At 49.6% G+C, this 71,586-nt stretch overlaps 3 protein-coding genes across 3 annotated transcripts; 2 read left to right on the forward strand and 1 right to left on the reverse strand.

Annotated features, from left to right (window-relative positions):
- The first annotated feature begins 7,266 nt into the window (after positions 1-7,266).
- Positions 7,267-19,207, forward strand: LOC149271913 (protein mono-ADP-ribosyltransferase PARP10-like). The gene is made up of 10 exons (XM_089507011.1): positions 7,267-7,420; positions 7,976-8,215; positions 8,322-8,555; positions 8,690-8,763; positions 9,424-9,621; positions 9,747-9,959; positions 11,745-11,862; positions 13,469-14,517; positions 15,087-15,261; positions 18,864-19,207. Exons 1-10 carry the CDS (start codon positions 7,267-7,269, stop codon positions 19,205-19,207), a joined length of 2,799 nt encoding a protein of 932 aa, XP_089363137.1.
- Positions 19,208-27,318: 8,111 nt separating this feature from the next.
- On the forward strand, positions 27,319-40,876 carry LOC149271914 (mitogen-activated protein kinase 15-like). Its single transcript, XM_089507012.1, has 14 exons — positions 27,319-27,387; positions 27,748-27,846; positions 28,392-28,421; positions 29,702-29,792; positions 34,851-34,981; positions 35,210-35,373; positions 36,155-36,294; positions 36,646-36,703; positions 36,775-36,912; positions 37,104-37,209; positions 37,752-38,040; positions 38,161-38,291; positions 40,171-40,335; positions 40,673-40,876. The coding sequence occupies exons 1-14, from the start codon at positions 27,319-27,321 to the stop codon at positions 40,874-40,876; spliced, it is 1,815 nt and encodes a 604-aa protein (XP_089363138.1).
- Positions 40,877-47,132: 6,256 nt separating this feature from the next.
- Positions 47,133-49,326, reverse strand: LOC149271915 (co-chaperone protein HGH1 homolog). Its single transcript, XM_089507013.1, has 6 exons — positions 48,791-49,326; positions 48,608-48,708; positions 48,407-48,505; positions 48,165-48,256; positions 47,813-47,935; positions 47,133-47,273 (listed from the first exon to the last, which is right to left on the reverse strand). The coding sequence occupies exons 1-6, from the start codon at positions 49,324-49,326 to the stop codon at positions 47,133-47,135; spliced, it is 1,092 nt and encodes a 363-aa protein (XP_089363139.1).
- Positions 49,327-71,586: the final 22,260 nt, after the last annotated feature.

Below are 71,586 nucleotides of genomic sequence, written 5' to 3' on the forward strand. Positions count from 1 at the left end.
CCGGTGCGTCCGTCTGATACTGCAAAGGGGGAGGTATACGTCTGTTTTGAGGGTCCTTTGGGAGCTCATTTGAAACAGGAATTAAAGGAAAAAATTTGGAAAGGGGAATATGTGGATATTTTTACCCTTCTCCCGTTGGAGCGGTTTCAGTTGGATAGATCATCTAAGTTTGATGAGAAGAAGGACGAGGAGAGGCGGAGGTTTCGCCTGATACCTCGCACTTTTCAGAACTGGTTGCAGGCATTTGCTATCCTGGCAAGCGTAATTGGGGAAAAGGCTTCTGACCAATGTTCTCAGCTCTTTTGTTATATGGACAGTATAGGGGAAGCTCACAGGTTATATGGTGGGTTAGCCTGGCTCCGCTATGACGAGCAGTTTCGCCAGCGTAAGGCGGTGCGGTCATCTATACGGTGGGATCATAAGGATATTGCCTTATGGCTTAAGGTCATGGCTCCTGTTCGGCAGCCCTTTTCAGGGACTGCCGGCAGGGCTAGCAACTCGTCGCCGGCAGGGCTCAAAAAGGGATATTGCTGGCAGTTCAATGAAGGACAGTGCAAGTGGGGTACCAGCTGCAGGTTTAAGCACGAGTGTTCCGGGTGCTCCGGGTCCCACCCCCTGTCAAAATGTTTTAAGAAGGGAAAGGGGGGAAAGGGGTATGGTTTTAGCTCAAAAAGGGATGACTCCAGTGAGACTAAGTGAGATGCGGCCCTGGTTGGCTTGTTACCCTGACAGGACGGCTGCGGGGTTGTTGGAAGCCGGGTTTTCTGACGGGTTTTTCATTCCGTTTACTGAAATTTGTGTTTCTGGTATTCCCAAGAATTTGAAGTCTGCCCTGTCTTTTCCTGATATCGTGGGAGAAAAATTGGCAAAGGAGGTGGCTCTGGGTCGTATGGCGGGCACTTTCCTTACCCCCCCCCCTCGATGATTTGCGAGTTTCACCTTTGGGTGTAGTGCCCAAGAAGGAACCCGGAAAATTTAGGATGATTCATCACCTTTCTTTTCCGAGAGGGGGTTCCGTGAACGACGGGATTGACAAGGAGTTGTGTACCGTCTCATATGCTTCTTTTGACTCGGCGTTACACTGGGTTCGGCCTTACGGGCAAGGGGCTTTGTTGGCTAAAACCGACATTGAGTCGGCTTTTCGGCTCCTCCCTGTTCATCCGGATTGTTTTCATCTTTTAGGTTGCTTTTGGGATGAGAAATATTTCGTGGATAAGTGCTTGCCTATGGGCTGCTCGATTTCATGTTTCTATTTCGAAACTTTTAGCTGTTTTTTGGAATGGGTGATCAGGGAGGAGGCTGGGGTCTCTTCTGTCATCCATTACTTGGACGACTTTCTGTGTGTTGGCCCGGGGGGGTCGCAGGTCTGTGCAATGATGTTGTCTACGCTCCAGAGTGTTATGAAGCGTTTTGGGGTTCCCTTGGCTCATGACAAGACGGAAGGGCCCGTTACTAAGTTGAAGTTTCTAGGAATAGAAATTGATTCTCGGGCCATGGTTTTCCAGTTGCCTATGGAAAAAGTGAATGACTTGCGTTTTTTGGTTGGTCATTTTCGTTCGGTTAAGAAGATGACTTACGGCAAATACAATCTCTTCTGGGTAAACTTAACTTCGCTTGTCGCATAATCCCGATGGGGCGGGTTTTTTGTAGGCGATTGGCGATAGCCTCCGCCGGGGTTAAGGCCTCCCATCACTTTATCCGGATCACGCATGACTTGCGGGAAGACTTAGCAGTCTGGGACGTGTTTTTAAGGGAATATAATGGGAGAACCGTGTGGATGGATGAGGTGGTTTCTAATGTGGATCTGGAATTTTTTACGGAATGCGGCTGGTGGTGACGGTTACGGGGCTTTTGTGGGGGGTCAGTGGAGTGCCTCCACTTGGCCCGCCGCTTGGAAGGGTTCTGTCGGAATCTAGTGTTCCTTGAACTTTTTCCGGTGGTTGTGGCCGTGGAGTTATGGGGCGACCTGTTTCGAAATAAGCGAGTGCGTTTGCATTGCGACAATTTGGGTGTGGTGATGGCTATTAATAAGGTGTCTGCCTCTTCACCCCCGGTCGTGAAATTGTTGCGGCATCTTGTTTTGCGATGTCTGCAACTTAACATGTTTTTAACGGCAGTCCGCATACCCGGTGTAGAGAATTCTATCGCTGATGCTTTGTCTCGACAGCAATGGTCACGATTTCGGCAGCTGGCACCTACGGCCCTTCAGGTGGGCTTGCCTTGCCCATCCTGGCTTTGGACGATGGGGGACGTCGCGCTTTGAACCTGATACGTCGGTCGCTGGCTCCCTCTACTTGGACGGCCTATCAGAAGGCTTGGACGTCTTGGGACGCTTTTGTGGGGTTCTCGTCGACCGGTTACGTTTCATATCCTGGGCGGGCTTTGCGAGGGTCTGGGCACGCTTTGTAGGGACCGGTATGAGGAAGTCTTGTTTCGTGCTGCCTTTGTGGTGGCCTTTTTTGGGGCCTTGCGTATCAGCGAGTTTGTTAGTCCATCACGGGGGGTCGGTGGGGGTGTGTGCTTTCAAGATGTGTTGGTGGGGGTTGATGTGGTGCAGTTGTTTATTCGGCGGTCCAAAACGGATCAGTTGGGTAAGGGTTTTACAGTCTCCTTGTGTCAGTTGTTGGGGTCGTCCTTGTGTCCGGTGGTGTGCTTGTCGCAATTTTTGCAATTGCGTCCTAGTGTTCAGGGGCCATTTTTTGTACACACTGATGGTTCCTTTTTGTCGCGCTATCAGTTCGTAGCGATATTCCGTAAAGGGCTGGCGCTGCTGGGATTGTCCCCTGGTGAATTCGCGTCTCACTCGTTCCGGATCGGTGCGGCCACGGAAGAGGCTAGGTGGGGCCTTCCTGATGAGACAATTCAGCGCATTGGGAGGTGGAAGTCGTCCCGGTTTCGATCTTATATACGGCCTCAGCTCGTCTGATGTCGTTTTTCCCCCCCTCCTTTCTGCTGCGTGTTGTTTTAACCGGTTTGGTTTGTTTATTTTTGCAGATCAGGCCTGCTGCCAGGTGTGGATTTTTGGCCATTCATTTGTCTACTGGGCAGAAAGGAGGGCGGCCGTCCGAGAACGGGGTACTCAATTGGGTCTTTCAATGGATGACGCTCAGGTTAGATGGTTCGGTTTTCGGGGTAAGACTTGGGGGGAGATTATTGCCGAATTTTATGTTAGGGTTCGGTCCGATTCTCCTCCGCATGTTTTAGTGTTGCACGGTGGTGGTAACGACCTTTGTGGAATCCCACTGAGGGTTTTAATGCGGGACATTAAATGCGATTTGGTACGGTTGGGGACACGTTTTCCGGGAATGGTGATGGTGTGGTCCCATATCACTCCACGACTTTTTTGGCGTGGTGCCAGGTCATTGCAGGGGGTTAACAGGGCCAGGGTGAAGCTTAACAAGGTGGTGTCTAAATTTGTGTCCAGATTTGGGGGTATTGTGGTGCCCCATTATGACCTAGAAGGTGACAATGCAGCTCTCTTCCGCAAGGATGGTGTTCACTTGACCGATATTGGATCGGACATATGGTTGTTGGATGTTCGGTGTGGTGTGGAGAAGGCTGTTTCTTTGTGGAGGAGCCAGCACATTCAAGTCGGGTCGGATGCGCTGGCAGTGGCGGGGAACTGAGGTTCCCGTCAGGTTTTTATGGTTGGTGTAGTCATGATACGTGGTAAAATTGTCACGGTTTTCCATCCGAGGTATGGAATCCGTGAGTACTGGAAGTGTTGGTGGGCCTTTTTTCCACGGGCAGGGTCCCATGGAAAAGGGAGGCCTTCGTGTTTACACCACGGGCTAGTGCGGTTTTACGGCTCGTGGTTGGTGTACGCGGCAACATGCTGTGATCAGGTAGTGGTGATGTACTTAGTTGTCGCACGGTCGGTGGTTGTAACCTCCTTGGGTTTAAAAAGGGGTTAAATCTGGCGGTTTATGCATTAAGCTTGGAGGTTACACAAGTTTCAACAAATGTATGTTTAAATAAAGTTTACGTGTCGCAGTACTTACCAGAAATAAACTGTGGCCTTTTAAAATCCCATCGGTGGTCTGTCATTTGTTTTATTATTATTACACTCTTAACATGACCCCACAAATGTATCTAGTGCCTTGATCAAGTGGGCCCCGAAAATACACCAATAAAAGAAGGGGCCTCATGATCAGGCCTGGATGATGCTAGTGGGGGAGGTCACCGTAGGGCCAATTCCCTATAGGTCAGGGTTAATGGGGGGTGGGGTTAAGAGGGCATTAAAAGGAAGACACTTTCCTATGGTCATCTACCTCTTTGTAAAACAGGAAGGAGAGGCAGATAGAAAAGTTTGTTTCCCTCCCACCCTCCCTGTGTTTTCTGCCGGTATCTGGTGGGGCGGGGAACTGAGGTTCCCGTCAGGTTTTTATGGTTGGTGTAGTCATGATACGTGGTAAAATTGTCGCGGTTTTCCATCCGAGGTATGGAATCCGTGAGTACTGGAAGTGTTGGTGGGCCTTTTTTCCACGGGCAGGGTCCCATGGAAAAGGGAGGCCTTCGTGTTTACACCACGGGCTAGTGCGGTTTTACGGCTGGTGGTTGGTGTACGCGGCAACATGCTGTGATCAGGTAGTGGTGATGTACTTAGTTGTCGCACGGTCGGTGGTTGTAACCTCCTTGGGTTTAAAAAGGGGTTAAATCTGGCGGTTTATGCATTAAGCTTGGAGGTTACACAAGTTTCAACAAATGTATGTTTAAATAAAGTTTACGTGTCGCAGTACTTACCAGAAATAAACTGTGGCCTTTTAAAATCCCATCGGTGGTCTGTCATTTGTTTTATTATTATTACACTCTTAACATGACCCCACAAATGTATCTAGTGCCTTGATCAAGGGGTATAAGGCATTTCTGGAGGCAGAGTGCTCTATACAATGCCTTTAAACTCCCTTAATGCCACTCTGCCTCCTGGAATGCCTTATACCTCCCTATATGCCACTCTGCCCCATAATATGCATTTTAACCCCCTAAATGCCAGAATGGGATATAGGGGTATAAGGCATTTCTGGAGGCAGAGTGGCACATAGGGGGTCAAAAGGCATACCATGGGGCACAGTGGCATATAGAGGGTTAAAAGGCATATCATGGGCCGCAGTGCCATATTTGTGTGGCAAGCCTGGGGGCAGATGTGCGTAACTGGGGGACAGGTTGGAAAATACAAGGAAATAAAAACAAAAAAAATATTTTTCTCAATCATAGCTTTTATTAAAAAAAATAGTTTACATGAATTAACATTTACTGGTAAAACTTTTTTCCTTTAGGGGCGTCTTATATTGAGGCTTTTTGTTTTTTTCCCAAGTTAATATTCAGATTTTGGGGGGTCGTCTTATAATCGGTGTCGTCTTATAATCAGGGTCGTCTTATAATCGAGCAAATACGGTATCTATATACAGTATATTCAAATATATATACAGTATATTAATACAAAATATATATATTTATATATACAGTATATTAATACAAAAATATATATCTATACAGTATATTAATACAAAAAATATATATATACATCTATATACAGTATATTAATACAAAAATATATATATGTATATACAGTATATTAATACAAAAATATAAATAGTATATTAATATGAAAAAAATATATATATTTATATACAGTATATTACAAAAATATATATCTATATACAGTATATACACTATATTAATAGATATATATCTATATACAGTATATTAATAGATAAATATATATACAGTATATTAATAGATAAATATATACACAGTATATTAATAGATATGTATACAGTATATTAATATACGGTATATATATATATTAGCAGATAAATATATATACAGTATATTAAATGTATATATAACGTATATTAGCAGATAAATATACAGTATATTAATAGATATGTATACAGTATATTCATATATATGTATATATATATGTGTATATATATATACAGTATATTAGCAGATATATATATACTGTATATATATATCTGCTAATATACTGTGTATATATATATATATATATATATATACAGTATATTAGCAGATATATATATATATATATATACAGTATATATATATATATATATCTGCTAATATACTGTATATATACAGTATATTAGCAGATATATATACAGTATATTAAATATATATACAATATATTAGCAGATAAATATATATATATACAGTATATTAAATATATATATACAGTATATTAGCAGATATATATATATACAGTATATTAAAAATATATATATATATATACCGTATATTAGCTGATAAATATAAATATACAGTATATTAAATATATATATATACAGTATATTAGCAGATATATATATATATACAGTATATTAAATATATATATACCGTATATTAGCAGATATATATATATATATATATATATACAGTATATTATATACTATTGAGCCGCCTGTCTCTATTGGAAGGCGAAGCTGGAGAAGGCGATTGATTGGCTGTGGCGAAGGACGCGGCTGCTCCTCTCCTCCCGCAGTTTGAAGACAAGCAGCTGCTTTCACTTTCTTTTCTCACACTTCATGTTTTCCTGGTTGTGGCAGCTCCTGCCCTCCTCTCCGCCTCCTCTCCACCTCCTCTCCACGGCCACCAGCTCCATAGCCCCGAAGACCCCGCCGGTGCGAGTCAAAGCTCACCTGAGAGGCTTCTGTGAGTCTGAAAAGGGGACCGGTCTGCAGGATAGAAATGATCAGGACGGGGGAGAGATAAAGAGATAGAGGGAGAGGAAAGAGACGGGGAGAGAGAGAGAAGAGAGACAGGGAGAGATAGAGGGAAAGAAGAGAGACGGGGAGAGATAAAGAGATAGAGGGAGAGGAGAGACGAGGGAGAGGAGAGAGACGGGGAGAGATAGAGGGAGAGGAGAGACGAGGGAGAGATAGAGGGAGAGGAGAGAGACGGGGAGAGATCGAGGGAGAGAAGAGAGATAGAGAGAGACAGGGGAGACAAGAGAGAGCCGATGACCAGCGACTGATTAAGGTTTGAGTCATTACAGCAGGAGAAACGGGGGCCGGATGGGGCCGAGTTTCTTTTTGGTGTGTGTTCTGTGACCTCAGCACCTCCATAACCCCCATACTCCCAGCCGTGGGGAGTCACGTACAGTAACATGCGTGGTGCGGATCTGTCTGCGAAGCCGCTGCCTTGGCGTGAAGGTTGCGCGTGCTTAGCGTGTGTTTAGTATGATCAGGCTTGGAGTGACATCCGTGGTGGGAACGAGTGACTTTGCCGGTTTTGTTATGTTCCAGCATGGCGGAGGTGGAAGTGAGTGGACTCACTGAGGAGCTGAACACAGATTTACTCATCCTTTATTTTGAGAGTAAACGTCACTCAGGAGGGGGACCGGTGGAGTCGTACACCAGGAATGGCTCTGAGGCTTTACTCACGTTCATAAATCCTGCTGGTAAGATTTCCTTCAGCAAGAGCGAGACCGCCATCCATAGCGCTCGCTCAGTGTCAGCCCTCCAGAGCGCTGCTCCCCATACACCTCTCCCTTGTCACGCTTCCTGGGCCTCCCTCGTGCGCCTTATACCCTAACGCTCACTTCCCCCGTCCTCCAGCTTTCACCCTCCGTCTTATCATTCAACATATACCTAGTATATCGTCTTGCTCTGCCGGTTCTCTATCCGACCCTTTGAATGTAGGGACTGGAAGGAGCGCTGCGGGAACCGCTGGTGCTATATCCAAAGTTAAGGACTCTGGAATGTCAGGGATTCCGATGTTTCCGATATTCTAGATTCCTCCTGGGAAGAAGCTCTCGGAGTATTCTCTACCCGCGCTTGTGATAAATAGAATTACTGAGTTGGAGGCTTTGGTGCTGGAGTCTGGGCAGAAGCTCGTCTGCCCCGTCATGGCGCTGAAATAGGGGTGAGAAGGAACATGGAATGCCCCGGGTTCTAGAGCTCGGAATCTGTGGCGACGCCATGCTGGTTTCACATCATGTGTTTCTCCTTTTTAGATGCAGAGAACGTGCTTTCCCAAGCAGAGTATCGCATTCAGGATCTCAGGGTGAAAGTTAGGAGGCCACCTCCATGGGACCGCCGAAAGGTGGCTTTTTGTGGCCTTACCCCAAGTACTGATGAGACGACGCTGAGGTTATATGTCGAGAACAAGAGCGAGCGGGAGGCGTTCAGTGCCGTGCGCTCTGCAGACAAGACCACGGCTCTCATTACCTTCCAGGAGCCACTGACCGACATGGGTAAATACGCCAACCAATCACAGTACACCCATTAACACCTGGAGACCTCTGTGACCTCTGACCCCAGCAAGCCTAAACACAGAGGGGTATTATTTCTCTTCCCCAGATTTTAAGTCATTGGTGCAGAGAGTTGATGCCCGCAAATTACTGGGGGCGTCCGTTTCTCTGCGACGTGTCCGCGTCTCCAGCGACATTCTGCTCGAGAACGTGGGACCCCAGTTGAGCCGTGAAATTCTGGAGCTGTATTTTGAGAACAGGCAGAGCGGGGGAGGCGTGCTGCGTTCACTTACCCTGCTCAGAGATGGAGCGGCGGCCATTGTATCCTTTGAGGATTGGGAAGGTGAGTGAGTGGGGGAGGCTGGGTACAGGGAAGGGTTCATTAGTGGCAGATTTCCCCGTCCTGGTGGTGAGAATCATTTTGAGGCCACATTTTGGGTTCCCATTTGTTCTTTGTGACATATTTTTGGGTTTCAGTGGCGGGAAACGTTCTGAAGAGATCCCATTCCCTGAAGAACTGCGCGCTTCAGCTCTCCGCTTACCACCCAGAGGTGCTGGGGCCACCGCAATCTCCCGGGGCCACTGCAACCACATCACAAAACACAAACCACAGGAGGGAGCATAGTGGGGTGCCTGGGGGAGAGGGGAGTGAGGAGCAAGGGAGGGAAGAGAGTAAGGTGAAAGGGAGGGAGGAGAGTGGGGTGGAAGGGAGGGAAGAGAGTGGGGTAAAAAAGAGGGATGAGAGTGCGGTGGAAGGGAGGGAAGAGAGTGAGGTGAAAGGGAGGGAAGAGAGTGCAGTGAAAGGGAGGAAAGAGAGTGCAGTGAAAGGGAGGGAAGAGAGTGCGCTTAAAGGGAGGGAAGAGAGTGCGGTGAAAAGGAGGGAAGAGAGTGAGGTAGAAGGGAGGGATGAGGCTGAGGTGAAAGGGAGGGAAGAGAGTGAGGTGGAAGGGAGGGATGAGAGTGGGGTGGAAGAGAGGGATGAGAGTGCGGTGAAAGGGAGGAATGAGAGTGCAGTGAAAGGAAGGGAAGAGAGTGAGGTGGAAGGGAGGGATGAGAGTGCAGTGAAAGGAAGGGAAGGGAGTGACTTGCATGAGGGAGAGGAGACAGGGGTACAAGGGAGGGAGGGGAATGGGTTGCAGTGGAGAGAGGAGAGTGGGGTCCAGGGGAGAGAGGATAGTTTTCTGCAGCCACCACTCACCTCTGCACCCCAGTGTACAGAACTCATACAGGCTGCCCAGGAGTCAGAGGTTACTGTGCAGGGACGCCCACCGGAGGATTACCTGGAGATAGAAGTCTTGATGAAGCCGGGTGAGCTGCGCTTCCTGCAGGAATATAACCACGAGCTGCTGGCTGCATTGGACCAGGCCACAGTTTTATCACTGGAGGGGGGTGGGAAGACAGGCTTCAAGGTAAGTGCCCCACACAGGCAGCAGCGCACCTTACGTTATCTGCTATACTGCTGTGCAATCTGCCCCGTGGCTCCTGCCCCAGCGTAGCTGATCCTCCATACCTGCCCATTCGTGGTCCATTTCAGGTGACGGGAGATGCAGTTTCCTGTTGGACGGCAGTTGAACTTCTCCATCACATTGTATCATCGATCACATCCCGCTGGGTCACCCTCCAGTACCCGTGGATAACACGGTTCTTGTTGGGAGAAGAAGGACAGAGGCTCCTCCGGGACACGGAGGCGGAATATGTCTGTGTCGTTGACACCTCGCAGCTCAGCTGGAGGGCCCTGGATTTCGAGGTAAATCTCCAAACATCTTCTGGGAGTCTGAGCTCGGGTAATAGCTCTTAATCACCACTGTGACCCCCTATAAAGAGAGCCATGCTGAATTCACCCCACCACTATCACTTTGTACCTGAGACCAAATGCAGCTCTCCTCCTCACCACTAGCTCCTGAGACCAAACGTAGCTCTCCTCCCCATCGCTAGTACCTGAGACCAAGCGTAGCTCTCCTCCCCACGGAGAGTGGGGCAGCTGCAGCTTAATGTTAGAAGAATGGGGGAGAGCGCAGCGGCTGCAGTTTAATGTTAGAAGAATGGGGGAGAGCGCGCCGGCTACAGTTTAATGTTAGAAGAATGGGGGAGAGTGCCGTGGATGCAGTTTAATTTTAGAAGAATGGGGGAGAGTGCGGCGGCTGCAGTTTAATGTTAGGAGAATGGGGGAGAACGCGACGGCTGGAGTTTAATGTTAGGAGAATGGGGGAGAACGTGACGGCTGGAGTTTAATGTTAGAAGAATGGGGGAGAGTGCCGTGGATGCAGTTTAATGTTAGAAGAATGGGGGAGAGCGTGGCAGCTGCGGTATATTGTTAGAATGGGGGAGAGTGGGGCAGCTGCAGTTTAATGTTAGAAGAATGGGGGAGAGGGCAGCGGCTGCAGTTTAATGTTAGGAGAATGGGGCAGAGTGCGGCGGCTGCAGTTTAATTTTAGAGGAATGGGGGAGAGTGTGGCAGCTGCAGTTTAATGTTAGCGGAATGGGGGAGAGGGCAGCGGCTGCAGTTTAATGTTAGGAGAATGGGGCAGAGTGCGGCGGCTGCAGTTTAATTTTAGAGGAATGGGGGAGAGTGCGGCAGCTGCAGTTCAGTGTTAGAAGAATGGGGGAGAGTGCGAAAGCTGCAGTTTAATGTTGGAAAATGGGGGAGAGCGCAGCGGCTGCAGTTTAATGCTAGAAGAATGGGGGAGAGCGCTGCGGCTGCAGTTTAATGTTAGGAGAATGGGGGAGAGTGCGGCGGCTGCAGTTTAATGTTAGCAGAATGGGGGAGAGCGCAGCAGCTGCAGTTTAATATTAGGGGAATGGGGGAGAGCGCGGCAGCTGCAGTTTAATGTTAGAAGAATGGGGGAGAGCGCGGCAGCTGCGGTATAATGTTAGAATGGGGGAGAGTGGGGCGGCTGCAGTTTAATGTTAGTAGAATGGGGCAGAGTGCGGCGGCTGCAGTTTAATGTTAGATGAATGGGGGAGAGCGCGGCGGCTGCAGTTTAATGTTAGTAGAATGGGGAGAGTGCGGCGGCTGCAGTTTAATGTTATAGTAATGGGAGAGAGCGCGGCGGCTGCAGTTTAATGTTAGGAGAATGGGGGAGAGCGCGGCAGCTGCAGTTTAATGTTAGAAGAATGGGGGAGAGTGCGGCGGCGGCTGCAGTTTAATGTTAGAAGAATGGGGGAGAGTGCGGCGGCGGGTGCAGTTTAATGTTAGGAGAATGGGGGAGAGCGCGGCGGCTGCAGTTTAATGTTAGAAGAATAGAGAGCGCAGCAGCTGAGGAGAGGGAAGGGCTGGGAGAGACAGTTGGGCAAGAGAGGAGAGATAATGGATGGGAGAAAGATATATAGTGACGGGAGGGAGACATTTAAATACATACAGGGATTTAATAAAGTACAGGAGGGAAGTTTATGTCAAAGGAGGAGAAAAGTTACAACAAGAGACCAGAATGGTGGTAGATAAACGGAAGAGCATCCAAGCAGAAGTGGTAGAGGCTAATGGGACAGGGATATGGCTCCTGAATCTCACCTCGTTGTTTCATCTTTTTAACAGCAGGATGTGGATCCGTGGATTGTAGCCCAGAAAGATCCAACAGAATTTTCTTCTACCCAGCAGCCCAGTTCTGAAGAGTTATTGGTCCCACCAAATGCCCTCCTCCCGGCAGATATTGGTGAGCCGTGCATCATCATGGGTACAGGGCACCGCGTGGAGATTTAAAAGGGCCATTCAGCTGGAGGGTCCCTTTAATGGTGTCTGTATACCATACATACAAATGATTATTATTATTATTATTATTAGATTATTATATATTAATATAATAATATATTACTACTACTACTAATGATATTATATTACTAATACTACTTCTAATAATAATATATTACTACTACTACTTCTAATAATAATATATTACTGCTACTAATAATAATATTAGTACTATTACTACTACTACTAATATACTAGTACTACTACTTCTAATAATAATATATCACTGCTACTAATAATATATGACTAATAATAATAATATTATATTACTAATACTACTTCTAATAATAATATATTACTACTAATAATAATAATATATTACTAATACTACTTCTAATAATAATATATTACTACTACTACTTCTAATAATAATATATTACTGCTACTAATAATAATATTACTACTACTACTACTAATATACTAGTACTACTACTTCTAATAATAATATATCACTGCTACTAATAATATATTACTAATAATAATAATATATTACTACTACTTCTAATAATAATATATTACTACTAATAATAATATATTACTACTACTAATATTAATAATATATTACTGCTACTAATAATAATATTACTACTACTACTAAAAATAATATACTACTACTTCTAATAATAATATATCACTGCTACTAATAATAATATATTACTACTACTAATAATATATTACTACTAATAATAATAATATATTACTGCTACTAATAATCATATATTACTACTAATAATAACAATATATAACTACTACTAATAATATACTACTACTACTTCTAATAATAATATATTACTACTAATAATAATATATTACTACTGCTAATAATAATAATAATATATTACTACTACCACGTCTAATAATAATATATTACTACTACTAATAATAATATATTACTACTACTACTTCTAATAATAATATATTACTACTACTACTACGTCTAATAATAATATATTTCTGCTACTAATAATAATAATATATTACTACTACTACTTCTAATAATAATATATTACTACTACTAATAATAATAATATATTACTACTACTACTGGGGCTATAAATAGAATAACATTAATATTTTAGAGCTTCTTGATCCAAGGAGTAATCCGATTTTCTTTTGGAGTCAAGAAGGAATTTTTTTCCCTGATGGCAGAATTGGAAGTAGCTTAATTTTTTTTTTGCCTTCTTTTGGATCAAGAATAGGAAGGTTGGGTAGGTACTACTACTACTAATAATAATATATTACTACTACTACATCACTACTACTACTAATAATATATTAAAACTACTACTACTAATATATTACTACTACTAATAATAATATATTACTCTCCTCATGCACCCTAAATGCAGGCGGGGGCTCGCCTCAGACACAGACCAGGTACTAGCGTTACCCAAGATACAAGCTATAAAAGTCACTGAAGTTTGTGGGGAAACGGAATCTATTAAACCATTCATGTCACTAAATGCTTTCTTTGCGATGATTCTTTTTTTCCCCCGTCTCTTTCCCAACAGACAACATCAAGACTTTAGTCTCTGTCCTGAAATGCTCAGAAAATGAGTCTGAAATCAACACCCAGGAACTCCTTGGACATGACGGACCGTCGATGTCTGAATTAAATATACCGTTAGGGGACACTATAGAGGACGCGGAGGATGAGCAGCTGGATCAAGTTTACAAGATATCTCAGAACGAGTATCAAGAAAAAGAACTGGATGAAGAAGCTCAGCTACTCTATATAATACAGAGGTCAATGGATACAAGGAACAGCAACGCCGAAGAGGAGAGAGAACTGCAGAGAGCACTGGAGATGTCTCTCCATGTAGACGCCACGGAAGAGCCAGACAAACCCTTGCAAAGGGCACTAGAGATGTCTCTCCAGCAGGACCTGGAGGAAAGCGATGAGACCTTGCAAAGGGCACTGGAGATGTCTCTCCAGCAGGACCTAGAGGAAAGCGATGAGACCTTGCAAAGGGCACTGGAGATGTCTCTCCAGCAGGACAGAGAGGAAAGCGATGAGACCTTGCAAAGGGCACTGGAGAGGTCTCTGAAAGACCAACAGACGCAGGACATTTGTGAGTTGAGCTTTCGTACAAAGAGGGGGCAAAGTGGCTCTTGCAAGGAACCGAGCAGAATAAAGGACAGCGTCCACCTCCGAGTGTTTGCTGGGGACGAGACGAACATGGTGGTGGCATGCACAGCATTACGCAAAGCAATAACAGGAGAACTGCGTACGGAGACCATCGAGGGAGTGCAGGATCCACACGGGAAACTTTCAGCACTAATCTCAGCCCTAGAAAGGAAGCATGGCGTCAAAATGACCATATGTGACGGACAAGTACGCGTAGAAGGGTTTTCACAGGCGCCCACCTTGTGCCGGCAGGAGATGACCGACATCTTGAGCTCAATGCCGGAGGCCAGCGTACCAGATGTGTTACCTGCGGGGACGCAGGGCGGCATAGAACTCACTCGCATTCCAGAATCCTCTAATGAGTATAATAACGTTGTCTGCTCGTTCTACAGCACTTTAGGGCAGATGGGAAAATGTATACAGGTTGAGGAGGTAAGTCTTGGCAACCCGGGGGGTCTCCACTCATCATGTTAAGACCCCACAACCCCACTGCACACCGCGAATAATGTGATAATCTGCAGTAAATGAGGAAAGGGCCAGGACAGGCCACATACCGGCCTGCGTTACTCTCGCGTGATCGGCCTCACGTAGAAAAGCAAGCAGGGGGACCGATTCCCAAAAATGTCACATGGAGAGTATTGTTTGTCCAGTGGAGGGGGTGCTAAATACCTCAACACATGCCTGAGAAGTAAGACACGCTGCGGTGAGACACCGGTCCGCTAATCACCCTTATGGTGCTCATTTATGGCAGTAACCGCAGTGGTGGCCAGTCCCAGCCGTGCTCCTCACACCCTCCGGTTTCTTGCTATGGTCCGTAGAAGTGTTTTCTCCTATATATCACTCCGGTGCATCAGTCCGAAGCCGTCTCCTTTTTCGGAGGCTCGATTTACCCCAAGACTCCACTAATCTGTGGGTTGAGACACCCTGCGGTTTCAGTTGGTGCCGTGGTACATAACTAAGCCACACCTGGGGCATTCACATCGTCTACTTTGTTCCTGTAGGTCCATCAGGTGAAGAACGCATTGCTTTATAACCAGTACCAGATAAAAAAGCAGAGCATGATGCGCCACAATCCACAAATGCCAGTGGAACGCGTCCTGTACCACGGAACAACGCAGGCTAGTGCCACGGAGATATGTCATCACGGCTTCAACCGCAGCTTCTGTGGCAAAAACGGTGAGAACTACAAATGGTGTCAGTAACCCCAAAACACCCTCATTGTTTATTGATTTATATAGCGCCATCATACTCCGCAGTGTTGTAGAATACATTATTGTTTATATATATCGCTATCATATTCTGCAGCGCTGTACAATGTGTGTTATTATTATTTATATATCACCATCATATTCTACAGTGCTGTACAATGTGTGTTATTATTTATATAGCGCCATCATACTCCGCAGCGCTGTACAATGTATGTTATTATTGATTTATATATCGCCATCATATTCCGCAGTGCTGTACGATGTGTGTTATTATTGATTTATATAGCACCATCATATTCTGCAGCACTGTACAATATGTGTTATTGTGGCAAGAATAAATTAGAAATAAAGGGATGAGGGCTCTGCTCCCAAGAGCTAACAGAATAATAAAGAAGCCCTCTGCAGTCTGTTACGTGACACACAGACACATAACTCCACGAAGGTCACTCCAGGGATCCTCACTTTACACACAAATAATATGAGTGGAGCAGTAGCGTACCTAGTGGGGGGCGGTCCGCACCGGGTGCCGCTCATCAGGGGGGTGCCAATTTGCCGGCACCCCTCCAGAGACGGACTTAAAATCACTCAAGGGAGCCGGAGCTCTGTTAAAGACCTCCGATACCGCTCCCTTGCGATCCGCACTGCAATAGCTGCTGTGCGCCAGGGTTTGTTGTCAGATCCCGGCGCACAACACTGAAGCCGCGCCCACCGCTGTCCGTGCCCTCTGACCCGGAAGAAGACAGAAGAACTGAAGAAGAGGAGCGAAGAGAAGGAAAAGGAGCTGTAAGGAGAAAAGAGGAAAGGTAGGAAATCATTAAGTGAGAGTGAGAGTGGATTGGTATATGTGTGGATTGGTATATATGTGTGGATTAGTGTATGTGTGGATTAGTATATGTGTGGATTAGTATATGTGTGGATTGGTATATGTGTGGATTGGTATATGTGTGGATTGGTATATGTGTGGATTGGTATATATGTATGGATTGGTATATATGTGTGGGTTAGTGTATGTGTGGGTTAGTGTATGTGTGGATTAGTATATGTGTGGATTGGTATAGGGCTGCAACTAACAATTATTTTAATAATCGATTAGTTGGCCGATTATTTTTTCGATTAATCGGATAAAAATTTTTAATTTTTTTTCCAATTTAAAATAATGTAATAAAAAACCTACAATTTACACTTTCATCTCTTTATCACAATGGCCTCTCTCTATTCACCTTCTTATTTTACTGACATAATAATAAAAGCTACAAGAACCCAAACACAGTGTTTCTCAAACTAGGTCTTAATACAAAGTTATTAGTAAATATTAATTCATATGTTAACTATTTTTCATATTTAATAAAAACTATGAGAAAAAAGCCGTTTAAATTTTTTTTATTTACCAAACTGCCCCTGGTTATGCACATCTGACCCCCAGCTTGCCACTCTGCCCCCATATATGCCTTATACCTCTTATATGCCAGTGATATGCAACTGAGCCCCCTGATATACCTTTTACCCCCAGATATGTTTTATGCCCCCCTGATATGCCTAATATCGATATGCCTTATACCCCCTATATGCCACTGAGCCCCCTGATATACCTTTTACCCCCAGATATGTTTTATGCCCCCCTGATATGCCTAATATCGATATGCCTTATACCCCCTATATGCCCTGAAATTCATAATACCCCCCATACACCACTATGACTCACCCATACACCACTCTGGCTCCTCCCCCTCCCATACACCACTCTGGCTCCTCCCCCTCCCATACACCACTCTGGCTCCTCCCTCTCCCATACACCACTCTGGCTCCTCCCCCTCCCATACACCACTCTGCCTCCTCCCCCCTCCCATACTCCACTCTGCCTCCTGTCAGCCACGGAGGTTCACAAGACACCAGGGAGCCGGGCAGAGTGCCGTATGGGAGGGGGAGGAGCCAGAGTGGTGTATGGGAGGGTGGCTCCCATACACCTCTCTGACTCCTCCCCCCTCCCATACACCGCTTTGCCTCTCTACCCGGCTCCGTTTCTGACAGGAACTTTCACTGCAGCTTCATAGAAGCCTCAGCGTAAGTGAAGGTGAGTTACGGAGGCTGTCTGTGCGATGCAGACCCCCACCGGCAGACAGAGAGGATGATCCTCTGTCAGCCGGTGGGGGTCTAAACGATGCGCACAGACAGCCTCCGTTACTGCCCTTCACTTACGCTGAGGCTTCTATGAAGTCAGTAACGGAGCCGGGTAGAGAGGCACTCTGCCACTCTGATGTATGGGAGGGGGGAGGAGTCAGAGGGGTGTATGGGAGGGGGAGAGAGACGGAAGTGAGAGACCGGCCGACAGTGAGGGGAATCCAGGTCCCCTGCAGCGTTGCGGGGGATCTGGATTCTAGTGTTATAATCCGATCTCTGTTTGAGGTCGGATTATAATTTTTATGATCGATAAAAATCGATTCGATTAATCGATAATGAAAATCGTTGACAACGATTTTCATTATCGATTATTATCGATTTTATCGATTAGTTGTTTCAGCCCTAGATTGGTATATGTGTGGATTGGTATATGTGTGGATTGGTGTATGTGTGGATTGGTAAATGTGTGAGAGTGATGGGTGTTATGCTGTACCATTTCCAATGAATTTTTCATTTTATAATTATGGTCTAAAGTACATCATAACTCCCATCACTCTATACTGTTCCATACAGTGGCAGAGCTGGGAGCCTTGCACCCCCACAGCAGGACTCCTGAAATGTAAGTGAACTTCAAAGAGGGAGAGGGTAGATAGTTAGGAGGGGGTAGATAGGGAGAAGGGAGTGAGAAGGGGTAGATAGGGCAATCATACTCCTATCATGCCAAGTCTGCGAGTATATCCTGGAATCTGGGTATGCCTGGGCATGATAGGAATCTGATTGCTGTTAACAATATATATATATATTAATATTGTTATTTAATTGTTTTGTCCTATTTTGGTGTGTAACTTACTTTAAATAAAAGTGTTAGATTTTTTTTTTATGGTGTGGGGGGGTCATATTCGGTTTCGGCCAGGTAAATGCTGCATTTTCGGTTTCAGTGATAGGGATTACGCTGTACCACCGTCAATGTGTGCCTCAGTATATAGTGATAGGTGTTATGCTGTACCACCGTCAATGTCTGCCTCAGTATATAGTGATAGGTGTTATGCTGTACCACCGTCAGTGTCTGCCTCAGTATATAATAATAACAGTAATGCTGTACCACCTTCAGTGTCTGCGCCGGTATATAACAGTAGAAGCTATGCAGTTTTAAAGTGTATATGGGGGGGGGGGGTGCCACATACAGGATCCGGCCCAGGTGCCAAATACTCTAGGTACGCCCCTGGAGTGGAGGAAGAGTCCTTCTGTCACTGTTCTGAGTGGGTGCTCATTTAGGAGAAAGCATTGGGAGAAGTGATTGATGAGGGGCCAGGAAGTCAGTGATTGTCGAGCCAGGCGAGTAGAAGTAGTCGGGTTTCTCTTCCTGAGGATGCCCTGAGTTGGTGGGAAACGCAAGGAAGGTGGTGATTAGAGAGGCCGTTTGACGATCTCATTCTGTTTCTTCTGTTCCAGCCGCTTTGTACGGGCAGGGAGTGTATTTCGCCGTTGATGCCGCGCTGTCTGCTCTGGATAAATACTCACTGCCCTCCAGCGACGGCAAGAAATTTGTGCTGGTGGCTGAAGTGCTGACGGGGCAATTCATTGTGGGAAAGCCACACATGCGGACACCCCCTTACCTACCAGACACAAGCATGGAGGCTCCTCAGCGATACGACAGCCTTGTGGACTGTCTCATCAAGCCGGCCATGTTTGTTATATTCAATGACACTCAGGCCTATCCGAAGTACCTGATCACCTGCTGCAAAGTAAGCCAAGGGAGTACTCTGAGGAAGCCCCTGGTGGCGAAACGCATCTGACATACCATCTGACAACGCATCTGACATGTGCCTAAGGACTACTACCGGAGCCAACGGCAGGACCCAGAGTATGTGGCAAGCAGAAGCTTCAAGAGACTGTGCCTTTACAAACGCTCTTATGTGAGGTCACGCTTTAAACCTATTAAACTAGAAGTGTCTCAGTTTTACCCCCGCCGGTCTGTTTTTGGAATCATTGCTCGCTGACCCCAGAGCTGAGCTATCCTGCCTTACCCTCTGTAAAGAGACCCGTCTGTGCTGAACCATACCAACAAAAAGTATAAGCGAGATAACCCCCCTTGTGATAAACGTCACTACCACAAACACCATTCATGTTCGACACGAACGTCACGCAGAACCACCAAACGCTGTATTAATTTATCAGTTTTTGGATTTTTGATGTATAAAGGCCACTGTTTATTTGCATTCCTTGCTCTCTCATCTGTTGAAGCCAAGGGAGGCCGGAGGGTATAAGGAGGCGGCTTTGGATAAAACGGTGAAAATGCCGCCAGGATGCAGTATGGGAAATGTGAAGTGACTGAAGACCAGTCACTAGGGTGACCCCATTGGCCATGTTTTCCAGGATATAATTTTTACATATTTCTGATGAGCACGGATAAAACCCACTGGTCAGTTATATATCCTCCATACAGCTTTTTATCTGGGCCGGTCAGCAATATGTAAAAATAATATACTGGAAAACATGATTTATGCCCTAAAATGGGAGTATGAAGTCCCGCCCCAGGGAGCTGTATAATGTATAGACGGTGAAGTGGACGTGGGGGAGGTGTGGCCTGAAAACAGCTTGTGGCATCTGACACATTGGAACTTTTAGTCATGTGTCCAGGAACCACGTACCTGGTCATAGGACCTTGCAGCCGGTGGGCTCTTTAACCCCTTCACTTCAAAGGCCCCGTAAAGCACAGTAGGCCAGGCCAGAGACGACAACTCTAAATAAGCCAGAGATCAGAAGGAGATGTGGCCGGGCAAGCCGGGTCAGAACCAGAAGGATGATATCAAAGCCAAATCAGAATCCAGGAGCCAAGTCAAAACAAGCCGGGTCCCAACCGGCAGAAACGGAGCCGAATCAGGAACCAAGGTGTTAGGGACCAGGAACCAGACGGACACAAAACGTAAAATGCAATCACCTTTATTGTAATGACAATAGTGAACAAAGCCAAATCGTGATCCAAAAGCATATACCAAAAGACAAGCCAGGGTCAGGAACCAAGACGGGTACTCAGACAAGCCGGGGTCAGGAATACAGAGATCAGCGAAGTCAGGAACAAGCCAGGAATCAGGAGCTGGGATGGACGTCAGAGAAAGCCAGGTCATACACAGGAATTCAGGAACACAGCAATAGCACTTGCAGCCGGAAACAACACAAGGGCCAGGAGGAAGTGAAGTTTAGCTGCTTAAATAGCCAAAAGGGGTTGGCTGTGGGCTGGACAATGGGCTGAGTCACAGGAGTGACAGGAGTGTAGCCATGGCAACCCAGCCAGGCTGTAAGCCTCCAGCAATGCAGCAGAAAAGCAGCTAGACCATAACACAAGGAGCGAAGTCAAAAAAAAGCTGGGTCACAGAGGGTTAAATAACATCAGATGCAAGCCGGGTCAGAAAGGGTTAAATAACATCAGATTCAGATACATGCACGCCTCTCATGCAAGCGATCCTGTGACTGCGCCATCACATTCCAGCATGAAGCTGCGCAGTCTGCGGGGCAGTGGGTTTGGTGCCCACTACCTCCGAAGACTTGCAGTGGGCAGAGGAGGTCTCCAGAGTGGCCAAGTCCTAACACTACGGAGCTGTGGCCTAACAGCTAGGGGCTGGCTCTCTGCTTTATCTATACATTATACCGGGGCTGACTCGCTGATTTATCTATACATTATACAGGGGCCGGCTCGCTGATTTATCCATACATTATACATGGGCCGGCTCGCTGATTTATCTATACATTATACAGGGGCCGGTCACTGATTTATCTATACATTATACAGGGGGCCGGCTCGCTGATTTATCTATACATTATACAGAGGGCTGGCTCGCTGATTTAACTATACATTATACAGGCATCTCACTGATTTAACTATACATTATACAGGGACCGGTCACTGATTTAACTATACATTATACAGGAGGCCGGCTTGCTGATTTATCTATAAATTATCCAAATATATAGTATTTAAAATAATAGACGAGCTTTCGGGAGTCCTCCCTTTATCAAGTCAAAAGCATTTCTGACCAAGCAAGTGAAAAACACAGTTTAAAACTGACCAGTACATGTTCTGATACAGGGTTAAAACAGGGGTTAAAACAACAAGGTAGAGAATTTGCAGACAAAAAACTAAGAGGGTCGTAAATAGTAAATAGTGGCATATACTGCACAGATAAGGCTAGGTGGGGAGCAGGGGTAAGCGTGTAGGAGAGAGAGAAGAGAGGGAAAAAAAAGCACAGGTTATAGGAAGTTTTGATAGTGTGCTAAGAAGCTCAAATCCACATTAAGTCCTCTGTTTTTACAATCATAAAAATGTATCATTTTGGCTTCAAATGTCTTTCTTTCTTGGCTTCAAATGTCTTTCTTTCTTGGGTGTTTTTGAAATGACCTCTCAGTGTTTTGATTTTAAGGTCATATATGGAGTGACCTGTTTGGGTGAAGTGGTGCCCAACTGGAGTGCAAAGGTTTTCTTCATCATGATGGTTGATGGAGTATCTGTGCAGATTCATCCTTTTATTGAGTTGCTGGCAGGTTTCACCGATGTAACACCCTATAGTACATTTGGTGCATTGAATCATGTATACAACATTTTGTGAAGTGCATAAGTATGATCCTTTAATATTGTATGTCTTGTTGTTGTGGGTGGCTGTGTTGCTGGTACAGATGTGTTGGCAAAGTTTGCATCTGGCTTTGTTGCATGGTTTGCTTCCATTATCTGTGTGTGTTGTTTCAGTATGTAGTTTGCTACTCACCAGCTTTTGTTTGAGATTAGCTGGTTGTCTGAAGGCCAAGATGGGGGGTTCAGGGAAAATTTCTTTTAACACCACATCCTCTGCTAGCATTGGCTGCAGATCCTTGATGATTTTTCGGATTTCTTCTAGGGCAGGATTGTATGTGGCTACTAGAGGTATGCGTGAGGATGTTTGTTTGTCTGTGTATTGCAACAGGTGTTCACGTGGTGTTTGTAGAGCAGAGTTAATTTTCTTTTTGATGATCCTAGGTTTGTATCCCTTTTGTTTGAGTGTCTCAGACAGTGGTTTTAGATGCATGTCTCTGTTATCAGTGTTGGAGCAGATGCGGTGGTACCTGGTGGCTTGGCTATGGATGATGCCTTGCTTTGTGTGGGATGGATGGAAGCGGGATTTGTGCAGGTAGTTGGCTCGGTCTGTGGGTTTTCTGTATAGGGATGTATGTAGTGTGTCCTTTTTTATTGTGACAGTTGTATCCAAGAAGTTTACACTTTCTGTGGAGAAGTCCATTTTGAGTTTGATAGATGGGTGAAATGTATTAAATGCGTTTTGGAACTCTCTGAGGTTTTCTTTTCCGTCCGTCCAGACAATGAAAATATCATCAATGTAGCGATAATATTTGTAGGGTTTGTGAAGTTCTGTTTCCAAGAATCGTTGTTCCAGGTCAGCCATAAATAGATTGGCATATTGTGGTGCCATTCTCGTGCCCATGGTTTGCAGATATATATTGTTGTTGAAACTGAAGTAGTTGTGTATGAGGATGAATTCTATGAGTTTAGTAATTGTTTGAGGACTGTATTTCTGGTTATGAGTATGTTCTGAGAGGAACAGAGAGCAGGCCTCAATTCCATCTACGTGTGGGATGTTGGTATATAGAGATTCCACATCCATGGTTACAAGTATAGAATTGGCAGGCAAGTTTGTAATTTGACTGAGTTTGTTAAGGAAGTCAGTGGTGTCTTGTATAAAGCTCCTAGTGTTTTTAACAAAGGGTTTTCAAATATTTTCCACTAAGCCTGAAATTGGTTCGGTTAGTGTGTCCATACCTGTTATTATAGGTCTGCCTGGGTTCCCTGGTTTGTGGATTTTCGGAAGCATGTAGAATGTCCCTATGTTGGGATTGGTAGGTATGAATGTTTCCAATCCTTTTTGCTGTTCCTCTGGGACAGATCTGATCAGCTTCCTCAGTTTGTTCTCTCTCTCCTACACACTTACCCCTGCTTCTTCTCTCTCTCTCCTACACGCTTACCCCTGCTCCCCCCCTAGCCTTATCTGTGCAGTATATGCCACCATTAACGACCCTTAGTTTTTTGTCTGCAAATTCTCTACCGTGTTGTTTTGACCCCTGTATCAGAACATGTACTGGTCCGTTTTAAACTGTGTTTTTCACTTGTTTGGTCAGAAATGCTTTTGACTTGATAAAGGGAGGACTCCCGAAAGCTCATCTATTATTTTAAATACTGTTAGTCCAATAAAAAAGGTATTACAAGATTCTGCAACATTCTGGTTTTTTGCATTCTTATACACTGGACTAATACGGCTACCCCAAACTACAACCTTATTGAGGAAACAATCACCACCACCCTCCAAGAGCCTTTCAAAAGGCTGGCGGTGAGTTATGACCAGCATGCGTCACACCCAGGGCCGGCCCTACAATGGAGCCGACTGGGGCAATTGCCCCAGGCGGCACTTCAGAAGGGGCGGCACTTTGCCGCCCCAAGCGTTTTTTTTTTTGAAGCGGAGGAGAGAGAGAGGGGCACCGAGTGGTTTTCGCCCCTCTCTCTCTCCTCTGCGGCGAGTTTCCCTGTTCGGTCTCTGTGCCGGCTTGTAATGCAGAGCGCCGGAAGTGGCGTGAATTTCCGGCGCTCAGCATTACAAGCCGGCACCGTGGCAGCACAGGGAGACTCGCCGCAGGACTGTTTAAGGGTAAGTACCGGTGGTGGTGGTAGATAATGCCGCCCCCCCCCCCCCGGCGGGGGGCGGCATTTTAAACTTCGCCCCAGGCGGCATTAAGTCTTCGGCCGGCCCTGGTCACACCATATGTAAAACGCAATATGCAGATCATATGTAAATTAATTATAACAGAAAACCACACCAATTTACAAAATTCTGCCATCAGAACCAATATTATTGGTCAGACAGGCAGGAGGAAATTGGGATCTAGAGAGCTCTGGCTCTCTCACTGTACTCCTAATCACGTACAGGGTGACTTAAACGTAAATCCAAGCAAAGGAACCAGATATTGCACCGCTATTTGTGTCCGCTGTCACCTGCTGGAAGTATGTAGTGCAATCCAGGGGTAAACCGTCTATAATCGGAAATACAGGCACCCCCAAGTCACAGAGGCTTCCATGACATATTCCTTCCCCAACGCTTGTTCCTCCCCACCAAGCTCTCTGTCGGTGGGGTGTGTCCCGGCCAGGTATGCGCATTGTGCCCACCTACAGCCGTATCGCGGGAATTTGTGTTCAGCAACATCCCCAGTGTACAGCCGTGTGAGGGTTTTGGGAACACACACATATCCCGTATACAGAATACAGGACCCCGGTATCCACTCAGGGGCCATATTTCATGTAAACAGGACCCCAGTATCCAGTCAGAGAGAAGTTTATATGTATACAGGACCCCAGTATCCACTCAGAGGGCATATTATATATATATACAGGACCCCAGTATCCACTCAGAGGGCAGATTATATGTATACAGGACCCCAGTATCCACTCAGAGGGCAGATTATATGTATGCAGACACCCGGTATCCAGTCAGGGGGCACATTATATTTACACAGGACCCCGGTATCCAGTCAGGGGACAGATTATATTTACACAGGACCCCGGTATCCAGTCAGGGGACAGATTATATGTATACAGACACCCGGTATCCAGTCAGGGGGCACATTATATTTACACAGGACCCCGGTATCCAGTCAGGGGACAGATTATATTTACACAGGACCCCGGTATACAGTCAGGGGACAGATTATATGTATACAGGGCCCGGTATGCAGTCAGGGGGCAGATTACATGTATACAGCACCCCAGTATCCTGTCGGGGGGCAGATTATATGTATACAACACCCCGGTATCCAGTCGGGGGTAAATAATCACTATATGAAGTGAACCCCAGTCAGATCATTCCCTGTCTGCGGAGGCTGAATCCCGTAGTTGGAACGCGCTCCTTCGTTCATAGTCTATTGGACCACACAGAAAGGGGGCGTGACCAGGTGGCGCGCATGTTCCCTTTGACAAGCACTGGTTACCAAGGCAACCGGGACAACAGCGCTGCTTCCGTTAGTGATTCCCGGCATCCCCAGCGGCGCCCCACAAGCACCTACCGGGAGCACAGAGCGACACCGCCAATATAGAGGTAACCGCACCGGCGACGGTGGGAGATGCGTGTAACGGGGGGGTAAAAGGGAGGAAAGATACAGGTAACTAACTGCACCGAGGGGGGGGGAGACGATACAGGTAACTGCACCGAGGTGGGGGAGAAAATACAGGTAACTGCACCGAGGGAGGGGGGAGAAGATACAGGTAACTGCACCGGGGGGGGGGGAGAAGATACAGGTAACTGCACCGGGGGGGGGGGAGAAGATACAGGTAACTGCACCGGGGGGGGGGGGGGAGAAGATACAGGTAACTGCACCGGGGGGGGGGGGGAGAAGATACAGGTAACTGCACCGGGGGGGGGGGGGGAGAAGATACAGGTAACTGCACCGGGGGGGGGGGGGAGGGAGAAGATACAGGTAACTGCACCGGGGGGGGGGGGGAGGGAGAAGATACAGGTAACTGCACCGGGGGGGGGGGGAGGGAGAAGATACAGGTAACTGCACCGGGGGGGGGGGGGAGGGAGAAGATACAGGTAACTGCACCGGGGGGGGGGGGAGGGAGAAGATACAGGTAACTGCACCGGGGGGGGGGGGGAGGGAGAAGATACAGGTAACTGCACCGGGGGGGGGGGGAGGGAGAAGATACAGGTAACTGCACCGGGGGGGGGGGGGAGGGAGAAGATACAGGTAACTGCACCGGGGGGGGGGGGGAGGGAGAAGATACAGGTAACTGCACCGGGGGGGGGGGGGAGGGAGAAGATACAGGTAACTGCACCGGGGGGGGGGGGGAGGGAGAAGATACAGGTAACTGCACCGGGGGGGGGGGGGGAGGGAGAAGATACAGGTAACTGCACCGGGGGGGGGGGGAGGGAGAAGATACAGGTAACTGCACCGGGGGGGGGGGGAGGGAGAAGATACAGGTAACTGCACCGGGGGGGGGGAGGGAGAAGATACAGGTAACTGCACCGGGGGGGGGGAGGGAGAAGATACAGGTAACTGCACCGGGGGGGGGGAGGGAGAAGATACAGGTAACTGCACCGGGGGGGGGGAGAAGATACAGGTAACTGCACCGGGGGGGGGGGAGAAGATACAGGTAACTGCACCGGGGGGGGGGGGAGAAGATACAGGTAACTGCACCGGGGGGGGGGAGAAGATACAGGTAACTGCACCGGGGGGGGGAGAAGATACAGGTAACTGCACCGGGGGAGGGGGGGAGAAGATACAGGTAACTGCACCGAGGGGGGGGGAGATACAGGTAACTGCACCGAGGGGGGGGGAGATACAGGTAACTGCACCGAGGGGGGGGGAGATACAGGTAACTGCACCGAGGGGGGGGGGAGATACAGGTAACTGCACCGAGGGGGGGGGAGATACAGGTAACTGCACCGAGGGAGGGGGGGGAGATACAGGTAACTGCACCGAGGGAGGGGGGGGAGATACAGGTAACTGCACCGAGGGAGGGGGGGAGATACAGGTAGCAGCACCGAGGGGGGGGGAGAAGATACAGGTAACTGCACCGAGGGGGGGGGGAGATGATACAGGTAACTGCACCGAGGGGGGGGGAGATGATACAGGTAACTGCACTGGGGGGGGAGATACAGGTAACTGCACCGAGGGGCGGAGAAGATACAGGTAACTGCACTGGGGGGGCATACAGGTTACTGTATGGAGGGGGTAGGGAGGATACAGGTCCCATCTAGTGGATGTCAGCAAGCCTTTGGGTGTCACACCGTATCCTTCGTGCTCCTCGTTACAGGCTGCAGTCTGGTTGTGTACAGCGCGTGATATGTGTTCCTGAGACGGTTGCTACGGTACCAGCAGCATGAGCGGCCCCGAGGTGGAGGATCACATCTCGCAGAAATATGATATTAAGAAGCGTCTGGGGAAAGGGGTAAGTGTGGCGGGACGCGAGGAGGGCACACGCCAGCAGACGCCTAGAATGGGCCCTGGGACACCCTGCCATAGAGGTCGGAAGCTTCCTAGACCTCTGAGCTACTGGGGTGCAGTCGCCGGGTTCTCCCCCGGTCAGGGGGCATCTAAGGCAAAGTACGCCTAGAGGTGACCCTGAAAGCAGATATGCACATACCCCAACACTGCCTCGTACTGTTGCACAGGAGCCCCTAGACCGATGGGGCATGAGGTGTTCGTACTTCATTAGTAGTAGTGGAAAGCCTCCCTCTCCATCTTCAAGACCCTCTGGACCTGCCCGAAGTACAACATGCGCCACCGACCACTCTCGCTGTCTCCGCAGGCATACGGCATCGTCTGGAAAGCCATCGACCGCAAGACGGGGGAAATTGTGGCCGTGAAAAAAATCTTTGATGCCTTTCGCAACCGAACAGATGCTCAGGTGAGACCCCCTTTAACCCTTCGGAGCCATCGTGTTTCTGTGGGGAGGTGGAGGAGCGTGATGGGGATTCTTCTTATAGGGTTAACTCCAGCGAAGTGTCACAGCAGAGGGATAATGCGTCTCTGCAAATGGCCCTTAAGGGTTGGAAGCGCTCTAACCTGTGTGCGATATACCCGACTAGAGATATATGTAACAACTAGATTGTAAGCTCCTGGGAGCCGGGTCCTCTTCTCTCTTCGTGTGAGTGACAGCGCCCCCTGCTGCCCGGAGGCTTTTAAATACGTTAAAATGAGACATTGACCCCAAATCTTCCCCCAGAGCGGCGTAGGAGGTAATCGCCTCCCCCACACGTGATGAAGCCCAAAAGGGTCTGCAGAGGGTTTCACATCCGCCACTCTGTAGTTTACCGGGTGAGACGGAGACTCGAGTATAAAAAGAATGGAGGGGCGACGGTATTGCTCCGTGTGCTGCGAGGAATGACACGCTGATTTGGAGTGCAAGCCTTTGGGTGCGCTCAACTTTCTCATCTTTCTCTTGCTTTACAGAGGACGTTCCGGGAGATCATGTTCCTGCAGGTGAGAGGGGTGCTGTAGTCATAACTCTGCCATCAGAGACCACCCTGTCTTACATGTGAGGATTACCCCCAACCCATATACACAGGCTGCCTAACTGCCCCTTTGTGTCCTGAGTCATATGCCCCAGCGCTACGGAATTTGATGGCGCTATACAAAACAATAAAAAATAATAATACATTTATCCCACCCCACAACATACCAAATACACCACTATGCCCTGTGTTCCCTGGGCAGGTAATTACTGTTTCTTCTGCCCCGCAATACACAGGCTGCCTATCGCCCCTCTATACCCGGTGCCCGTTACTGCCCCACAATACACAGGCTGCCTATGGCCCCCTCTATACCCAGTCCCCATCCTGCCCCACAATACACAGGCTGCCTATGGCCCCCTCTATACTCAGTCCCCATCCTGCCCCGCAATACACAGGCTGCCTATCGCCCCTCTATACCCGGTGCCCGTTGCTGCCCCACAATACACAGGCTGCCCATGGCCCCCTCTATACCCAGTCCCCATCCTGCCCCACAATACACAGGCTGCCTATCGCCCCTCTATACCCGGTGCCCGTTACTGCCCCACAATACACAGGCTGCCTATGGCCCCCTCTATACCCAGTCCCCATCCTGCCCCACAATACACAGGCTGCCTATGGCCCCCTCTATACTCAGTCCCCATCCTGCCCCACAATACACAGGCTGCCTATCGCCCCTCTATACCCAGTCCCCATCCTGCCCCACAATACACAGGCTGCCTATCGCCCCTCTATACCCAGTCCCCATCCTGCCCCACAATACACAGGCTGCCTATCGCCCCTCTATACCCAGTGTCCATCCTGCCCCACGATACACAGGCTGCCTATGGCCCCCTCTATACTCAGTCCCCATCCTGCCCCACAATACACAGGCTACCTATCGCCCCTCTATACCCAGTGTCCATCCTGCCCCACGATACACAGGCTGCCTATCGCCCCTCTATACCCAGTGCCCATCCTAACCCACAACACCCAAAACGTAGGCTGCCTGTCGCCCCTCTATACCCAGTCCCCATCCTGCCCCACAATACACAGGCTGCCTATGGCCCCCTCTATAACCAGTCCCCATCCTGCCCCACAATACACAGGCTACCTATCGCCCCTCTATACCCAGTCCCCATCCTGCCCCACAATACACAGGCTGCCTATGGCCCCCTCTATACCCAGTGTCCATCCTGTCCCACAATACGCAGGCTGCCTGTCTGCTCCATGTGCCCCTGCAGCACTTCAGGATCTGTTGCTTTTCTGCAGGAATTTGGAGAACATCCAAACATTATCAAACTGCTGAATGTGATCCGAGCCCAAAACGACAAGGACATTTACCTGGTGTTTGAGTACATGGGTAAGTTCGGACTGCTCGGGGTAATTGGGGTATGTCTGCACCCTTATAGGATGATGGGAGTGGCCGGGGTAATTGGGGTACGTCTGCACCCTTACAGGATGATGGGAGTGGCTGGGGTAATTGGGGTATGTCTGCACAGGATGATGGGAGTGGCCGGGGTAATTGGGGTATGTCTGCACAGGATGATGGGAGTGGCTGGGGTAATTGGGGTATGTCTGCACAGGGGTATGTGTGAGCGGATCACACACTTGGGAATCGTGGGTAATATATTGTTGGGGTAAATACAAAGTATGTATATTTGTAATATGTGCTTGATTAAGTTTATGTGTGTATATATGTATGTGTGATAGCTGCAAGCCACTTAGGGGGGAAGTAACAGGAAGGACAGCTGTAAGATATAGATATCACACCTATACACTATGTAGAGAAGGAAGGAAATGCATCACCTGGAGATAGGCATGGGAAACATAGCAAGTCAATAACATCACACGGTGGGGTCTTGGGAACACAGGACAGGGATCTCATTTACACATCAATAGAGAAATCCCTTAAAAAGACATTGTAGAAACGCATAGAAAAAGACTGGATTGGTGAGTCTCACCCTTGGCACATCACCCACGCAGCATACACATTTAGCAGCAGATATTAGATAGATGGGATGTTCGTGAGTGGTATGAATGATTGTCATCTGTATATCACTGTAACTCTGGTTTTGTCTTTGCTGTAACATTAATCTGGGTAGATTCTAATTAAAGCTCTCTCTCTGGTAAGAATCTTGGGTTGGCTGTTTTATTGTAATATCAGGTAGAAAACCTTAGTAAACTAGACATACCGTATTGGCTCGAATATAGGCCGCACTTTTTCCCCCCACTTTAAGTCTTTAAAGTGGGGGTGCGGCCTATATTCGGGGTCTAGCGCCCGACAGGCAGCGGGGTTAGGATACAGATCCCCCGCAGCGGTGCAGGGGACCTGCATCCTACTCCCCGATATGCTCAGACAGCCTCCCCTGCCAGCACTTCCCACGGGGGGGGGGTGCCGGCACGGGAGGTTGTCTAAGCGCATCGTGCGGACCGTCCCCGACGCTTATTGCGTAGATGTCCCCCGCCGGCCCCGCAAGACACCCGGGAGTCTGCTCCGGTAAGTCGGGGGGGGGGGGGCAGAGGACAGTGGCAGCATATCTCGGGGAGGGAGGAGGACAGTGGCAGCATATCTCGGGAGGGGGGGGGGAGGACAGTGGTAGCATATCTCGGGGGGGGGGAGGACAGTGGTAGCATATCTCGGGGGGGGGAGGACAGTGGCAGCATATCTCGGGGGGGGGGGGACAGTGGCAGCATATCTCGGGGGGGGAGGACAGTGGTAGCATATCTCGGGGGGGGGAGGACAGTGGTAGCATATCTCAGGGGGGGAGGACAGTGGCAGCATATCTCGGGGGGGGAGGACAGTGGTAGCATATCTCGGGGGGGGAGGACAGTGGTAGCATATCTCGGGGGGGGAGGACAGTGGTAGCATATCTCGGGGGGAGGAGGACAGTGGCAGCATATCTCGGGGGGGAGGAGGACAGTGGCAGCATATCTCGGGGGGGGAGGACAGTGGTAGCATATCTCGGGGGGGGAGGACAGTGGTAGCATATCTCGGGGGGGGAGGACAGTGGTAGCATATCTCGGGGGGGGAGGACAGTGGTAGCATATCTCGGGGGGAGGAGGACAGTGGCAGCATATCTCGGGGGGGAGGAGGACAGTGGCAGCATATCTCGGGGGGGGAGGAGGACAGTGGCAGCATATCTCGGGGGGGGAGGACAGTGGTAGCATATCTCGGGGAGGGAGGACAGTGGTAGCATATCTCGGGCAGGGAGGACAGTGGCAGCATATCTCGGGGAGGGAGGACAGTGGTAGCATATCTCGGGGGGGAGGAGGACAGTGGCAGCATATCTCGGGGGGGGGAGGAGGACAGTGGCAGCATATCTCGGGGGGGGGGCAGTGGTAGCATATCTCGGGGGGGAGGACAGTGGTAGCATATCTCGGGGGGGGGGACAGTGGCAGCATATCTCGGGGGGGGGGGGACAGTGGTAGCATATCTCGGGGGGAGGACAGTGGCAGCATATCTCGGGGGGGAGGAGGACAGTGGCAGCATATCTGGGGGGGGGGGGGACAGTGGTAGCATATCTCGGGGAGGGAGGACAGTGGTAGCATATCTCGGGCAGGGAGGACAGTGGCAGCATATCTCGGGGGGGAGGAGGACAGTGGCAGCATATCTCGGGCAGGGAGGACAGTGGCAGCATATCTCGGGGGGGGGGGGAGGACAGTGGTAGCATATCTCGGGGGGGGGGGGGAGACAGAGTGGCAGCATGTTTTTTTGGTGCTTTTTTAAAGAAAAAAACTTTCTTTAACCCCTTAATGACAATTGCCGGTCCTGGCACGGCACGGAAAAGCATGTGCTTTACGACAATTGACGTGCCAGGACCGGCACGTCTTTAAACGGGTGCAGAAAGCGATCTACTATCGCTTTCTGCACCCAAAAAGCGTTGCTGAATGCCTCGACCTCGAGGCATTCAGCAACGCCGCGATCGGCACGAAGGGGCCATCTCTGGCCCCTCCACGGGGCGTCAACATCCGCCATACTTTGTATGGCGGCGGACGCCCGTTTTAAAAGCGTTTAGGAGGCGATCGACGATCGCCTCCTAAACTTAAATGGTGTCGCTGGAATGCCTCGATCAGGAGGCATCCAGCGACACCACACACTAACCTTTTGATGGGCTGTGTCACAGCCGCAGCTGCCGGCAATCTTCGCCATCAAGGAAGATGGCCGCCGTCCTGTAACAGGAACCACAAATTTTAAAAGTTCGCTAGATAGTCCAGACCATCTAGAGAACTTTGGCTCCACTTGCAGGTTGAATACAGGTACTGCATTCACCATGCAAGTCAATGGAGCCCAGCTTTCTAATCACAGTGTGATTAGTAAAAATAAATTAAAAAATAAAATAAAATTAATAATAATTAGAAAAAAATAGTAAAAAAACAGTAAAATGTAAAAATCATTTCCCACTGATGTCACTATCAGGGGAACCTCCAAGTTGAAAAAAAATGTTAATTTTTTTTAAAAAAAAATAAAAAAAATATATATATATATATATAAAAAATATATTTTTGTGAGCAAGTCCTAAAATTAGCATATTAGCTTAAAACAATTCTCGCATGGAAAGAGTTAAAATACTGGCATATTAAATGCCCGTGGGGTGTCTACTTTTAAAAAATGTATGATTTGATGGGGTAAATTGAATGGGCCAGGTTCAACAACGTCCCAATTAACACGGGGGGAAGGATGGCCACACATCTAATTTCCAATTAGAAAAATGCACACGTACCAAATGTGGCCTTTTAGTTCCCCCCAAAAATGACACACCCATGCATGTGGGGTATCACTGCACTCAGGAGATGTTGCTGAACACATTATGGGGTGTCGTGTGACAGCGGCATATACCAGGAGCTGTAAATTCATACATAAAGTAGGTGTGTGTGGGAAAAATACACACACAAAAATATTGCTGCAAACTTTGAAAAAATGCTGGTGGTAAAATATGTGCATGCAAAGAGTTAAAATACCAGCATTTAAAATACCCTGTGGTGTCTAGTTTTGAAAAATATATGGTTTTGTTGGGCACACTGAAATGGCCTGGCTCAAAGATGTACCAAATAGGGCATGGGCAGTGGATCCCAAATGCCAAAGTTCAACATTGAAAAAAGCGCATGCCCCAAATGTGGCCCTTTTGCCCCAAAACAGCCAGGCAAAATCATTCATGTGAGGTATCGCTGTACTCAGGAGATGTTGCTGAACACATATTGGGGTGTTTTGTGATAGTGACATATACGAGAACATTTTAATTCATACCTGAATTAAAATGTGTGTGGAAAACCAAATGCAAAAAAATGACTACCACAAAGTTTGACAAAGACTGGTGGTAGATATGGTGCATGGAAAGAGTTAAAATACTAGCATTTGAAATACCCTGGGGTGTCTAGTTTTCAAAAATATATGGGTTTATTGGGCACACTGAAATGGCCCGGCTCAAAGATGTACCAAATAGGGCATGGGCAGTGGATCCCCAAATGCCAAAGTTCAACATTGAAAAATGCGCATGCCCCAAATGTGGCCCTTTTGCCCCCAAACAGCCAGGCAAAATCATTCATGTGGGGTATCGCTGCGCTCAGGAGATGTTGCTGAACACATATTGGGGTGTTTTGTGATAGTGACATAAACTAGAACATTTTAATTCATACCTGAAGTAAAATGTGTATGACAAAACAAATGCAAAAAAATGACTACCATAAAGTTTGACAAAGACTGGTGGTAGATATGGTGCATGGAAAGAGTTAAAATACTAGCATTTGGAATACCCTGGGCTGTCTAGTTTTCAAAAATATATGACTTGATGGGGTAAATTGCATTGGCCGGGTTCAAAGATACCCGAAATGGCACATGGGGGGAAGAATTACCAGATTTGGAAAAAATGGCTTTGAAACAATGTCATCTAAAGAAAGCCCTTCTTGTCCTGAAAAAAACAATATCTAATGTGTGTGGGTTCAGTAAACGGGAAAGAAGAAAATTACAGCTAAACACAAGCAGCGCAGAAATGTTAAAAAGGCCATTGTCACAAAGGGTACAAAAAGTAAAATCAGCCTTTGTCTCGAAGGGGTTAAAAAAGCACCAAACTTTTAGGGTGCGGCCTATATACGGGGGCGGCCTATATCCGAGCCAATACGGTATATATTATCTGGAAAGGGGGATACGGTTATATGTTAGTTCTTGGAGGAGGTAACACGGGTATTACATTTATCATTAATACACAACGCAGAGCGGATTATTATCCACGCATATCAATTGGTGGTATTGGTTTGAGAGAGAAGTATATAAAACATATATGACCGGCAACGCTGGTGTTTGTGAATAAGGGTAACGGGCATCGCGGGATCCATAGCTAAGAATATGTTGCAAAGTCAAAGCAGACCATTGCCGGTGCCTCCCTGCCGGCAGCGCCCGCTAACCGATTAAACTGTCTTTCAGAGACGGACCTTCACGCCGTCATCAAGAAGGGGAATCTGCTGAAGGACATCCACATGCGGTACATCCTGTACCAGCTCCTCAAGGCCACCAAATTCATCCACTCGGGCAACGTCATCCACCGCGACCAGAAGGTGAGGGTCCGGCTGCGCGTCATTAAATCCTCATTAAATGCTTGCCTGTCCCCGGCCCGCTCTGTCTCTGAACGTTAACTCATTAGCGTCCGTGACAGTTGGGGTAAGACGAAGCACCCAGCGCCCTCGCTTTACCGGCAAGGCGTTTAGTTTGTCGTGTCTGTGTTGGCGCCCGGTGCATCTGTCTCCACGCACACGAGACGTTCTCCTCTCCTTTCCGTTTAATAGCCGTCTAACATACTGCTGGATGCCGACTGTCTGGTGAAGCTGTGTGACTTTGGCCTGGCTCGCTCTCTGTATCAAATCCAAGAGGACTCTGGGAACCCGGCGCTTACGGAATACGTCGCCACACGGTGGTACCGGGCCCCTGAAATCCTGCTGGCCTCTCACAGGTACTGTGCATGCGCAATGTGGACAAGTGAACAGTAGACCGTTGCCATTCATTAACGTTGCTGAAGGCACCAGGGGTATCTGTCTTTCATTAATGTTGCTGAATGCACCGGGGGTAGAAGCGGAGGAGATGCTCCTGCCGGTATCGCTGGGGTATCTGTCTTTCATTAACATTGCTGAAGGCACCGGGGGTAGAAGCAGAGGAGATGCTCCTGCCGGTATCGCTGGGGTATCTGTCTTTCATTAACGTTGCTGAAGGCACCGGGGGTAGAAGCGGAGGAGATGCTCCTGCCGGTATCACTGGGGTATCTGTCTTTCATTAACGTTGCTGAAGGCACCGGGGGTAGAAGCAGAGGAGATGCTCCTGCCGGTATCGCTGGGGTATCTGTCTTTCATTAACGTTGCTGAAGGCACCGGGGGTAGAAGCGGAGGAGATGCTCCTGCCGGTATCACTGGGGTATCTGTCTTTCATTAACGTTGCTGAAGGCACCGGGGGTAGAAGCGGAGGAGATGCTCCTGCCGGTATCACTGGGGTATCTGTCTTTCATTAACGTTGCTGAAGGCACCGGGGGTAGAAGCGGAGGAGATGCTCCTGCCGGTATCACTGGGGATCTGTCTTTCATTAACGTTGCTGAAGGCGCCTGGGGTAGAAGCGGAGGAGATCCTCCTGCCGGTATCGCTGGGGTATCTGTCTTCTCTGGTTAGCGATGTTAAGCGTTAGTAGCCGTGATGTGTGCGGTGTGACTCCGTGTCCTGATCATGCATGATCTCCATCCTCCGCAGATACACGAAGGGGGTGGACATGTGGAGCGTCGGCTGTATACTGGGGGAGATGCTGCTGGGTAAACCTCTCTTCCCAGGGACCTCCACAATCAATCAAATCGAGAGGATCATGACCGTGATCTCCCCGCCGTCTCAGGAAGGTAGGACCCGGACCCGAGGCGTCTCCCCGTAACGGTGTCCTGTTTGTGCATTAAATTGCTCTTGGTCTGCACTTCAGACCGCCAGAAGCTGAGATTATTACTGAAACAGAGGCCAGCTGTGTAAGGGCCACAGAGATGGGGGGTGGGATTGCAGGCTGGCCGGGCGGGGGACAGACCCTCGTGCCGGTAGGGAGCGCCGGCGGCCGGTAGGAAGTTCGCTATTGTAAGGTTGGTGTCACTTGGTATGGTTTTTGTTTGAGGTCCTCCGCTGAGTCTGCCTCTTTACCTCTATGATATCACAGTGTTTATTCATTGTGTCATTTATGTAACCCCCCCCATCTCATTTCTTAGACGTCCTGGCTATAAAATCGGAGTACGGAGCCTCGGTTATCGGCAGGGTGAACCCGCGGTAAGCATATAATCCGTCGCTCTGAATATATGTCTGTGGCCGGGAGGCTGAGCTCTCTGTCCTGTGTCCAGTCACAGGCTGTCTCTGCAGGAGCTGCTTCCACCCGCCTGCCCCCCGGAAGCTCTGGATCTTCTCCACAGACTTCTGGTCTTCAACCCTGACAAGAGGCTGACGGCCGAGGAGGCGCTGCAGCACCCTTACGTGAAAAGGTAATGCTTACCCCTGGGGCAGGATGGGTGGGCACGCGGGGGCACTTTACCCCTGAACCATGCTACCCCTGTACGATAGAGGGATTAATTAGGCCTGGGTCCTGCCATAAGCCGAGCCTGGAGGCGTAGGATTTACACCGCACTTCTTCCCTCTTTCACCCGTCCTTCCGCTTGCTGTTCCCTTCACTCAGGTTTCACTCTCCAGTTCGCGAGCCGGCACTGGATTATGATGTCATTCTTCCCGTGGATGATGATATCCAACTTTCTGTGGCTGAATATCGCAACAAGTTGTACGAGGTAAGAATCTGCACATGCGGTTACCCCATCCGTCTGGTAATGCTGCCAAGTAAATGAGCAACATCGCCCGGGTATTCACCGTAAAGACTGACTGCCGAGGGGGCCGCTGTTATGGTAGTGATGCGCCTGACCGCCGAGAGGGCTGCTGAGGAAGAATAATTAGTCTGTCAGTCAGCAATGGCTGCTGGGCTGTGGCTTCCTCGTTGGTTCTTAAGCTTGGCGATGCTGCGTTTGGGAGACCTCTGCCAAACGGCACAAAGCTCTGCGTCCCCTGAACGCTCCACAGGGATTCCCCACCAGGAAGGGGGGGTCGCCGGGTAGGATGTTGGGAGAAGGGCAGGTTTTGGGAAATGAGCCCCGCTGTCAGGCTGCAGTAGAGAAGCTGCCGGGCGGTTGACGGTTGGAGTTGGGTTAGGAATCTCCAGGTTATGCCTCGGTGTCCACATGAGAAGATTCCGTGTCCTGCATCATGTATGACTTACTGTGAGAACGACACGTAAAGAACATGCTATAAACGAGCAGTCGCTGCTGTCTTCCCACAGATGATACTGGAGAGGAAAGTGATCACGCGAAAACAGAAGCGGCAGGTTCTCAAAGAGAGCGTCAGCTCCGCGGCCAATAAGTCAGCGGAGGCCAAAAACGCACGTGAGCAGGGCACAGATCCGTCCAGCAAAGCCCAGACTGCTCCCGCGGGCAGGAATCAGGAGCCTCCGGGTAACGGCATCCCCCAAAACCCCAGCCCTGCATCTCTCACAAAACCCGACAGCTCACGAAACGGTCTAAAACCCAAAGCACCCTCATACAACCCCATAACGCACCACACGGCGCAGGGTGAGTACCCAGAGACGGCCGGCACGACCCCCTGCCCCGCTTTTACTGGCCTTGCATGTCGTCCGGTGTCTAATCCATGCTTTGTCTTCTTATTTTGCCCATTATTCCCCCCCTGCGTAGCTGGCTCAGGGGACTGGCGAGGTTTGCAGAATGCATCCGGTCTCCACCATAACAAAAAGCCTGGGCGCCAAAGCAACCAAGAACAGCCGGCGGCCTCTCAGCCAGGGGCAGATATCAGTGCAGCCCAGGGGGTAAGTATACTGTCTGTATGGGGGGTGGGTGTCTCAGGTACCTGAGCAGCTACAATGTATTTATTATCTGGGTTACCGAGGGTCATGGGGCTGTCTCTGCCTACCAGATGCAATGCATACAGTGCCGAGTAGTGATGGGAAGTTCGGATCATTAAAGTGAATCGGATCATTTCGATTCGTTCACTGAAATGATCCGATTCATGATCCGGATCTTCGGATCACTCAGTGCGTCTGCACGGAGTTACTGTTTTCCAGTAACTCCGTGCAGGCACACTAACGATTGGCCCCGCCCCTTTCATTATGAATCCTCCCCCCTGCCTCCAGTGATGTCAATGAAGGCAGAGAGTCGTTCAAAGATTCGGATCTTACAGGGATCCGAATCTTACAGTGATCCGGATCATTGTAAGATCCGGATCATTGTAAGATCCGGATCTTTAAACGACTCTCTGCCTTCATTGACATTCTAATCATTCAGAGAATGTCACCATACTGTTATAAATAATACATTAATAATCACTGCCCCCAGGATTTACATTCCCCTTTACCTGCAACTGCACCTTAAGCTAACTTTATTAAATTAATTAAATTAACCCTCACCATTAAATTAACCCTAAACACCCCATCAACCATGACTGCCCTAAAATTAACCCTTAACACCCCATCAACCATGACTGCCCCTAAAATTAACCCTTAACACCCCATTAACCATAACTGCCCCCAAATTAACCCTAAACACCCCATTAAGCATAACTGCCCCTAAATTAACACTAAAGACCCCATTAAGCATAACTGCCCCCAAATTAACACTAAAGACCCCTGTTGGTTGAATAACTGCCCCCAAATTAACCCTAAACACCCCATTAAGCATAACTGCCCCCAAATTAACCCTAAACACCTCATTAAGCATAAATGCCCCTAAATTAACACTAAAGACCCCATTAAGCATAACTGCCCCCAAATTAACCCTAAACACCTCATTAAGCATAACTGCCCCTAAATTAACACTAAAGACCCATTAAGCATAACTGCCCCCAAATTAACCCTAAACACCCCATTAAGCATAACTGCCCCCAAATTAACACTAAAGACCCCATCAACCATACCAATTTATTAGGTAATTTATCTGGAGTACATGCAATTAATTTAGGGGCAGTTATGGTTAATGGAGTATTTAGGGTTAATTTCAGGGGCCGTTATGGTTAATGGGGTCTTTAGGGTTAATTTCAGGGGCCGTTATGGTTAATGGGATCTTTACGGTTAATTTCAGGGGCAGTTATGGTTGATGGGGTATAAGGGTTAATTTTATGCTGATGACTGAGGGTTAATTTAATTAATTTAATAAAGTTAACTGTAGGTGCAGTTATAGGTAAAGGGGGGGCAAACTCAGGGGAATCTAAATCCTGGGGGCAGTGTGAACATTATTAATGTATTTATTTATAAAAGTATGGTATCAGTGATATTCTCTGAATGATTCGAATCTCTGTAAGATTCGGATCCTTGTAAGATCCGAATCATTCGACTCTTCGGATCATTCGACTCTTCGGTTCATTCGACTCTTCGGTTCATTCGACTCTTCGGATCATTCGACTCTTCGGATCATTCGACTCTTCGAACGACTCTCTGACTCTATGAGTCATCGTTCCTGTGTGAATTAATGAGCTGTAACCTGACCCCAGAGTGCTCTGCAGATGACTCACAGCTCTAGGATCAGGTTACAGCTGCATGATTCACAGACTGAACCGCTACAAACGAATCGTTCAGTCTAGTGAACCGACTCATCCGGATCACTAAAAAGAACCGGATCAAATGAACGATTCGTTCATGATCCGGACATCACTAGTGCCGAGTATAACCGATGCCTGTTTATCCCTTCCTCCAGGCAGGGAAGGGCACTGAGCCGCGAGGACGCACCGCCCCCGTTACCAGAACCCGCTCTTTATCCCTCACGCAACAGGCTCGGGCCGCAGCGTCAAACAGCCCTCTGACTCGGAAGGACGCGGCCCCCATGGGAGCAGTGAGTGTGGCAGCTGTCAGCGCCAGGCTGGTGAGTGCAGCCGGGGGGGGGGGGGGGGGTCATCAGTGTGTGTGTGTGTCGGGGGAGGGGGCAGGCTGTGCTGTGCATTCTACGGCATCCACACGCGAGACCCCCTCTGTGTCAAAAAGAAAACCCGCCTGTGATCTCCTGATGGGCGAGACGGAGCTTTCTCTACACACGCAATGCCGAGAGATTCGGCCAAAGTGTGCCATGGGGGCATTAGTCTTTATATATGCGGCTGTCCCGTATAGCAGCCGACGTGTCTCCCGCCTGCCGGGCTGCGCCCGATATCCCCTATTTATTACAGGAATGGGGCCTTCCTCACTAAATGTGTCTTTCTTCGTAGAACGTGCGCACTCCCGTACCCCAGCCTCGCGATCTGCGTTCTGCTCAGAAATGTAGCAGGAAGATGTTCCAGGTCACGGCCAACGTGGGAGCCGCCGGCGACCCCAAAGCGTCTCTCCAGAGTTACACGCAGGCGTATGGCACGATCAGCAACGCAGCGCTGCAGAGCTTATCCCTACAGAACAGCGGCAAAGGAGGGACGTAAGAGGCCGAGGCGCGCTCACCGCCCGCGCGGCTCCCTACAGAACTTTATAAGTGCCTGAGCCGGAGTCCCGCACGAGGACGACCCGGTGACGCCACATCCGGCACGAGACCCGGACGCATCCACCTTGTGCCTTGTCACGGACCCGGGGGGGCTGGTCAGACCTCCAAGCTTGGCCTCCGTCGCCTCCCGTGAACTGTACAGAGTGTAAATCCTGTGATTAAAGAGGCAGTCCCTGAGCGATGCGTCTCCCTCCTTTAGGGTAAAGCGGGGTAACTTTACAGGAAAGCGCGTCTCTCATCTAAACCGATACCTGTGCCGCCTGCCGCACCGCGCCGTATTCTGCACTGCAACGAGAATATTGTTTAAAGCCCCACATGGGGGTTACAACCTTAGGGAAGCCGGTAGTGGAGTCATGAAAGGTATCCAAGCGGAGGTGGTAATTAATGACTTATTGTGAATAAACAGGTTTGCTTAATAATGTATATTAAAGACGAGCTGAAACCACAATGCTCCTGTCAGCTCTCCGTTTAGTAAATAAACCCCGGTGTGCAAAGAAGGGGGTATCTCCAGGAAGGGTTCTCCAGCGGTGATCCAAGATATAACTCCTCATCCCACACTGACCACGGGGCAATTACTGGGAAATTCCTCAGCAGGGTAACTTTAATAGATGGGGGGGAGAGGCAGGGTGACTCGTCAGCGCAGGCTTCCGTAGTTGAATGTCCAGGGTGAAGAAGCGCCTCTTACTCTCGGCTGGGGGGGAGGGGTGTGGTTGGTTGTATAACTGAGAAATCTGCACCGGGAAGGGGGGCAAAACAAGAGATGCTTCCAGGGCCAGACTGGGACTGAAAAGCAGCCCTGGAAACATTTGGTGAGCGGCCCCGTATAGTTTATCTGGCGGTCGCGCTCTTATACCCACACGCACCCCTTATACACACCTGAGTCACACTATTTACCATACAAATAACTATAAAACATTCTTTTATCGCATTATTTGTATGAAAATGCCAGAAAGCAAAGTGTTAAACGGCCCTAATAAATGAAATGCATTAAATATAACGGAATCAAAACATTTGCTACTCCGAACATTTTTAGATGAAAAAGTTCCATTTTATTCAGTAGAACAAAACAGCGATCGCATTATTCTTCACCATATTCTTATAAGACATTTTTGGCTATTAATAAAATCACAACTATTCTAGCGCTGCGTCGTCCAATAATACCTCCCCCCGGATACATCATTAACCCCAACTGTTCCAGCGCCGCGTGGTCCAATGATACCTCCCCCCGGATACATCATTAACCCCAACTGTTCCAGCGCCGCGTGGTCCAATGATACCTCCCCCCGGATACATCATTAACCCCAACTGTTCCAGCGCCGCGTGGTCCAATAATACCTCGCCCCGGATCAGTGGCGTCGCTACAGGGGGGCAAGGGGGGGCAATTTCCCCCCCTAGGTTATTCCTTGCCCCCCCTGTTGCCCCCCCCCCGCCGAATTTGGAACCATCCAGCGGATTGCCCAGGACAGTCCCGCAATGGGACTTTAAGTCCTGGGCAGCCTGAAACGCTTTTTTTTTTTTTTTTTGGACTCGGAGGAGAGACCGCAACCGCTCGGCCCCCCTCACTCTCCTCCACGAGGCCTCTACCTCCGCCGCAGTGCCGGCGTTTCATACTGAGCGCCGGTATATGACATCATATCCGGCGCTCAGGAGTGAAGACAGAAGCCTCGTTCTCCCGCCGCAGGACTTTAAAGGTGAGTGAAATACAAAGGGGGTGAGTAGGGAAAGAGGAGGGAGAGGGGTTAGAAAGTGATAAGGGAGGGAGAAGGGGTAGAATGTGATAAGGGAGGGAGAAGGGGTAGAAAGTGATAAGGGAGGCAGAAGGGGTAGAAAGTGATAAGGGAGGCAGAAGGGGTAGAATGTGATAAGGGAGGCAGAAGGGGTAGAAAGTGATAAGGGAGGGAGAGGGGGTACATGTTAATGAGTGAGTATGAATTAATGTGTGGATGCATTGTGTGAATGCGTGAGAGTATGCATTAATGTGTGAATGAATTGTCTGAATGAGGGAGAGCATGCGTTAATATGTGGATGAATTGTCTGAATTAGGGAGAGCATGAGTTAATATGTGGATGAACAGTCTGAATGAGGGAGACCATGAGTTAATGAGTATGTGTGTATCATAGATGTGTAATTGTGGAAGGGCAAAGATGGCACTCACTGGGGAATTCTCTCTGACAGCCGGGGAAGGTCTGCGCAATGGACGCAGACAACCCCCCCTGCTAGCCGCACCTCCTTCCGCCTGCAGCGGAAGTCTACACGCTGCCCGGACAACACACCGGAAGTCAGAAGCACCGGTAAGTTTTTGTTTTTGGGGCGGGGGGGGTGTTAAATGGGGGGCATAAGGCATTTCTGTAGGCAGAGTGCTCTATGAAATGCCTTTTAACCCCCTTAATGCCACTCTGCCTCCAGAAATGCCTTTTAACCCTCTATACGCCACTCTGCCTCCTGAAATGCCTAATACCTCCCTATATGCCACTCTGCCCCATAATATGCCTTTTAACCCCTAAATGCCAGAGTGGCATATAGGGGTATAAGGCATATCTGGAGGCAGAGGCAGAGTGGCATATAGGGGGTCAAAAGGCATATAATGGGGCACAGTGGCATATAGAGGGTTAAAAGGCATATCATGGGGCCCAGTGGCATTTAGAGGGTTAAAAGGTATATCATGGGGGCCAGTGGCATTTAGAGGGTTAAAAGGCATATCATGGGGCCCAGTGGCATATAGGGGTTTAAGGCATTTATGGGGCAGAGTGACAAGCCTGGGGGCAGATGTGCATAACTGGGGGCAGGTTGGAAAATAAAAGGAATTAAAAACAAAATATTTTTCTCAATCATAGCTTTTATTAAAAAAAATAGTTTACATGAATTAACATTTACTATAGGAAACTTTTTTCCTATAGGGTCGTCTTATATTCAGGCTTTTTCTTTTTTTCCTAAATTAATATTCAGATTTTGGGGGGGGGGGGTCGTCTTATAATCAGGGTTGTCTTATAATCGAGCAAATACGGTAATACCTGCAATGCTGTTTCCATGTATTTATTTGATCTATACCTGCAATGCTACATTTTATATATTGTTATTGTATACCTGCAAATACAGGATTTGTATGTCTGATTCTGTTGATTTGATATATACAAAGAAAAAAAAAAAAGGGGTCGATCCAGCACTTGAATGAAAAAACTTCCCACTTTATTTAACTTCAATATTAAAAAGCATAGTTCACACCTCACTGCACCTATGTGCACAGGAGACCGAAAATCTGAACGCGTTTCGAACGGCACCCCGCTCTTTATCTGTGATAAATGATAAATGATTATCTGTTTATATGTGTGTGTGTTTGGTTATCTGTTTCCTGGCAGTTGGAATTATTTAATTTATACTTATCCAGAGATAAAATGCCCTCCTGAAGTTGTAGTGACTTCAGGGGACAAAACATTCAAGGCCCTGAAATCATTTAGTGGAAAAGTTGTGTTATTTACGCTATAATATTTATGATTTACTACATTGTGGCTTCAGGCTTCCCATGTTGAATGACCGAGTATTATGTTAGTCCAATAACAAAAGTATCATTCCATAGCACATTACTTTTGGCAATATATATATATATATATTTTCTCAGTGGTATGATTTAATGGTGGAAATTATGAATGCCCCCCCAGTTTGACTGTGGTATCTTGTGTGCCCCCCCTATATATTGTTTCTAGAGTCGCCACTGCCCCGGATATATTATCAACCCCAACTGTTCTAGCGCTGCATCATCCAATGAATTCCGCGTTCCAGATTTTTTTTTAAATGCACACAGTCCATGGTGCAAAGTGGTCTGCGCTATGTTTATGTAAAAAGGTCCTCTCTTATAGGGGAAAGACTAAATCAGTTCTTACAACTTAATTGGGTTTCACTCTGAAGATCCCAACCACCATTCAAGTTTCTGCGATTAATCCTTTGTGATAAAATATGCAGATTGAAATAAGAGAAAATAACACAAAACCTTTACTTTTTCAAGAAAGTTTTGTCCTCTGAAGTGACTACAAATTCAGGAGGGTATTTTATCTCTGGATAAGTAAACATTAAATAAGTCAATTACTAGAGTAAGTACAGTGCACACACCAACACCCAGACACACACACCAGGACAGGCTCTGCCACACCGACACCCAAACACACACCAGGACAGGCTCTGCCACACCAACACCCAAACACACACACCAGGAACGGCTCTGCCACACCAACACCCAGACACGCACACCAGGACAGGCTCTGCCACACCAACACCCAAACACACACACCAGGACAGGCTCTGCCACACCAACACCCAGACACACACACCAGGACAGGCTCTGCCACACCAACACCCAAACACACACACACACCTGGACAGGCTCTGCCACACCAACACCCACACACACACACCAGGACAGGCTCTGCCACACCAACACCCACACACACACACCAGGACAGGCTCTGCCACACCAACACCCAGACACGCACACCAGGACAGGCTCTGCCACACCAACACCCAAACACACACACCAGGACAGGCTCTGCCACACCAACACCCAAACACACACACCTGGACAGGCTCTGCCACACCAACACCCAAACACACACACCAGGACAGGCTCTGTCACACCAACACCCAGACACACACACCAGGACAGGCTCTACCACACCAACACCCAGACACACACACACACACACCAGGACAGGCTCTGTCACACCAACACCCAGACACACACACCAGGACAGGCTCTGCCACACCAACACCCACACACACCAGGACAAGCTCTGCCACACCAACACCCAAACACACACACACCAGGACAGGCTTTGCCACACTGAAGCATAAAATATGTATTTTCTACACTGCTTTGTCATTACTTGCCCCAAACCAGGTCCCCCTTTAGTATTGATTACTGTCTTCCCCCTACAACACAACCTTGTGTATTGCCCCCTTTGTGCATTTATACTCCCACACCCTTGTGTATTTATGCCCCAACTAACCCCCCTCCCTTGTGTATTGATGCCCCCACCACTTTTGTATTGGTTAATGTGATGCCCAAGCACACTTGTCTATTGTTGATGCCCCCTACCGGCATGTGTATTACCCCAAGCCACACACACCCTGTTTATATTGATTTCCCTTTTTGAAGGCATGCACCGAAATGACAATTCTGGCCCAAAACCGAAAATTCAGGGATTTACTTGGCCGAAAATTAAACCTCCTTAAGAAAAAAAAATAACCACACTTTTATTATTGCTAAAAATGCAACAACAAATTGTCGCTCTTATCGTGGTGCTCTCTGCCTACCTCATTTGTGCCTTACTATTGCTGTGATGCTGTGTACTGTCATGTTGTTCTTCAATAAACGGAGAATTGAAAAAAAAAATGCAACAACAAATATATGATTGTTATATTTTAGCAGCATTCACACTCCTATCATGCAAACTCAGCCAGTACATGCTGGAATCTAGGTATGCCTGGGCATTATAGGAGTGTGATTGCTGTTAACAATCATATATTTGTTGTTGCATTTTTAGCAATAATAAAAGTGTGGTTATTTTTTTTCTTAAGGAGGTTTAATTCTCGGCCAAGTATATATTGTTATTGCAGTTTTTGTCCAATTTTGGTGTGTTTGTTTTTTAAAAAAAATGGTTAACACACCAAAAAAATCAATAAGAATATATATATATATATATAATGTCTAACAGCAATCACTTTGCGGCCGCAGACATGTTGCCCCTGCGCCCTTCTTATTGGGCAGGCCTAGCGTGCCCGGCCAGCACGTCACATGAATATCGGGGGCATTTTATGGGGTGACTGGTGGGGCACCAGTCCTGACATTCCAGAGAACGGCCCTGGGCACCTGACGCTTGGCAGCCGCACTCCTCCCTCGAGAAGCATGAGCCCTCCATTGCCAACGGCCCTTCAGGATCTGCAGACGCACGAAGCGTAATAAATGGGAAATGAAAGAGAGCGGCCTCTGAGATTACACCCTGAACGGAGAAGGATCCGGACGTACCTGCCAACTGCCCAGCAATATTGCTTTCATTCCCTGCACCCTGACCAGCTTCAGCAAGAGAGCTGGCAATAAGCTGACACTCTATTGGTTGCTTATTACCATGGTAACAAGCAGCTATACTGAAGACCACCTCGTATAAAGAAAGGGGACGGTTCTGGCAGAATTGGTACGAAGCGTCACTTTATTTGGTCCCCTTGTCAGGCTGCAGCATCTTCTCCTCCTCCTCCTCGTCCAGCTGCAGCAACTTCTCCTGCAGCTCAGGCGGGACTTCAACTTCCAAGAGATTCTCCAATCCCGGAGCCGGCTCATCGCTTATCAGAACCTGAGAGAGACCGAGAGACAGTCGCAACCTGAGAGACATTCAGAACCCGAGGGAGACGGTCGCAACCCGACAGGCCGAGGGAGACGGTCGCAACCCGACAGGCCGAGGGAGACGGTCGCAACCCGACAGGCCGAGGGAGACGGTCGCAACACGACAGGCCGAGGGAGACGGTCGCAACACGACAGGCCGAGGGAGACGGTCGCAACACGACAGGCCGAGGGAGACGGTCGCAACACGACAGGCCGAGGGAGACGGTCGCAACACGACAGGCCGAGGGAGACGGTCGCAACACGACAGGCCGAGGGAGATGGTCGCAACCCGAGAGGCCGAGAGACACGGCCGCGACCCGAGAGACCGAGGGAGACGGCCACCACCCAAGAGGCCGAGGGAGACAGAGAGACAGTCAGAACCCAAGACCCCAAGAACACAGCCCCCAACATTTGGGCCCCATCCCCCTCCATCTTCGTTCCACGAGGTCAGTTTGCTAGATTTTCCCCAAATCTTTAAGAACCCCAAGCTTAGGAGACATCGAGGCGGACCTGCACCAGCTTCTCGCAGGCTCTCTTCACGTCGGACGCCGTCTCCCAGGAGTGCAGGGATCTCATTATCAGGTACGCTCCTTTCTGCTTCACAACGCGGCGTCCCTCGGGGGTGGCACAGAGCTGGAAAAAGAGCCAATCGACAGAGTCAGAGGGCGAGCCAAGACAGGGGGGCGAGCCAAGACAGCGGGGCGCAGGGAGAGCAGACAGGAGGAGAAATCGTTTCTCATTATTGGCTGTTTCTTCAATAGCAACCCCTCTGTTCCGGGGCATTACTGCGCCGCGTCCCTGTTACCCCTGGAGGGTTAAGTCAGGCTCAGCACGAATGTTTACCCCCCCACACCCCACTCACCAGCTGCACGCTCTCTACGAGCATCTTCCGGATGTCGGGGTCCGGCTCTCTCTCTTTATCCTCTGGAAGGTACTGGAGATCAGGAGGGAGAGCTGGAAAAAGCAGCGTGGAGAGGGGGGAAGAGACCAAAGCCATGATGGAGAGAGAGCAGAAAAGTTCTAAAATCCCCCCCACCAAAGAACGCCCCGCCACCCGCACGCTCCCTCCCGTCTTACTCTCCCTCCCCGGCTGCCCCGCCTTACTCTCCATCTCCTCCTCGCTGTATTCTTCTCCTCCAGCCAACGGCAGCAACAGGAATGGCAGCAAATCCACATCTTCCCCCAACAGCCACGCGTGATCTCCTAAGCAGCACAGGGGCAGAACGGGACAGTTACAGGGGGAGCCAGTTACGGGGGCCCTGTGGTGGTGCGGTTACAGGGGGGGGGGCAGTTGAGGGCACTTACTGTGGTTAAAGCAGCAGTTCCGTAGGGTCCCCACGATCCCTCCCCTGAGCAGCGTGGAGCCGGCGCAGCGAGTGTACGGCAGCAAGCGCTGGAGGACGCACCTTCGACACAGACACGCGTGTTACACGCCACGCACACACCACACCTCCAATTCCAATACCCCACCCCCTCCGCAGCCCTCACCTCGTCCGGTCCAGCATGAAGTGTCGGCCCTCGGGGAGCTGCGTCAGGTTACACAGCAGCGGCCCCAAGTACTGCAGAGTGGCCTTCGGGTTGTATTTAGGGGTGCAGATCATATCCAAGAGGCGACTCATTCCTGCCGCCTGCAGATCGCCGAGCACCGAGCGGCACGTCTCCTCCTCCCGGCTGAGGTTACACAGCGCCGTGCACACCGAGTCCGCACACGCGCAGCCTGGGTCCTGCAGGCGCTCCAGCAGGGTGGGGATGAGGGCCGGCGTATGCTGCAGGAGGGCCGGGTGGGCGCAGGGGTCGGCGCTCAGATTCACCATTAGATGATAGGCGTCCTGGGTCACCGCGGGGGAGGGGTCCGCGGTCAGCTCCAGCACGGCAGGGAGTAGTCTGGGCTCCTCGCAGAGACTCCGCCGGCCCTCATGGGACCCGCTCACCCCCAGAATGTACTCCAGAGCCCGGCTCTTCACATCAGCGCGGGCCCTGGGGCCCAGGAAGCCGAGGAGCTCTGTGCACAGAGCCGGGTCCATGTCAGGGGAGGACCTATGGGGAACAGAACAGCCTGAGACACGGCTTCCCGACCATCACCCGCCACCCAGAGACCCCCTTATATCCCCCAGATTACCATTGGGAGGAGGGCACAGCAACAACTCCCATCACACACACAAATGAATACAAGGAAACACCTACCAACTGCATTATACTATAAGTAGAACAGCCTCCCATCAGAGGTGGTAGAAGGTAATACAGTGAGGGGATTAAACATGCATGGGATAGATAAGTGGAACACTCTCCCAGCAGAGGTGGTAGAGGGTAATAGAGTGATGGGATTAAACATATGGCTCCTGAGACCAGCGGCTGATCACCGATACCATGGGCCCCGCAGCCTCACTCATCACTATCACCACCGCGTCCAAACCGCCCGCCCACGGTATACGGCAGAAGTATGAAGCCGGCGATATACGGGTGTTCGGGTTTATACTGAGGTTTTACTCACTTGACTCCACGTGGATAAACTTCCGTCTCATATTTGACGTGTATAGATCGGAACCAATCAATGAAAGGGGTGGGGCTTATCGGCGTCCATCTTTGTGCTCCTGAATGATCGTTTACTCAGGCACGTGACCACGCGGTGGGCGTGGCATGTACGAGACTTTTGCGTCTCTGACTGACTCCCGCTTGCGGTACTTGTACCTCACCCCCCCCCCCGTAACGGAGAGTGTCCCCTGTCCCGCCAAGCTCTCCCGGGAAGCCTACAGCCCGTTCCCGCGCCCCCGGTAGAGCGGCTGTAGTTATTCCAGGGTATTGAAATAGCGCCAGCAGATGCCGCCACGCGTTAAGGTAAGGTGGGGTGAGATTAATAACATTTAACGGACAATATCCAAAAATAACAATGACAGACAGCACTGCACCCGCGAAGGGCAATTCGAGTTCAGCCATTCTGTAGGACACCGATTTACCCCGTTCATTAACCCCTTCGTGACAGCGGCTGATTTTATTTTTTGTACCGTTAGTTTTCAAATTTCTGCGCTGCTCTGGTTCCGCTGTCATTCTCTCCTCGCCCGTTTACCGAACCCACGCTCTTTATGTATCGGGGTTTTCAGGACGAGGAGGGCTTTCTTTAGATGTCACTGTTCTGATTGTATCATATTATTTACTATTAAAAAAAGGATACAGTATGGTGAAAAATTTAGAAAAAATGACTTTTTCTAACTTTTACTTGAAAAAATATTTTACTCATCTATAAAAACTAATGAAAAAACCTGCTAAATAGATTCTGCTATTCGTCCTGAGTTTAGAAATATTTAATGGTTTTGGGTTTTTTTTGCTTTTTCTGCACGCTATCGGGCAATAAGAACAAGTGGCGTTTTTCTATTTCAAAACCATTTTTCCAAATCTGGTAATTCTGCCCCCATGTGCAATGTTCCCTCTAATTTTTCTTGGGTGGTGTGTGCAGAACATTTCTGTTGTGCAAAATTTTTCCCAGAGCCAAAATTTTGTGCGCACAATATGCTTCTACAGTCCATATAAAGCGAAGTTGGTGGAGCTTTGCGAGGGGGGTGGAGCTATATATTTCCAACCCTTTTGACTCCATGGTCTTTTTTAAAGGTGAAATTCTCACTGAAAAAGTTAATTATGAGCAAATCACGGGCGGGGGCTCCAGGCTGCATAAAGGATCAATATATATATATATATATTTTATTGGGAAAAACAGCGTAGCTTCTGTCGTTAGGCAACCATTGACTGGGGTACAGCATAACACCTATCACTATATACTGAGGCAGACATTGATGGTGTTGCAGCATAACTGCTATCATTATTTACTGAGGCACTCATTGACGGTGGTACAGCATAACACCTATCACTATATACTGAGGCACAGCACAACACCTATCACTATACATTGAGCCAGACATTGCCAATAATGTAGCATAACCCCTATCACTATATACTAAGCCAAACATTGATGTGGTGTAGGCCTACCGCTTCAGTGTCTGGCTTAGTATATAGGGATGCACCGAAATGAAAATTCACTTGACCGAAACTGAAAATGACCCCCCCTTTAAAAACAAAAAACACTTTATTAAAAATAACACACCAAAATTGGACAAAAAACCCCAACAACAATATATATATATATAATTGCTAACAGCAATCACACTCCTATCATGCCCAGGCAGCCAGTACATGTTGGAACCTGGGCATCATATTAATGTGATTACAGCCTCCCTATGCCATGCTATCCCCCCCCACTTACACATCCATGCTATCACACACACACTTATTCACAAACATTCAGCATAAACTACAGCAGAACACCCATCACTCTCACACACTTACTAATCCACTCTCACTTAATGTTTTCCTACCTTTCCTCTGTTAGTTACTTTTCCTCCTCCTCTTCGTTCTTCCTCTTGCCTCTTCTTCTTCTGTGTCCTGTCCTTTAGGTGCAGTAAAGACGGTGGGCGTGGCTTCAGTGCTGTGTGCCGGGATCTGACATCAAATCCCGACGCACAGCATCATTTGCCATGCGAATAGCAAGGGAGCAGGATCGGAGGTCTGTATTAACAGACCCCCCACTCCCTTGATTGATTTTAAGCCGGTTGGGGTGAGATTTTTGATCTCCCCAACCGAGCTTGCTCCTCCAGCGGCGGACATTAATGTCCGTATCTGGAGGAGTGCCAGCGTCACCCTGGACGGACTGCCCCCCCCCCCGCGCACGATTTTAGTATGTGTGCACTCCCTCGAAAAGTTATGTGCAAGCGCACAGCTTAGAGGGAACACTGCCCATGTGCCATTTCGGGTATCTTTGAAGCCGGCCAATGCAATTTACCGATCAGACCATATATTTTTGAAGACAAAAATCAAATGCTGATATTTTAACTCTTTGCATGCACACATTTTACCCCCAGCCTTTGTCAGAGTTTGCGGTAGTATTTCTTTTGTGTGTATTTTCCCGCACGTTGTATTTAGGTATGGAGTTACCGCTCTGGTGTATGTCGCTGTCACATGACACCCTGATACGTGTTCAGCAACATCTCCCGAGTACACCGATACCCCACAAGCATGGCTTCGTTGGGTTGTTTGGGGCTAAAAGGCCAGATTTGGGACATGTGCATTTTTCTAATTGGAAATTAGAAATGTGGTCATCCTCTCTCCCCCTGGGGGTTAATTGGGGCATTGGGCCATCAAATCATACATACAGGTAGATACCCCATGAGCATTTAACATGCCGGTATTTTAACTCTTTCCGTGTGAGAATTGTTTTAAGATAAAGCGCTAATTTTAGGACTCGCGCACAAAAATATTTTCTTTTATATTTTATTTTTTTTGCCTTTATTTTTTTTAATTTTTGGATGATCGCCTCCTAAACTCTTTTAAAACGGACGTTGACACCCCGGGGAGGGGCCAGACACGGCCCCTGGTGCCGACCACGGTGTCGCTGAATGCCCCGACGTTAAGTCATTACAGCAACGCCGTTTGGGTGCAGAAAGGGAACGTACATCTATTTCCGCAGCCGTTTAAAGTCACGACGGTCCTGGCACGTCAATTGTCATTAACCCTGCGTTTTCAGGTGATGTGCCCAGACTGTCAATTGTCATTAAGGGGTTAATCTGCCCGACACCAATTTACCCCTGCATTATCTGCATTCACCCCAGGATACCCGGAGTTGCCCTGTACACACCATTCACTTGCCCCACTCACACTCAAATGATATAAAGCGAGGACCGGAGGCTATTGAGTAACAGAACGTTTATTAACGATAACGCGGGCGGTGATCTCTGCGCGGGATCTCGCATGGAGAGCCCAGAGTGCCCGGTTTATCCTCACACCACACGGGAACCTGGAACGACACAGGCAGCGTGTTTAATACCCCGGCCTCTAATACCCCACAATCAACAAAACGCATAACGGGGCAATTCACACGGAGGAGTAAATCGCCATATGGACTGGAGGTTCACAGAGACAGCGCAGGAACCCAGGGGCTGGCAGGACCTGAAGCACCCTTCTGCCCAGACTCAGTCTCCCATATCTACTTCCTGTCTGAAGCCCTGCAGTGGGAGGGCCAGACTCAGTCTCCCATATCTACTTCCTGTCTGTCGCCCTGCATTGCGAGGGGCGGATTCCTAGTCCCATATCTGCTTTCTGCCTGTCGCCCTGCAGTGGGAGGGGCAAACTTGGCAGTGCCCCATAGTGGGAGGGGCGGACTATGCTTCTTTGTCTCTCACCTTGTCAGATTGGAATCGTCACTTTCTCAAGTTGAGCTGTGGAAGGAAGACGAGCTCCGGTTACAAATAATAATAATAATAATAATAATAATGTTTCATCCATAACGGAAAACAAACGGAGGTGAAACGGGGGGGGGGGGCAATTTCCCTGGACTGCTCGGGGGCTTCTACCCGCAGTGTTAAAGGGTTTTGCTTGTAATTCCGCATACAGCCAGCAGGGTAGCAGCCTGGCCCCTCGATGCTAGTCCATTCTGGGTTTAGTTACTGGACTCATTAAGCTCCCCCGCCAGCGCCTCTACAGAAAGCAGGAGTGTTTGCGCGTACGCTGCCTGCGCATGCTCAGTAGCGAATATTCTACATCTTTCCCTGCGAAGGGAAGGCCCGCTGGGACTGCCGTGTGAGAGCAGGGGTTGTTCTGGGGGGTTTGGATCCACCGTGGCCATTTCCGTTCAGCAAGCGGCGTGTGATATGCTGCCACTGAACGGGCGCGCTACTGAGCATGTGCAGAGTGTACAGACGAATGCTTCCTGCTCTCAGCACAGGCAGCCAGGGAGGAGCCAAGAATGCAAAATACACGCCAACACGCATTTATCATGGAAATAGCGCTGGGGTGTATTTACACAGTGACTGGACCCTTTCCGTCAGGGCAGGGCTGATGATCCAGCAAAGCATTCTTAATTCTCTCTATCCAGTCCTGTCATAACACATTCACAGGGATTGAATAAACAGAAAACACATAAAGGGAGCACAAGAAGGAAAAAGCCATCCATAACTGTAAAAATATCACTAAAATGGCTGCTCGTACCGGGTGTCAGGTGGTAGCCGCAGCCCCCGCTGAAGACACCAGGCAGGGAATCTGTGACTCCCCCCCCCCCCCCCCAAGAAGTGAAACGCAACGGCTGAACGACCACAGCTGGAGCGCTCAGAGCAGGTGGTAAGGGGGCAGCTTGTGGTGTGTTTGGAAAAATATGTATTACTGTAACCTGATCCATGTTCAGCTGCCCCGGCGACCGCGAACGGCGACTGCGCTGAGGAATTCCGGAACTCGACAACGCAAAGTCTGACTGCGGATGCTCAGGGGGCAAAGTCCTGGGGCAGAAAAAGATGAGCAAAAATCATACATTTCAGCAAAACAGATGTGATCCCAGAAAACGAGGAATAATAGCAGAGAAAGGAAAACCTGCCAATAAAGTACGAGGCGTCGGTAATACTGCGGGATGGAAAATATTAATGATGCAACAAGCCTATTGGCTACACGGACCGATAACACGACTACCCCGCGGGAAGGTCCGCTGCCGCGTCACGCCGTCCACCAAGAAGAGACCTCCTCCGTGTCCGGCACATCCTATCCTCTGCCCCGGGGTATTTCTGTGTGTGTTACCGCTTGTCTTACTGCGCGTGTTGATTTGGATCATGATTTGGATAAATTGTAGCCCCCCGAGACCTGTGCACCAGTGAAATCACTAGGACTGGACGCCGGGGGGCCCTGTCAGAGAACGGGTAATATAAAAAAAAAAATAAAAAAAAAATCCAACGTCCAAAAGACCCCCAACCGCCCTCCAGCAGAAAGTGGGGTTAAATCACAGAGGCCCTCCCTTCGCAGGCGGATGTAACCCGCTTGCCAGGCCTTGACTGGGGCCTCGGGATTATTTGGCCGCAGCCTCTGCTGGTAGGAGGTTTATTCACCATTAACTGGGATAAAATGGGGGACTCGTTAGCAGGAGAGGTTTTATTGACTTCGTCTTAATTTGACCACCAACGAATAGCTAAGGTTGGCCACTTACCTTTCTTCAAGGACTTTGTTTGGGGAGGAACAACCGAACATTCGCTGCTTCTTCTCCAGCCCTGTACCCGGACTCTCAGCTTCCCGTTTCCTCACCGTAGGGAGAGAAGTAAAACCGGGCAGGAGCGAAGAGAGTGAAAAGGACGCACGGATCATGGAGGGACAGTCCGTGTCGTCCTCCGGTTTGGGCTCCTAAATCGACAGCAAAGCTGGAATTAGAATTAGCTTCGGCCGAAAATACGTGGACTACCTGCGAGGTAAAGCCTGGACTGGCACTCTGCATCTCCACTACGGGATTCGGCTCGCTACGGAAGTGGGAAGCGTTACCTAAAGGTTCTCTCTGAACCCGTGTGGCCGGTACCTGCTTCTCAGCACAAAGTCCCAACGTTTTGGTGGAAACTACCCCACGCAGAGCAAAAGTTTAAGGGTGAGGATCCGGGGTTGGACCGGCCTACCGGGAGACTGGATACATTTCCGGAAAGCCACCTGCCCCAGGACCGCCTGCCCCGTAAGCTGCCCCAGGACCGCCTGCCCTCATGCTCCACAGCAGCACTGTCCCGACAAAACTCTCAGCCGGGCGCAGATGAGCCGCCGCCGCTGCTCGGAGGTGCTGTTTACTCCGAAGGCACGCGGCGTTACCTGCTTCAGGGTGTAATAAACCTGCATCGTTTCCAGGATCCGCATGCCCTCCTGCGACTCCACGTCCCGGTACCAGCCCGCGGCCCGCTGCCTCCTAATAAACGCCATCAGGCTGTGCAGAGGACGCGGATCCGCCGGCTTCTCCAATAACACCAAGAGTGTAGAGTCTGTGAGAAATGAGGGAAAGTGGCAGACGCTAAACAATATGGCGGAACGCGGCGGGGGGGCAGAGGGAGCGGAGCGTTACCCGGAGATCCGCACTCACCGGTATCTGCCGGAGGCATCCGGGAACCGCCAAACCTCACGGCCGCCTCCGGGGAGAGGTGCAGGGCGAGGAAACCAAAACGGGAGCAGAACTCGCAGTGCCGGACAAAACGGAAAGGCACCGGCAGCTCCTCTGCAAAACAAAACACGTCGGCTTGCTAGGAAACAGGAGACACCGGCAAACGGAATAACTCGCTAACGGGAGCAACCGGCAAACAGAATAACCCGCTAACGGGAGACACCGGCAAACAGAATAACCCGCTAACGGGAGACACCGGCAAACAGAATAACCCGCTAACGGGAGACACCGGCAAACAGATGAACTCACTAACGGGAGACACCGGCAAAAAGAATAACTCGCTAACGGGAGACACCGGCAAAAAGAATAACTCGCTAACGGGAGACACCGGCAAACAGAATAACCCACTAACGGGAGACACCGTCAAACAGCATAACCCACTAATGGGAGACACCAGCAAACAGAATAAGTCGCTAACGGAATATATATGCCGCCACCGAATATAGATCAGTCAGGCGGGGGATGTCACAGGAAAAATAAATCTCAAAACACAGAATTTAGAGACGTCACCTTCACAGCGCAGCGTCACCCCTCGGGCGGAAATCTAGCAAAAAATCAAACGGGAATAAATTATACAAAAAGTGTTAAAAAAAAACATTTTCAATACTATCTGCCCTTCACTCTAATATATACCCCTGTACCATACTATCTGCCCTTAACTCCAATATATACCCTCCTCACCTGTTGTCTCTGTTCGTCATGTTATATACTACTTATGTCCCGTCCGCCCATTGTACAGCGCTACGGAATTTGATGGCGCTATATAAAACAATCAATAATAATAATACCCCTTTGCAATACTATCTGCCATAGCCCCTAGGGCATGCCCCCATCTCAGTCCCCAGGACATACCCCAGTGCCTTGTCTCAGTACCCAGCATTTGCCCCTGTGCCGCAGCGCCCCTCCCCTGGAAATACCCCATCGCTCTGAGATTTTTTTTAAATACCTTTATGCTTTTGCAGTTATAGACGGCATTCCCTAATTTTACACATCTGGGGGTGCAGGTCAGCTCGGGGGGCTCTTCTCGGTTCCAGAGGCTTTCATGCCCAGGGTCCTCTTTGAGGATGTTCTCCAGCTCTGGGATATGAAAGTCGACATGTGTCCTGCGGCAGATCCAGCTGACCCGGGTCCAGATATTTCTCAAGTCTAAAGGGCGATAATGGTGACTTTACCAAAGATGAAGGCAAAACGGGGAGAACGACTCCAATAAGAAAGAGAAAGAAGGAGAGAGTAGAAGAACAAGATAAAAGAAAATGGATAAAGAAAGAAGAGAATGAAAAAAGAACATAAATGGACAAAAGAGAAGAAAGAAAGGGGACCAGAGGAGAGAGAAAGGAACGGAGGGATTACAGGAGAGGAAAAAAGAGAGGGGGAGAGAGAAAGAGAAGGAAGAGGGAGTGAAAATGAGAAGGACAGATATAAAAAAGAAGCAGTGGGAGAAAAATGAAAGGGAGAGAGATAATCGAAGATAGAGAAGAGAGACGATAACAGGGGGTGGGTCACTAGGGGTGTGTCAGCCAGTAACAGGAGGTGTCTCGGCAGAGGGTGTGTCAGATAACAGGGGGTGTGTCACTAGGGGTGTGTCAGCCAGTGTAACAGGAGGTGTCTCAGCGGAGGGTGTGTCAGATAACAGGGGGTGGGTCACTAGGGGGTTTGGCAGCCAGTGTAACAGGAGGTGTCTTGGCAGAGGGTATGTCAGGTAACAGGGGGTGGGCCACTAGGGGTGTGTCAGCCAGTCCAGTGGGCGTGCTTATCATAGGTGTACCTGGCAGAAACTCCTCTTCTTTCTTTAAGGGCTGGAGCAGGGACTGACACTGCTGACTCAGCCACCGCAGTCGCTCCTGCGCAAAGCTCTGCAGATTGCCGCCAATATCAGTCTGCAAAGTCAATGGGATTCATGAAGGAGAAAAATAGCAGCGCCCCCTGCTGGAGCATTCAATACACAGGGGCCCCCCACTGCTGGAGCATTCAATACACAGGGGCCCCCCCACTGCTGGAGCTGCTCCCCGTATTACCAGTAACAGGCCCAGCTGCTCCCCATATTACCAGTAACAGGCCCAGCTGCTCCCCATATTACCAGTAACAGGTCCAGCTGCTCCATTAACTTCTTGGCCGCTGCACTGAAGATCGTGGCCTTATGCTGCCTGACGTGTCCAATTATCGTGGCTTTCATTTTCTCAAAGCTCCCCTCGCCCCTCACAGACTCACATGCTGAAACCGAAATAAATTCCAATTACCATTACATCATGAAAAACAACAGAACCATAGAGGCTAGAACAGCCTTCCAGCAGAAGTAGTAGAGGGTAATACAGGGAGGAGATTACACATGCATGGGATAGACATATGGATAGATAATTGGAGCAACCTTCCAGCAGAAGTGGTAGAGGCTAACTCCAGTTTTAAGGTTTTAGAAACAGAGAAGGAGGCTTCAGTAACCCCCTGAGCGCTTTAAACCCGCTGAAAAGCGAATAGTTAACGCTGGCTGCCCCGGAGATCAAAATAAGACAGGACTGGTTCATTTATAATACAAAGAAAGAGTTAACGTGTAATGTTATTAACCCTTTCTATGCTGGACTATAGGCCAATTCTGAGGAAGATCCTCCTACCCGACACTCGATATAACCGCTTACCTAAATACGCAGAGATCATTCCCGTCCGAACAGCCGGACTCAGGACCCGTGAGATGTTCCTCTGCCGACTGATGATGTAATCCTTCTGATCCGCAAGGAAATTAACGAGCTGAAAGGGAACGGGGCAGGTCACGCTTCCGGCCGACTGTATGGATGGGGCATCTAACACATGCATTCAGGGCAAGGGTGGAACAACCAGGGTTGCAGGGGTTACACTTGTTTGCCACCCCTTAAAGCCGCTAGGTGCAGGTAATGCCCGGGGCCAGCCGGCCATGTCACACCGGACCAGAAACGGAAACAGTGGGAGAAAGCACTTCGGGAAGATAAGGGGGTGAAGGGTGGGACAGTGAGAATGAGAGGATGGGGGAGTAAGGGAAGGTGCGAGGGAGGGAGGTAGGGAGAGAAAGAATGAGTGTGTTGGTAAGTGAGTTGGAGAGGGACTGTATGCGTGTGTGTAACAGTGAATGCGCGTGTGTGTGTTAGGAGTGTGTTGGCATGAATATGTATATGTAAGTCTGTGTATTAACATGAGTGTGTGTATGTATGTATAAGTGTGTGTGTGCGAAGTATGTGTAAGTGTTAGCATTAGTGTTATGTGTGCTTGTTAGCACGTGTGTAAATGCGTATGTTAGTTTACCTATTTGTAGAATGAGTGTGAGTGCAAAACGTGCTAGTGTGTGTGTTACGGGGGAGGGGCTGCAAGGGGCCGATTAGGGTGACCACATTTTATTTCTGCCATACAGGGACACACTATGAAGCGCATGCGATCACACACACACACAGGTGTGTGTATGTATGTATATATATAATATGCGCTAGACATGCATTTGTAACTACATAATATGTAATTAATAATGTATGGAAACAGCATAGCAGGCATAGATAAAACCCCATAAATTACAGGCACAGATCACAGGTTGCACAACTCAAAGCCAGCCCTGGCGTCCACACTGCCCACGTAGAACCTGATCAGCAAACAAATTACACACATGGGATGTGAAGAACCTATGTCTGATCTTCACTGTTATTATTATTATTATATTTATTTGTACCGTTTGAATGTGGCTGCAGCTCCAGCCTTCAAAGGAACAATCCTATAATCTGGCTGGGGCTCTTAATCAGCCAACACAGCCCTGTCTGCCCAGACGGCACCCGCACTACAGGGGGGATAACACAGGTGGGGGAACCCATTGTATCCCTTAATCCCCTCACCTGATACATCCCCTGTATACCGATGGGATTTGTGAGGGGATGTGGCTGATAGGATTGGGGGTTGGGTTCGGTGCACAGTGAATGTAGATTGTATATAAATTCTGTGTGTTTGTAATAAAGAGAGTTCTGTTTTTAACCTCAAAGCATGAAGTCCTGTCTCATGACTGAGGGAAGTGCTGGTCTGTGACTGCTTTCTTCGGACAGCCACAGCGTGTCCGCTTACTGGGAGAGGGAAGGAGCTGACGGGCGGATGTGTCCAGTCTGGGGCACAGGACGATCCGTGACATTGGTGGCAAGCGGTGGGATTTCTTCTTAGTCTGAGGGGCACTTACTTTCTACCGGGATTGACCGACAGGACGGCAGACTTCGGTCGCCTTGACAAGGACATGGATGTGGTATCAGAATTCCAGGGGCTGCTGCGGGTCATCCTCTCCTGCTACACCACTGCTTTGCCTACAGAACAATACCAGAACCTGAGGCAAGTGGTTCGACGGTCAGTATGGCAGAGGGCTGTTATACGCCGGGGTCTGTGTCTTCCAAGCTCCGAACAAAAGATTAGAGACCAGCGGGAACTACGGATGTCTTTCCTGGGACAGCAACCCCAGGAGCAATGGGTATCCGAATTGGACAAGCTGGTCCAACACGAGGTAGAGCTGGAAGATCACTATAGGGCTCTGCAGTGGTATACAGAGCAAGCATATTGGGGAACTGCGAAAGAATGTTCTCCAGAGGGCTATGACTTCAGTGGCCTGGGATTATTATGGGATAGTCTTCAGGAGGATCCGGACTTCGGCAGCACAGCGGAGTGGCGGATTGAGGACATCCGGGATTTCAGGGAGTGGGACCTCCCAGATGCACTAGAATTTAAAGGTGATTTAGACTTTTTAATTACGCAGGAGTGGGAACTGGAGAAGGCGTATAAAAAACTGTTTGACCGCGTTCAACAGAATGCCCCAGTGGCCAGGGATTGTGTGGATTTTGTGGATGTGATTGAGTGGTCAGCTGAGGATGTTGACCCAGGCGGGGTGGATGGGACTGCGGTCTCCACCCCTGAGTCACAGGGATGCTGGGCAGCTAATCCAGATCCGATACTGGAGCTGTGCGACTTTACACCACAACCAGAGACTGGGGATTTATTTGATTTATTGTCTGAGGATGTTAACCCAAGAGGGGTGGATAACACTGCAGTCTCCACACCTGGGTCCTCAGAATGCTGGGCAGTCTGCCCAGATCTCTTAGTCCCAGCTGAAGAGCTGGCAACAGGGCAGAGCGCTGCTGGCTTCTGCCCCACACCTGCAATCACTACAGGGATCCAGGGAGATGCGGCAGCCGGCCCTTCTCCCCAGCGGCAGCTCACATGTCCGGGAGCGGAGGAAGCGGCCCTCCCTCCCCAGCGGCAGGCCGACCCACAAGATTCCCTAACCCCAGCTGAAGTGCTGGCAACAGGGCAGAGCATCGCTGGCCTCTGCCCAGCACCTACCAAAGCTGCAGGAATTCAGGGAGATACAGCGGCCGACCTGCCCCCCCAGCAGAAGCAGGGAGGTGGAACAGCCGGTCCATCTCCCCAACGGCAGAACCTAATTCTGGGACCGGATCAACCTGAACTCCCTCCTCAACGGCAGCAGGAGCACCAGGGAGGGGATGCAGGCGGCATCCCTCCCCAGCGGCACCCGGGAGATGGCGCAGCCGGCCCATCTTCCCAGCAGCAGCAGGAGCAACAATTTTGGGAGGGCATTGATGGGCCAAATAAACTGACTGACTACGGAGTCAACCCGTTTGGGGTCTCATCCTATGTCAGTCCAATTCGGAATTGTGACGGAAGCCTCCATCACTGGGGCCACTGGAGAAGCCTGACTGCCAGCCTCCTCCCTATTGACTATGGGCCCTGGGTTTGTAGAGACTTCTGTGGCTACCCCCAGCAGTATTATCTCATCACTGGCTGAGGGGATTATCTCCAGCAGACAGCCAGGATCTGCCACCGGGGAGTGACCACCATTCTTTGATGTTTAATGTTGTATAAATCAGTCCCCCCAGTATTGTATTGTTAATCCCATTACTGCCCCTGTTGTCTCTGAGAGGGAGATTAAGGGGGCGGTTTGTGTCCCAATATCTTGTTTTATGTTAATGTGTGTTTTGCTGGATATATCCAGCTCTGTGTGTCTAAAATAAATGAGTCTTCGTTTGGTTTTACCCTACACTGAGTCTCGGCTAGTGACTGGGGAACCGGGCAAAGTGTGTTGTTCCAGGCTAAGGGAGCACAAGACAGCGGAGGTAGTCGGTCGGACAAGCCAGCTCCGTGACATTGGTGGCAGCGGTGGGAACTACTCCTTCCAGACCAGAGTGGACCAAAGCAACTAGCCGCAGAACAAAGTTATACCCTGGCGAGGAAGAGCCAAACGGATCCACAGATGGAGTGGATTGAACAGTCACCGGGATGCGGGGTGACTTGGAGGGGAGATGAGACCCTCGAATCGGAGACTCCAGTATGGGAGTTTGAGAGACGGACCCGAGCCCGGCTCGTGGGATGGAGAGCGGCCCTAGAAAAGTGGAGCGCCCACCAAGGTACACATCTGCCCACCCTAGAACAACGAATCAGGGACCAGGTGAATGGGAGGCTCTACTTGTTCGGGGGACCTGCGTCTCCAGGTGAGGTTGCAGAGCTAGAGAAGCTGATCCGACAGGAGATTGGGCTCGAAGAGGAGTACCGAGCCATATACTGGGAAGCCCGAGGCCCACAGCGAAAATCCAGAAAGCCCCATTCTCCGGAAGGGATGGATGTTGGCGGGCCTGGCCTGTTGTGGGAGGCATTCGAGGAAAGGGATGTCTTTGGCAATGGCAACATGGACCGATGGTGGGACATTAGTGACAAGCGCCGAAGAGCCCTGCCGCCCACTGCAACAAGTGAACTCAGCCAAGACCTTGAGAGACTAGTAGACAGAGAATGGTGCCTTGAGGCAGAATACTTGGCGCTGTTCGAGGGGCGCTACGCCCTGCAGTGTGAGCCGACAGATGTCACAGAGCGAGCTCCGGAGGCCGCTCACTGTAATTGGCAAGCCTCCGGACTTGAAGGTTCAGCCACTCTGCCCCTGGTATTGCAGCCAGAGCCCAAAGAGGTGAAAGTGGGCAATCACTTTTGGGAGGAAGTCTTCCGGGCGATTATGGACCGCATGCAGTCGCCAGAATTTGAGGCAGCAGTCTATGGGTTTCCACTAGAGGCGGCAGAAGCGCCAACAACAGGGCAGAGGGACGCTGTTCTCTGCCCAGCCCCATGCGCCCCTCCTGCTCCGGCTGAAGCGCCGGCAGCGGGGCAGAGTGCCACTGGCCTCTGCCCCCCCCACAGTGAAAGGTCCCTGCCTGCTAGCAGGGACCCACCAGAGCAGTGCGACGCGATCCTCTGCCCAGCACCGCAAAATGCCAGACCGGCAGAAGAGCCGGATTGGGGGTTGGGTTCGGTGCACAGTGAATGTAGATTGTATATAAGTTCTGTGTGTTTGTAATAAAGAGAGTTCTGTTTTTAACCTCAAAGCATGAAGTCCTGTCTCATGACTGAGGGAAGTGCTGGTCTGTGACTGCTTTCTTCGGACAGCCACAGCGTGTCCGCTTACTGGGAGAGGGAAGGAGCTGACGGGCGGATGTGTCCAGTCTGGGGCACAGGACGATCCGTCACATGGGACTTGGCATCTTTGTTCCAAAACAGCGACGCCTGAGTCAACTTTGTCCCCAAACAGCCCGGCCTGAGTCAACTTTGTCCCCAAACAGCCCGGCCTGTGCCATATTTGTCCCATAAACACCCTGACTGTATTATACATCTATGGTACACACAAACACTTTTACAGTCACTCACCAATTCACATAATTCATTCACATAATCATTTATTCTCTCACTCATTCACACAAATCATTTACACATATTCATTAATACAATCTCACTCATTCACACAATTCATCCACACATTAATTCATTCTCACTCATGCTCACTCTTTATTTCAATATTCTTACTGTCCCCTTCTCACTATCTACCCTCCTCATGCTTTCTCACTATCTACCCCCTCTCCCTCCCTTCTAAATGTGTACCCCCTCTCCTCCCCTTCTATCTACTCTCCCCCTTCTCGCTATCTACCCCCCCCTTTGTAGTTAACTTACATTGCAGACGTCCTGCGGTGGGAGCGCGAGGCCTCTGTCTCCCTGCTCAGCCGCGGTGCACGTTGCTTCACTGCTGAGCTCAGCATGAAATGCCGGCACCGCGACCGAGCTAGAGGCCTCGCGGAGCCGACTGAGGGGCGCCGAGCAGTTGCTGAAACCTTATTCTTGAGCGACTGATCGGCGCCCCTCTCCTCCATGTCAGAAAAAAAAAAGGTCTGCGTTTCAATTCCGGGACAATCCCGGATTGAGGCTGCCCGGGACTTAAAATCCCATTGCGGGACTGTCACCCTAGGGCCAATGGGGCCACTTGGCTTTGTCTGCCTTCCTTAGCCAAAAGATGCCACACACCCACACTCTCTCCCTCCACACTGTGTCTGAAGATGGCACAGAAAGGAAGTTTGCAGGCACTAACAACTTGTTTGGGGACAACAATGGCACTGACAAGCTGTTTGGGGACACAAACAAGTTGCTTGGGGACAAAGATGGCACTGACAAGCTGTTTGGGGGAAGGTGGAACTGTGAGACATGTTACATGATGAAGTTAGGGTCCTGGGGGCATTTTTTTTGCACCAGGCCCCTATAGTTTCTACCTCCTGAGCTGGGGGGACCCATACCCCCCTCTAAGTATTTGAGTGGGTTATCTAATACATACATACATACATACATACATACAGGGGGCTCATGGATTTACAGAGGGGTATGTGGTGGAACCCACTGGGACCACTGGAGAGGCCTGACAGCCAGCCTCCTCCCTACAGACTATGGGCCCTGACTTTGTAAAGACTTCTGTGTCCCCCCCAGCAGTATATCATCTCATCACTGGCTGAGGGGATTATCTGGCCAGGATCTGCCACCAGGGAGAGGCCGCCATTGTTTTAGTTTAATATCAGACAACCCCACCCCCACACCATGGTGCATTATTATGTTGTTCCCCTAGTTCCACCACTACAGACTTTTACCCCGGCCATTCCTGGAACTGGTTGTGGCCAGTAATAGATAGTGGAGGTTGGGACCCCTATTGTATTGTTAATCCCGTTACTGCCCCTGTTGTCTCTGGGAGGCAGATTAAGGGGGCAGTTTGTACCCCAATGTCTTGTTTTATGTTAATATGTGTTTTGCTGGATATATCTAGCCCTCTGTGTGAGAAATAAATCAGTCTTCTTTTGGTTTATACACTGAGTCTCGGCGAGTGCCTGGGGAACCGGGGAAAGAGTGTTGTCCCAGGCTAAGGGAGCAGAGCGGTGGTAGTCGCTCGGACTAGCCAGCTCCGTTACGGGGTATATGAGTGGGGCTCGCATACAAACGGGAAACATATGGATGGGGCTCTCATATTTACACTGAGGTATACAGGTATGGTTCTCATAATGGGACATATGAATGGGGGGCTCTACGCCGTTACCTCCGCCTGGGCTGATTTACTCTGCTGCCTGTGAATGAATTGGATCGTGTCGGTGCTCGTGCTGAGACTCTGGAGCTCGGACCTCATGTTTTGGAAGAATCGTTCAATCTCTTGTAAAACGGACTCACTAAAATCTTTCAGACAGTCCAAGAGCTTCTCGCTGGCAAAGAGAAGAGAGAAAACACAGCGGGTGAATAGACAGCTTCGAGGGCACAGAACGAGAGAGACAGCTCACAGGACAGAGAATTCACAAGACAGAGAGGGAGATCACAGGGCCGGCTGACTGAGAGAGAGGGAGATCACAGGGCCGGCTAAACATGAGAGAGAGGGAGATCACAGTGCCGGCTGAACGAGAGAGAGGGAGATCACAGTGCCGGCTGACTGAGAGAGAGGGAGATCACAGGGCCGGCTGAACGAGAAACAGAGGGAGATCACGGCCGGCTGAACGAGAAACAGAGGGAGATGATAGGGCTGGCTGAACGAGAAAGAGAGGGAGATGGCAGGGCCGGCTGAATGAGAAAGAGAGGGAGATCACAGGGCCGGCTGAATGAGAGAGAGGGAGATCACAGGGCCGGCTGAACGAGAAACAGAGGGAGATCACGGCCGGCTGAACGAGAAACAGAGGGAGATGATAGGGCTGGCTGAACAAGAAAGAGAGGGAGATGGCAGGACCTGCTGAACGAGAAAGAGAGAGAGATGGCAGGGCCGGCTGAACGAGAAAGAGAGGGAGATGGCAGGGCCGGCTGAACGAGAAAGAGGGAGATCACAGGGCCGGCTGCATGAGAGAGAGGGAGATCACAGGGCCGGCTGAACGAGAAACAGAGGAAGATCACGGCCGGCTGAAAGACAAACAGAGGGAGATGATAGGGCTGGCTGAACAAGAAAGAGAGGGAGATGGCAGGACCGGCTGAACGAGAAAGAGAGAGAGATGGCAGGGCCGGCAGAAAGAGAGGGAGATGACAGGGCCAGCTGAACGAGAAAGAGAGGGAGAAGGCAGGACTGGCTGAACAAGAAAGAGAGGGAAATGACAGGGCCAGCTGAACGAGAGAGAGAGCACCAGCCCGCACCTCCATAGTGTCCCCACCACTGTGTGACCTTGTGAGGTGGCACTCAGGGTTTGAAGGCTCGGCACAGATGAACCACAAGGAGATTAACCAGATTTACCTGAAAACCTCAGCCCACGGCTTAGCGATGGCCCGGGACATCGGCTCGGACAGCTGCTCATTAAAATCCACCACTCCGTAGGTTGGCGAGTGGAATAAGCCCTGGCGGGAGCAGGCCGCTTTATACGTAGGGAACGAGTATCCACCAGGGTTCTTTGGGACGAAATAAAGGGAAGGTTAGGTGACCCAGTGAATCCGTTCTGTCTTCCAACCCCGATCCCCACCGGTTATAATTACAATGATTACATTTCATTTATACAGAAACACAATATACAGTCACAATATAGCGTAAGACTGAGGCAGGAGAAGAGAGTTCTGCTCCCAGGAGCTTACACTCTATTAAGAGGCGGGGGGGTGAGACGGAAGGGGAGGATGATTATATTGTAGTCAGTGGATGGAGATCTGGATGGGGGGCAGGACGGGTGACTTCTTTAGGATGCTGGCTGATGGTATGAGGAGGGTAGATTGTAAGCTTCTCTGCACAGCTGGGTTTATGGTGAGGGCAGAGTCTGACATATTGAGGCAGGGGATTCCAGGGACTGGGAGCAGCATGGGTAACATCCTGGAAATGCGAGTGGGGCGAGGGTAGTTAGAAGGGCTGAAGAGATGCAAGGTATGGGAAGAGTGAAGAGGGTGGTTAGGAGGGTATTTGGAGGCAAGAGGAGGGATGTAGGAGCATGGGGCTGTTAAGGGGGGCAGCAGATTAAGAGCGATTGGATAAGAAAATGACCCTGGCAGCGGTGATCAGCATGGATTGGAAGGTGCGAGGTAGAAAAGAGAGGAGAAATGGGACAGAGGCAGTGTCTGGCCACAGATGGAAAGTGGTCCACCTTAGATGTGAAGATGAAGAGCATTCCTCACAGAGGAAAAGTTCTGCTTCCACCCTACAAGCTGGGGTCTGGCCTGACTCAATTATTATTATTTTATAATCACAATGACAACTGAGGTTCACAGTTTTGCCCTCAAAAGGATCTGAATTCTATCGCGATGTCCTCCTGAACTCAATATCCAGTTAAAACTTTTCACTCTGTGTTTTGTCTGAAATGGATCCAGATATTTGTAGTCTATCCAGCTCAGCTAGGAGACAGAGAAGCGTAAGGGAAGCCAATGCTGCCCGATGTCTTTATAGTTGTAGTCTCTCTTGGGTGTTCAGTGGGTAGAGTGGGTAGAGTGGATCTTGTTCAGTGGGTAGAGTGGATGTCACCCACCCGGGAGCCCCACGTCTCCACGGTCTTCACGCAGTCTTGTTCCGCGACCCTCACACCCACGGCCAGGCTCTGCGCGATGTCCTCGTTCACCAAACGCTTCATCTCCTGGTTAGCGCGTCTCACCGCCCCGGACAGCCCCTCCTCCACCTCCTTCATGCAGCCTCCAACCTTCAGATTTATCTGCGCCTGGTCACTGTCATCCTGCAGGAGATCACAGCATCACCCCGACTGGATCCGTTACCCCACGTAACGCCCTCCTGCCCCTCTACCCTCCCATACAAACAGAGCAATGAATTAAAGGCTTTGCACGATTATTCCTCCCCATCAAGTGACCCCTCCCCTTCTGTGGAAGGTAATTGGCTTCGGCTCAGTAAGTAATTCATATGCTATATTTGTCACCAGCTGCCCCAAACCAGGGACACTTGCCCCATATATTTTATTGCATGGCTGAGCTCCAGCACCGACATGCCACCCTAGGGGTGAAACTAGAAATCATGTGGCCCCAGTCAGTAAATTGCCCTGGGGCACCCCAACTTCACAAGCACTATGTGCCACCTTTGCCCCCGACCAGCTTGTCTGTGTCATCTTTGTCCCTAAACAGCCTGCCTGTATAGATAAATCAGTGAGCCGGCCCCTGTATAATGTATAGATAAATCAGTGACCAGCCCCCTGTATAATGTATAGATAAATCAGTGACCAGCCCCCTGTATAATGTATAGATAAATCAGTGACCAGCCCCTTGTATAATGTATAGATAAATCAGTGACCAGCCCCCTGTATAATGTATAGATATATCAGTGACCGGCCCCTGTATAATGTATAGATAAATCAGTGACCGGCTCCTGTATAATGTATAGATAAATCAGTGACCGGCCCCTGTAAAATGTATAGATAAATCAGTGACCAGCCCCCTGTATAATGTATAGATAAATCAGCCGGCCCCTGTATAATGTATAGATAAATCAGTGAGCTGGCCCCTGTGTAATGTATAGATAAATCAGTGAGCCGGCCCCTGTGTAATGTATAGATAAATCAGTGAGCCGGCCCCTGTGAAATGTATAGATAAATCAGTGACCGGCCCCTGTATAATGTATAGATATATCAGTGACCGGCCCCTGTATAATGTAAAGATAAATCAGTGACCGGCCCCTGTATAATGTAAAGATAAATCAGTGACCGGCCCCTGTATAATGTATAGATAAATCAGCGAGCCTACCCCTGTATAATGTATAGATAAATCCGCAGGCCGGCCCCTGTATAATGTATAGATAAATGAGGTCCCAAGGCTGACCTGGGCTTTGCGATTGGTCAGATAGGTGATGATCTGACTGATTATGGAAGACATCTCGCGGATGACCCTCTCGGTGGCTGACATGGAGCATCTCAGAGCCGTCTCCAGAGCGAAGTCCCTGAGATCGGGAATCTCTGTATAAGAGACAAGAGCTTCATAAATCCAGCCTCCAGCCTCCGGCCCCTAGTCTCCAGCCTCCAGCCTCCGGCCCCTAGTCTCCAGCCTCCAGCCCCGGCCCCCAGCCTCCAGCCCCGGCCCCCAGTCTCCAGCCTCCAGCCCCGGCCCCAGTCTCCAGCCTCCAGCCTCCGGCCCCTAGTCTCCAGTCTCCAGCCCCTAGTCTTCAGCCCCCAGCCTCCATCCTCCGGCCCCCAGCCTCCATCCTCCGGCCCCCAGCCTCCATCCTCCGGCCCCCAGTCTCCAGCCCCTAGTCTCCAGCCTCTGGCCCCCAGTCTCCAGCCCTGGCCTCCGGCCTCTAGTCTCCAGCCCCGACCCCCAGCCTTGGCCCCCAGTCTCCAGCCCCGGCCCCCAGTCTCCAGCCCCGACAGGAACCTGACCCCAACCACCAAGCCGTTCAACATAAGACAAAAAGGAAGGATGAGGGTTTCCAACAGATCAGAGACACCAAATTCAGTCACCACATTCGGCTCTCTGTAACATGGCGTTAACGTGTGCCATACACACACATCATACCCGTGTCTGACTCGCTGCAGAACACGCGTGTGCTGCTTTCCTGCGGGACTTTTGCCGTCAGAGCCAAGTAAGCCTTGGAGCTGACGGTGAAGACCCTGAGTGGCTGCTGCTGGGACGGCTCCAGTTCCGGGTCCTCTTCATCTTCCTCCTCTTCCTCTTCAGGGTCTAGCTCTCCTTTCTCCAATTCCTGGAATGAGGGAGAGCAGTGAGCTCCCCACACAGTGACCACAAAAGCCACGGTGTTACCTTCACATCATCCCCATGTATCCCTCCTCTGTTCCCGTGGCATTCTCTCTCCCTCCCCGTATCCCTCCTCTGTTCCTGTGGCATTCTCTCTCCCTCCCCGTATTGCCCTGGCATTATCTCCCCCTCTACCGTATCCCTCCCGTATTCTCGTGGCATTATCTCCCCCTTCACCGTATCCCTCCCGTATTCTCGTGGCATTATCTCTCCCTCCCGTATTCTCGTGGCATTATCTCTCCCTCCCATATTCTCCTGGCATTATCTCCCCCTCCACTGTATCCCTCCCGTATTCTCGTGGTATTATCTCCCCCTCCCGTATTCTCGTGGCATTATCTCTCCCTCCCATATTCTCCTGGCATTATCTCCCCCTCCACCGTATTCCTCCCGTATTCTCCTGGCATTATCTCCCCCTCCACCGCATCCCTCCCGTATTCCCGTGGCATTATCTCTCCCTCCCGTATTCTCGTGGCATTATCTCCCCCTCCCGCATTCTCGTGGCATTATCTCTCCCGTATTCCTGTGGCATTATCTCTCCCCTGTATCTCTCCCATGGCATTATCTCCCCCTCTACTGTATCCCTCCCCGTATCCCTCTCGTATTCTCGTGGCATTATCTCTCCGTCCCGTATTCCTGTGGCATTATCTCCCCCTCGCGTATTTCCGTGGCATTATCTCTCCCTCCCCCATATCGTATTCCTGTGGTACCCCCCCCGGTATCCCCCCCCCTGTGGTTACCCGCAGACTGAGCTGGAATTCACTGCGGATGCGCTGCTTGGAGTAGTCGTTACGGGCGCGTACGCACAGTAGGTGGATCTCCTTCTCAAGTTTCTCTTTCTTCTCTTCCAGGAACTGAATCTGTAGAAAATATTGACATGGTGATAACCAGCCCCGCAGAGCATCACACCAACTGAGAAGCCCCGCAGAGCATCACACCAACTGAGAAGCCCCGCAGAGCATCACACCAACTGAGAAGCCCCGCAGAGGATCACACCAACTGAGAAGCCCCGCAGAGCATCACACCAACTGAGAAGCCTGCAGAGCATCACACCAACTGAGAAGCCCGCAGAGCATTACACAGCTATGAGAAGTCTGAAGAGCATTACGCCAACTACGAGGCGAGGCCTGCAGAGCATCACACCAACTACGAGGCGAGGCCTGCAGAGCATCACACCAACTACAAGGCGAGGCCTGCAGGGCATCACACCAACTACAAGGCGAGGCCTGCAGGGCATCACATCAACTACGAGGCCAGGCCTGCAGAGCATCACACCAGCTAGCACATTTATGCAGAGTATTACACTAACCACTGGAGAACA

Source organism: Sceloporus occidentalis, unplaced genomic scaffold, assembly GCF_023333645.1.
Source record: "Sceloporus occidentalis isolate IW3139 unplaced genomic scaffold, rSceOcc1.0.p SCAF_450, whole genome shotgun sequence".
In the NCBI taxonomy this organism is placed as follows: Eukaryota; Metazoa; Chordata; class Lepidosauria; order Squamata; family Phrynosomatidae; genus Sceloporus; species Sceloporus occidentalis.

What these genes read in the sequence shown, in the direction of transcription:
- LOC149271915 (XM_089507013.1), bottom strand. Translation starts at nt 49,326, where the DNA reads ATGGACCCGGCTCTGTGCACAGAGCTCCTCGGCTTCCTGGGCCCCAGG. An exon ending in TTCATGCTGGACCGGACGAG is followed by an intron (nt 48,709 to 48,790) that starts GTGAGGGCTGCG and finishes TCTGTGTCGAAG; the next exon opens with GTGCGTCCTCCAGCGCTTGC. An exon ending in CAGCGAGGAGGAGATGGAGA is followed by an intron (nt 48,257 to 48,406) that starts GTAAGGCGGGGC and finishes TGCTTTTTCCAG; the next exon opens with CTCTCCCTCCTGATCTCCAG.
- LOC149271914 (XM_089507012.1), top strand. Translation starts at nt 27,319, where the DNA reads ATGAGCGGCCCCGAGGTGGAGGATCACATCTCGCAGAAATATGATATT. An exon ending in TCATCCACCGCGACCAGAAG is followed by an intron (nt 34,982 to 35,209) that starts GTGAGGGTCCGG and finishes TCCGTTTAATAG; the next exon opens with CCGTCTAACATACTGCTGGA. An exon ending in AACGCACCACACGGCGCAGG is followed by an intron (nt 38,041 to 38,160) that starts GTGAGTACCCAG and finishes CCCCCTGCGTAG; the next exon opens with CTGGCTCAGGGGACTGGCGA.
- LOC149271913 (XM_089507011.1), top strand. Translation starts at nt 7,267, where the DNA reads ATGGCGGAGGTGGAAGTGAGTGGACTCACTGAGGAGCTGAACACAGAT. An exon ending in CACGTTCATAAATCCTGCTG is followed by an intron (nt 7,421 to 7,975) that starts GTAAGATTTCCT and finishes TCTCCTTTTTAG; the next exon opens with ATGCAGAGAACGTGCTTTCC. An exon ending in AATGTATACAGGTTGAGGAG is followed by an intron (nt 14,518 to 15,086) that starts GTAAGTCTTGGC and finishes TTGTTCCTGTAG; the next exon opens with GTCCATCAGGTGAAGAACGC.